Raw genomic sequence first — 71355 nt, 5'->3', positions numbered from 1 at the left:
TCATGGTGCTACTTTGAAGCACAAGTGTGGAAAAGAGATAGTAGCATTGTCCCTTCTCTCTTTTCTCTCATTCTTTTATTTGGTGGGCTTCTTTGGCCTCTTTTTTTATATGGGCTTCTTTGGCCTCTTTTAGTTTTTTGTAAAGTCCAAAGTCTCATCCCGACTTGTGGGAGAATCATAGTATTCATCATCCTTTCCTCACTTGGGACAATGCTCTAATAATGAAGATCATCACACTTTTATTGATTTACAACTCAAAAATTGCAACTCAATACTTAGAACAAAATATGACTCTATGTGAATGCCTCCGGCAGTGTACCGAGATATGCAATGAATCAAGAGTGACATGTATGAAAAATTGTGAAGGTGGCCTTGCCATAAATACGATGTCAACTACATGATCATGCAAAGAGCAATATGACAATGATGAGGCATGCCATAATAAACGGAACAGTGGAAAGTTGCATGGCAATATATCTCGGAATGGCTATGGAAATGCCATAATAGGTAGGTATGGTGGCTGTTTTGAGGAAGGTAAATAATGGGTGCATGATACTAGCGAAGGTTGTGCGGCATAATAAAGGCTAGCAAAGTGGAAGGGTGAGTGTGCGTATATCCATGGACTCACATTAGTCATAAAGAACTCATATACTTATTGCAAAAGTCTACTTGCCTTCGAAGCAAAGTACTACTACGCATGCTCCTAGGGGAAGGGTTGGTAGGAGTTAACCATCGCGCGATCCCGACCTCCACTCATAAGGAAGATAATTAAAAGAGCATCCCATGCAACAAATTTATCAACATAACTTTTACTATATGTGCATGCTACGGGACTTGCCAACTTCAACACAAGTATTTCTCAATTTCATAATTTCCCAACCAGCATGACTCTAACATTACCACCTTTATATCTCAAAACAATTATCAAGCATCAAATTGATCATAGTGTTTAATCCACTTTCTATGATAGGTTTTATTATACCCAACTTGGATGCTCATCATTCTAGGACCAAATTTATAACCATAGCAAATACCATGCTATTCTAAAAGACTCTCAAGATAATATAAGTGAAGCATGAGAGATCAACAATTTCTTCAAAATAAAGCCACCATCGTGCTCTAGAAAATATAAGTGAAGCACATAAAGCAAAACTATCTAGCTCAAAAGATATAAGTGAAGCACATAGAGTATTCTAATAAATTCTAAATCATGTGGGTCTCTCCCAAAAGGTGTGTACAGCAAGGATGATTGTGGTAAACTAGAAATCAAAGACTTATATCATACAAGACGCTCCAAGCAAAACACATATCATGTGGCGAATAAAAATATAGCTCCAAGTAAAGTTACCGATAGACGAAGACGAAAGAGGGGATGCCTTCCGGGGCATCCCCAAGCTTAGGATTTTGGTTGTCCTTGAATATCTTAAGGTGCCATGGGCATCCCCAAGCTTAGGCTCTTGCCACTTCTTATTCCATAGTCCATCAAATCTTTACCCAAAACTTGAAAACTTCACAACACAAAACTCAACAGGAAATCTCATAAGCTCCGTTAGTGCAAGAAAGAAAAACCACCACATAAGGTACTGTAATGAACTCATTATTTATTTATATTGGTGTTAAACCTACTGTGTTCCAACTTCTCTATGGTTCATACCCCCCCGATACTAGCCATAGATGCATCAAAATAAGCAAACAACACACGAAAAACAGAATCTGTCAAAAACAGAACAGTCTGTAGCAATCTGTAACTTTCGAATACTTCTAGAACTCTAAAACTCCTAACAAAATAGGAAGTCCTGATAAATTTGTCTATTGATCTACAGCAAAAAGAATCAACGCAAAATCACGTTCCTGTGAATTACTAAAATTATTTTCGTGCGCCCAAAGTTTCTGTTTTTCAGCAGAATCAAATTAGCTATCACCGTAGGTTATCCTATAGGTTCTACTTGGCACAAACACTAATTAAAAGATAAAAATACATCTAAACAGAATCTAGATGAAAAATTTATATGTAAACATAAGCAAAAAGTAAGAAACAAAAATAAAATTGGGTTGCCTCCCAACAAGCGCTATCGTTTAACGCCCCTAGCTAGGCATAAAAGCGAGGATAGATCTACGTGGTGCCATCTTTGGCCTTCAATTCATAGTAGCTCGCATGATAGATTCATAAGGTTATTTAACTTTCTTTCTTGGAAAGTGTTCCATGCCTTTCCTTAATGGAAATTGGAATCTAATATTCCCTTCCTTCATATCAATAATTGCACCAATCGTTCTAAGGAAAGGTCTACCAAGAATAATAGGACATGAAAGATTGCAATCTATATCAAGAACGATAGAATCTATGGGCACATAATTCCTATTTGCAATAATAAGAATATCATTGATCCTTCCCATAGGTTTATTAATGGTCGAATCTGCAAGGTGCAAGTTTAAAGAGCAATCATCAAAATCATGGAAACCTAGCACATCACATAAAGTTTTCAGAATCATGGAAACACTAGCACCCAAATCACATAAAGCATAGCACTCATGATCTTTAATTTTAATCTTTATTGTAGGTTCCCACTCATCATAAAGTTTTCTAGGTATATAAACTTCCAAATTAAGTTTTTCTTCATACAATTGCCTCAAGGCATCAACAATATGTTTGGTAAAAGCTTTATTTTGACTATAAGCATGAGGAGAACTCAACACGGCTTGCAACAAGGAAATACAATCTATTAAAGAACAATTATCATAATTAAATTCCTTGAAATCCATAATAGTGGGTTCAATGCTATGTAAAGTTTTGACCTCTCCAATCCCACTTTTACCAAATTTATCATCAAGATATAAAAACTCCGAATCATTGGGACACCTTTTAACTAAAGTTGACTCATCTCCTGTCCCATCATTATAAATATTCATATTGCAAAGCAAAGATTTAATAGGGGACACATCAATAACTTTTAGATCTTCATCATTATTTTCCCCTAACCCTTCTAGTTTGGCAACCATCTTATTAACTAAGGTGGCTTGCTTATCAAAAATTTGGGCAATAGATTTTTCAAGACGAGCAATCTGGGAATTCAAACCATAAAACTCTTTAGACATATCATCAAGCTCTTTATTCATGTATTCCACAAAGCTTTTTTGTTCTTTAAGCTCTTTTCTAAAGAAACTATTGTGCTCAAATTGTAAAGTCATAAAGCTTCTCATGTTTAATTCAACCTCTTCCAATCTTCTAAGATGGAGATCAACGTTCGTAGGTAAAGCCATAGGGGCAAACCGGCACACGAGAGGCAAGAGAAAAAGAGAGGCGAACGGAAAAGAGAGGGCGAATAAAACGGCAAGGGTGAAGTGGGGAAGAGGGAAACAAGAGGCAAATGACAAATAATGTAACGGGAGGGAGATGGGTTTGTGATGGGTACTTGGTATGTCTTGACTTCAGCAAAAACCTCCCCAGCAACGGCGCCAGAAATCCTTCTTGCTAACTCTTGAGCATGCGTTGGTTTTTCCCTTGAAGAGGAAAGGGTGATGTAGCAAAGTAGCGTAAGTATTTCCCTCAATTTTTGAGAACCAAGGTATCAATCCAGTAGGAGGCTCCTCAAAAGTCCCACGCACCTACACAAACAAACAAGAACCTCGCAACCAACGCGATAAAGGGGTTCCCTTCACGGTAACTTGCGACAGTGAGATCTGATAGAGATAATAAGATAAGATAAATATTTTTGGTATTTTTATGATATAGATTGGAAAATAAAAGATGCAAATAAATGTGACGCCCGGATAATTAAGCTACAGTGATCCCCCGCTAATGATGCCACGTCACCTCGGTTACTATTGATAAACTCTAGGTAATTCAAAACCAAAACAAATTCAAAATTTAATTATAGGAAAACAATAAAAGTTTTCAAACATTAAAATAAAAATGTTCGGTTTGTACTAAATATTACATAGATAATTATGGTGTATAAGACACAGTTTTATAAAATGCATAAATATTTTAAATTGAATTAAAATAGAAGAGAAAATAAATAAAAGAAAGAAAATACAAAAGAAAAAAAACAAAACAAAAGGAAAGAAAGAGAAAAGGCCTTCTCCCCCCCACTGGGCCACGGCCCAGTAGGCCACCAGGTCGGCCCATCAGCCACGCCCATATCCCCCACTACCCCTAACCCTAACCCCCACCGACACCCCACTCCCCCCCCACGTTGCCACCTTCCCCCCTCCCAATCCAGATTGGATCGGGATCGACCCCATCGCCACGGACCGCCGCCTCCGCCCCGCAGGTCCTCCTGCCGTCCTCGTGTCGTCGCCTCGCCACCGGAGATGGAAGGATCCTCGAGGCCCTGTTGAGGATCTGGCCTACCTCACCTCCTCCTTGCCATGGCCGGCCCCAAGCGCCGTGCCTGCAGCAGCACCGCCGTTGCGGCCACCTCGTCGCCGGACCTCCTCGATGGACTGCATACGTCCTCGTGTTCCTCCCCAGCTCGCATCATCGAGCCTCGCTGCCCTAGATCCCCTACAACGGGGGTGAGCAACGAATCCCCCTCCCTCTCTATGTCCCCTTCCCACTGCAATGTCGCAACACCGCCCGTTCCCCTATCGGTCACTGCGACCCCGTGCACGCACCAGCTGTGCCTGCATCACCCCTGGCTGGGGCTCACCGCACCCACAGCCGAGTTCGCTCGCGCCCTGCCTGGACCGCGGCCACCCAGGGCCACGCCCCGCCTCCTCACCCCCGCCTCTTTCCCCCGCGCTGCTCGTCGCTCCCGTCCGTAGCGCCGCCGCACTTGGAGCTCTGCTCCCACGCCCACGCGCTCCTGCTACACTCTACCGGCCACCGCCAGTGTCCTCCACGGTCCCAACCTCCCTGCTCCATCGTGCCGCCACCACCTGCTGCTTGACGCCGCCCTGACCGGTGCCGGCGCCACTCGCTGTGGCCCTGCGTGCCCCGCCGCACCGGGTTGCGGCCTTTGCCTGATAGCAGGCATCCGCGCCCGTTGGCTGCGCCCCGTTTAGCCCCTTGGGCCACTGCCACCTGGGACCCGTGTCCCTCTTTTTCCAGAACGAAAATAAGAATAAAAACAAAAAGAAGTAATTAAAAATTAATTAATTAATTAACTTAATTAAACTTGCTTAATTAGCTTAACATTAATTAAAATCCTAGTTAACTAACTAATCTGTTAGTTAGGTTGATGCATCTATGACCGACCGGTCCCGCACGTCAGTTTGACCCAGTCAACACCCTGTTGACTGCTGACGTCATGCTGACGTCATGATGACATCAGCATACACTGTTCTGGATAGTATTGAATTAAAATAATTGAATAAATTTTAAAAAAATGTTTAAATCTTTTAAAATTAATATAAAATAAATCGTAGCTCGGATGGAAAAACTTTGTACATGAAAGTTGCACAGAACGTCGAGACGAATCCGAATATGCAGCCCGTTTGTTTGCCACGCGTCCCTAGCATAGCGAACTTGCAACATTTCACCTCCGGTTCATCTGTCCGGAATCGCGAAACACCGGGGATACATTCCCGGATGTTTTCCCCCTTCGCCGGTAACACCTCCTACTGCGTTAGGTCACCTCTAGCACCGCGTATTGCCATGTTACGCTTTGTGATGCTTTGATTGCTCTGTTATTTATTGTGTTCCCCCTCCGTTACTTCTTTCCGGTAGACCCCGATGGCTGCCGGTGACCCCCAGATCGACTATGGAGTTGACGGGCCTCCTTCTTGCCAGAGCAACCAGGCAAGCCCCCCTTTGATTACCAGATATCGCCTATTCTACTCTCTACTGCTTGCATTAGAGTAGTGTAGCATGTTACTATTCGGTTACTCCTATTCTGTTGCATAGCCTGTCATTGTTGCTAGAGTCATTGATACCTTACCCGCAATCATAAATGCTTAGTATAGGATGCTAGTTTATCATCATTGGCCCTACATTCTTGTCAGTCTGCCTTGCTATACTATCGGGTCGTGATCACTTGGGAGGTGATCACGGGTATATACTATACATATATACATACTATACAGATGGTGACTAAAGTCGGGTCAGCTCGTTGAGTACCTGCAAGTGATTCTGATGTGGGGGCTGGAAGGACAAGTGGCTCCATCCCGGTAGAGGTGGGCCTGGGTTCCCGATGGCCCCCGACTGTTACTTTGTGGCGGAGCGATAGGGCATGTTGAGACTACCTAGGCGAGAGGTGGGCCTGGCCCTGGTCGGCGTCCACGGTTACTTCATAATAACACGCTTAACGAGATCTTGGTATTTGATCTGAGTCTGGCCACTGGCCTATACGCATTAACCAACCATGCGGGAAAGATATGGGCACTCAACGTCGTGGTATCAGCCGAAGCCTTCGTGACGTCAGCGACTCAGCGGCATGCGCCGGGTTGGACTGCATTAACGCAACTTCCTTTGTAATGGAGGTTGCTAGGTCTGCTCACTGGCCGCGTACGCAACGTGCAGGTGTGCAATGGGCGATGGGCCCAGACCCCTGCGCGCATAGGATTTAGACCGGCGTGCTGACCTCTCTGTTGTGCCTAGGTGGGGCTGCGACGTGTTGATCTTCCGAGGACGGGCATGACCCAGGAAAGTGTGTCCGGCCAAATGGGATCGAGCGTCTTGGGTTATGTGGTGCACCCCTATAGGGAAGTTTATCTATTCGAATAGCCGTGTCCCTCGGTAAAAGGACGACCCGAAGTTGTACCTTGACCTTATGACAACTAGAACTGGATACTTAATAAAATACACCCAGACAAGTTCCACAGACAACCCGGTGATTGCTTTTCCACAGGGCGACGAGGGGAGGATCGCCGGGTAGGATTATGCTATGCGATGCTACTTGGAGGACTTCAATCTACTCTCTTCTACATGCTGCAAGATGGAGGCTGCCAGAAGCGTAGTCTTCGATAGGACTAGCTATCCCCCTCTTATTCTAGCATTCTGCAGTTCAGTCCACTGATATTACCTCTTTACACATATACCCATGCATATGTAGTGTAGATCCTTGCTTGAGAGTACTTTGGATGAGTACTCACGGTTGCTTTTCACCCCCCTTTCCCCCCTTTCCTTTCTACCTGGTTGTCGCAACCAGATGCTGGAGCCCAGGAGCCAGACGCCACCGTCGATGACGACTCCTACTACACTGGAGGTGCCTACTACTACGTGTAGGCCGATGACGACGACTAGGAGTAGTTTAGGAGGATCCCAGGCAGGAGGCCTGCGCCTCTTTTGATCTGTATCCCAGTTTGTGCTAGCCATCTTATGGCAACTTGTTTAACTTATGTCTGTACTCAGATATTGTTGCTTCTGCTGACTCGTCTATGATCGAGCACTTGTATTCGAGCCCTCGAGGCCCCTGGCTTGTAATATGATGCTTGTATGACTTATTTTATTTTTAGAGTTGTGTTGTGATATCTTCCCGTGAGTCCCTGATATTGATTGTACACATTTGCGTGTATGATTAGTGTACGATTGAATCGGGGGCGTCACAAGTTGCTATCAGAGCCGACTGCCTGTAGGAATCCCCCTTCCACACTCCTTGGCCAAAGTCGAGTCTAGACATTGCAAAACTTTTACTGACATGGCTCTGTGGCTTACGGGCCCACGTCGCCATTGGGTGGCATTAGGATCTTTTATTTCTCGTCTATACTCTGGGACTCTTATCCCTCTTCTACTCGGGTTAAACAATTTTACTAACTCTGACTCTAGGTTCTCGATAATACTTTCTTCCGGAGAGCCCCTTATTACAGATCATCGCCTGCTACACCAGAAGTTTCCGAAGATGCTATTCCATGTTTTACCGAGACACTTGTGCCCACCGCCTATGTAAATTCACTACCACTGAGACATCCTTAGGGATAAATACATACACTTGTCGTTCTTACTTCTATTCCCAATTGATCTTGTTATTACAAGATACCTTGAAATCCTTTCTATTGTTTTGAGAATATTTTGTGCTTACTGCCTTGCAGTTCCTTGCCACCTGAATACCCCTACGGATAATTCTCGCCCTTATCGAGTATCCGTTCATCCCCAGTTGTTCATGTGTTTCACAATGGTCTTCGAAATACTATTCGATGCTCCAAAAATCCTTAGTAGCTTATTGCTCTGTAATACTTGTCTGCTTGCATTATGGATGCTTTCCCTATGTCTGACAATATTTGTTAGTATCCTTAGGCACCGTCATTTTGATCCTATTGATTCAACATGAGTGCGAATGCACGCAATCATCAGTTGATCCTTTTAAATTATCTTTCCAGCTCAGACATCATTTTAAACATGAGCTGGATCTCGACCAATCAAATTTCCATCAATTATACCCCTAAGGCTATTCAACTTATCCGCCCGTAATCGGAGCATTGCTTCTGATCCCTTGTCTTGGAATTCATAATTCCTTTGCAACTGAGCTTTGAAGTAGTCAGTGGTTTCTATCATCTGATCTCCTTGCATGCTTTCTTATTCTGGTTGAGTACCGATACTCACATCAGGTTCCTTGTGGTCCGCGAGACCATTTGCTTGGTTATTATCCGACCGTGTCCTTCATTTCCAATAACCTTGAGAGTTTCTCCCCTGATACATAATGCCTTTAGTAAATTATATCTTCTGCCTTTGGCAAGTTATATCCTATGCCCTGTCAACCATGCTCTGCTTCGAGCACGTGTTAATTGACCCTAAAGTTCATGTTATATGTTCCAAGTTGCCCCGATAGGTTAACCTTATGCTTTCCATAACCTGTGTGAACCCGAAAGTTTTAACGGGTCATACTCCCCTGGTAATTCTCCAGGTAGGTTTTGACACTGTAATCATTTTTAATTTGAGGAGTGAATGAAAGGCCATGCATTAGAGAAGTGGGAGTCGACCTTGAACTTTGTGTTCATGCCCATGGGCACGATGTAGAACTTATCATGGAAGCTGCTCGTGAAAATAATTATACCCTTGTTATGAGTTCATCTTGTATCCGTGGTTTGATCATTCATGATTGTGTTTCCGACCATAATTTCTTCCTTTAATTCCATTTCTTGGACAAGTTAAAGTGCTTGTCTTCTATAGATCAATACACCCCACTTCAACCTTTAATCTGATATGTCTTCGAGTATTATCCACCTGGTATCTCGAGGATATCATGCCATTGCACTACATCTTATGAAATTGTAATGGAGTAATACCTTTCCCTGTCATAGTCACTCCACGATTTCTGGGTTGTCGTCAACCGAGAACACCGAATAGTGGACCAAGTCCGCACTGCGATTCGACAACTTTTATTAATCTTCATTGCTTACGAGTTTGCACTTGATCATGTCGTTCCCAACGGATTGACTACATCATCATCGTCAGGCTGACTGCTTGGCCATTATACCTATGTCCTTCATTCCCGGGACACAATCCCGACAGTGCTCTAAGCTTAAACTGAACTTTCCGCATCATATTGTTTGTCTTGAGAGACAACTCCGAATTCTGAGATGGCATCTTATCTATGGTTATAATAACCTTTTACTTCACCATTCCCTTGATGTGATGTCTTCGCCGATCGATTACATCTTCTTGAAACCTCTCGATAAATGTGTCATGATCATCATCAAGATTTGAACTTCTTCCGAGACGTACATTGAGTTCCTGATGAGAAATTCCATGCTTGCCCCCTCGATGAATTGGGTTAACATCGACAACATTATTGCATTCCCTCCAACACAAAACTTGTTCCTGTTTTGGGTTGTACCTTGAGTTCCTTGCTATCCAACTTATGTTATGTTCTACCTTGGAGTATTACCATCTTTTATGTCAAAAATGTGGTGAGAATTTCACCACCTCTTAAGAATTCTTGATATAGTAATACTTCTCACCATCATCATTCCTTCTTGGTCCCCGTGTTGTTTCCAACTGAAAAACCGACAATTGAACTTGGATGTGCGAATTCTAAACTTCTAGCGGCCCTATTGCTTTGAAGTTAATGGTATACATTTCATTCTTAGACCATTGGTTATCGAATCACCATTCTAAGCATTGATCATGCTACATAGGCCCATATTTTGGGTGCACCTTTTCAACCAATGTTTAATTGTGTATGTTTTCCTCGAGCATACCTCATTATATCACTTGATCTGACAAATCTTATCTCCTTGTTCTCATAATTGTGGAAATCCATCTTTTTGGAAAATCTCAATGAATGGTCGCTGAGTCCATCAACCACCTCCTCATCCTCTCCTTGGTTTAATGATGAACTCTTTTTTTGGAACTTGCTTCCATGGTTCATTTCCCGAGAATCTTATGATGTCTTCTCGTCAATTTGTGTCGCACCTTTTTCTTCTCAGGCATCCTGAGTCTGAGGTATCCTGACCCCAATCAGATCTGAATCTTGGTCAGATATGATGGTTGGAACATTTTCCAAGAGTCATAATGTTGGTCCTTATTTGACTCGGTAAAGTGATGTCATGCCTAACACACCTGGCCGGAGGACCTATTGTTAAAGTTTCCTTGTTAGCATAGCTATCAATTCTTCCATGAGGGAATTGTAAGCTTATTCTACAAGTTATTCCTAATGGATCCTTTGTGATTCCAAAGTCTGATCTTCCCCTGATGACCATGTCAATACTATCTCGAAGCATGTCTGTGGTACTCCGATTTTCAACAAAAACATTTGAAGCCCAATGCTAGATGTTTCCTGCTCGATTATCCAAACACCGTTGTATGGGTAATGTCATGAAAATTCTCTCCCCTACCTAAAGAGTTTACTACATTATATCATGTCATGGATATCATGCTCTGCTCGTCCTTCCGAAGGATATACCTTTGAAATATGTGTTTAAACACATTTTCCTTTCCATTTTTCTGTTTAATATGATAATCATATTTTTCTTTCCATTTGTTGGGTTAACGTTCCTTGTGATCTATATGATCTAAGCAGCATTATTCTCCTACTTAGGTAAACACCTCGGTTTACAACTCTGTCAGTGTGACCCTGTGACTATTGCTGACGACATCCTGGTAACCCCCGATGGACGAGAACTTTGCCTATTGGTCTGCCTCGTTCAACGAGCAGGAAAATGGTTCTCTTCGTCCCTAGCCCTTGCTACCAACATTGTTGCTAACATAACTGACAGGCTATCCTCTGCCATGCCTTGCTACCATGACCGTGCAATATGTCAACATCCTTCCAACCTTTGAACCACATGGTGGGCCCATAACCCACAGTTCCGCAGGATCGAAACCTGACTCTCCAGCACCCCCTGTTCCCGTTGTTCCTCGCGTGTGGCCTCGTATGTAATTCACGAGCCACCTTCCGAGGGATCATCAAATCTGTTACCGGACGCAATACTTATTCCCGACTGCTTTGAGCCCCTTTCACGCCCTGCTTCAGGCATCGAACGGTTGCTTGCTCGCTCGAAACTTCCCATGAAACCTCATTACTTTGCTCTCAATATTTCCTTAAGTTCCAATTCGAGAGTTACTTTCTGCCACCTTCCCCGATGTTATCGACCAGATAGTGAACCTTGTAGAGGTTCGTTCTCCTGGAATACCCCCCTTATTCTTTTGTAAGTACGATGGAACCCCCGAAGAAAGGATACCGACTTCATCTTGATGACTTGAAGCAGAAAAATGAAGACATCATTATAATGGATCGACCACTTCGAGAAGAGCAACCAAGACCGAGAAGATTCGTTAGAATTTCGTAACCAGACCTTTTCCCCGTTTCCACCTCTTAAATCTCGGGACGAGATTTCTTGTAGTGGAGGAGAATTGTGACGCCCGGATAATTAAGCTACAGTGATCCCCCGCAAATGATGCCACATCACCTCGGTTACTGTTGATAAACTCCAGATAATTCAAAACCGAAACAAATTCAAAATTTAATTACAGGAAAACAATAAAAGTTTTCAAACATTAAAATAAAAATGTTCGGTTTGTACTAAATATTACACAGATAATTATGGTGTAGAAGACACAGTTTTATAAAATGCATAAATATTTTAAATTGAATTAAAATAGAAGAGCAAATAAATAAAAGAATGAAAATAAAAAATAAAAAAACAAAACAAAAGGAAAGAAAGAGAAAAGGCCTCCTCCCCCCCCCACTGGGCCACGGCCCATTAGGCCACTAGGTCGGCCGATCAGCCGCGCCCATATCCCCCACTACCCCTAACCCTAACCCCCACCGACACCCCACTCCCCCCCCCCACATCGCCACCTTCCCCCCCTCCCGATCCAGATTGGATCGGGATCGACCCCATCTCCACAGACCGCCGTTTCCGCCCCGCAGGTCCTCCTGCCGTCCTCGTGTCGTCGCCTCGCCACCGGAGATGGAAGGATCCTCGAGGCCCTGTTGAGGATCTGGCCTACCTCGCCTCCTCCTTGCCACGGTCGGCCCCAAGCGCCGTGCCTGCAGCAGCACCGCCGTTGCGGCCACCTCGTCGCCGGACCTCCTCGACGGACTGCATACGTCCTCGTCCTCCTCCCCAGCTTGCATCATCGAGCCTCGCCGCCCCAGATCCCCTACAACGGGGGTGAGAAACGAATCCCCCTCCCTCTCTATGTCCCCTTCCCACTTCAATGTCGCAACACCGCTCGTTCCCCTATCGGTCACCACGACCCCGTGCACGCACCGGCTATGCCTGCATCACCCCTGGCTGGGGCTCACCGCACCCACAGCCGAGTTCGCTCGCGCCCTGCCTGGACCGCGGCCACCCAGGGCCGCGCCCCGCCTCCTCACCCCCGCCTCTTTCCTCCGCGCAGCTCGTCGCTCCAGTTCGTAGCGCCGCCGTGCTTGGAGCTCTGCTCCCACGCCCACGCGCTCCCGCTACACTCTGCCGGCCACCGCCAGCGTCCTCCACGGTCCCGACCTCCCTGCTCCATCGTGCCGCCACCACCTGCTGCTCAACATCGCCCTAACCGCTGCCGGCGCCGCTCGCTATGGCCCTGCTTGCCCCACCGCACCGGGTTGCGTCCTTCGCCTGATAGCGGCCATCCGCGCCCATTGGCTGCGGCCCGTTTAGCCCCTTGGGCCACTGCCACCTGGGACCCGTGTCCCTCTTTTTCCAGAATGAAAATAAGAATAAAAACAAAAGGAAGTAATTAAAAATTAATTAATTAATTAAAATTGCTTAATTAGCTTAACATTAATTAAAATCCTAGTTAACTAACTAATCTGTTAGTTAGGTTGATGCGTCTATGATAGACCAGTCCCGCACGTCAGTTTGACCCAGTCAACGCCCTGTTGACTGCTGACATCATGATGACATTAGCATACACTATTCTAGATAATGTTGAATTAAAATAATTGAATAAGTTTTAAAAAATGTTTAAATCTTTTAAAATTAATATAAAATAAATTGTAGCTCGGATGGAAAAACTTTGTACATGAAAGTTGCACAGAATGTCGAGACGAATCCGAATACGCAGCCCGTTCGTCTGCCACGCGTCCCTAGCATAGCGAACCTGCAACATTTCACCTCTGGTTCATCTGTCCGGAATCGCGAAACACCAGGGATACATTCCCAGATGTTTTCCCCCTTCGCCGGTAACACCTCCTACTGCGCTAGGTCACCTCTAGCACCGCGTATTGCCATGTTACGCTTTGTGATGCTTTGATTGCTCTGTTATTTATTGTGTTCCCCCTTCGTTACTTCTTTTCGGTAGACCCCGATGGCTGCCGATGACCCCCAGATCGACTACGGAGTTGACGACCCCTCCTTCTTGCCAGAGCAACCAGGCAAGCCCCCCTTTGATCACCAGATATCGCCTATTCTACTCTCTACTGCTTGCATTAGAGTAGTGTAGCATGTTACTATTCGGTTACTCCTGTTCTGTTGCATAGCATGTCATTGTTGCTACAGTCATTGATACCTTACCCGCAATACTAAATGCCTAGTATAGGACGCTAGTTTATCATCATTGGCCCTACATTCTTGTCAGTCTACCTTGCTATACTATCGGGCCGTGATCACTTGGGAGGTGATCACGGGTATATACTATACATATATACATACTATACAGATGGTGACTAAAGTCGGGTCAGCTCGTTGAGTACCCGCAAGTGATTCTGATGTGGGGGCTGGAAGGACAGGTGGCTCCATCCCTGTAGAGGTGGGCCTGGGTTCCCGACAGCCCCCGGCTGTTACTTTGTGGCGGAGCGACAGGGCAGGTTGAGACCACCTAGGCGAGAGGTGGGCCTGGCCCTGGTCGGCGTCCGCGGTTACTTCATAATAACACGCTTAACGAGATCTTGGTATTTGATCTGAGTCTGGCCACTGGCCTATACGCACTAACCAACCACGCGGGAAAGATATGGGCACTCGACGTCGTGGTATCAGCCGAAGCCTTCGTGACGTCAGCGACTGAGCGGCGCATGCCGGGTTGGACTGCATTAACACAACTTCCTTTGTAATGGAGGTTGCTAGCTCTACTCACCGGCCGCGTACGCAACGTGCAGGTTTGCAATGGGCGATGGGCCCAGACCCCTGCGCGCATAGGATTTAGATCGGCGTGCTGACCTCTCTGTTGTGCCTAGGTGGGGCTGCGACATGTTGATCTTCCGAGGCCGGGCATGACCCAGGAAAGTGTGTCCGGCCAAATGGGATTGAGCGTGATGGGTTATGTGGTGCACCCTGCAGGGAAGTTTATCTATTCGAATAGTTGTGTCCCTCGGTAAAAGGACGACCCGGAGTTGTACCTTGACCTTATGACAACTAGAACTGGATACTTAATAAAATACACCCAGACAAGTTCCACAGACAACCCGGTGATCGCTTTTCCACAGGGCGACAAGGGGAGGATCGCCGGGTAGGATTATGCTATGCGATGCTACTTGGAGGACTTCAATCTACTCTCTTCTACATGCTGCAAGACGGAGGCTGCCAGAAGCGTAGTCTTTGATAGGACTAGCTATCCCCCTTATTCTGGCATTTTGCAGTTTAGTCCACCGATATTGCCTCTTTACACATATACCCATGCATATGTAGTGTAGATCCTTGCTTGCGAGTACTTTGGATGAGTACTCACGGTTGCTTTTCTCCCCCTTTTCCCCCCTTTCCTTTCTACCTGGTTGTCGCAACCAGATGCTGGAGCCCAGGAGCCAGACGCCGCCGTCGACAACGACTCCTACTACACTGGAGGTGCCTACTACTACGTGCAGGCCGATGACGATGACCAGGAGTAGTTTAGGAGGATCCCAGGCAGGAGGCCTGCGCCTCTTTCGATCTGTATCCCAGTTTGTGCTAGCCATGTTATGGCAACTTGTTTAACTTATGTCTGTACTCAGATATTGTTGCTTCCGCTGACTCGTCTATGATCGAGCACTTGTATTCGAGCCCTCGAGGCCCTGGCTTGTAATATGATGCTTGTATGACTTATTTTATTTTTAGAGTTGTGTTGTGATATCTTCCCGTGAGTCCCTGATCTTGATCGTACACATTTGCGTGTATGATTAGTGTACGATTGAATCGGGGGCGTCACAAGTAGATGGAAAACTTATATGATAAAAGATAGACCCGGGGCCATAGGTTTCACTAGTGGCTTCTCTCAAGACAGCATAAATATTATGGTGGGTGAACAAATTACTGTCGAGCAATTGATAGAAAAGTGCATAGTTATGAGAATATCTAGGCATGATCATGTATATAGGCATCACGTTCGTGACAAGTAGACCGACTCCTACCTGCATCTACTACTATTACTCCACACATCGACCGACTCCTGCCGGCATCTAGAGTATTAAGTTCATAAGAAAAGAGTAACGCATTAAGAAGGATGACATGATGTAGAGGGATAAACTCATGCAATATGATATAAACCCCATATTTTATCCTCGATGGCAACAATACAATATGTGCCTTATTGCCCCTGCTATCATGGGAAAGGACACCGCAAGATTGAACCCAAAGCTAAGCATTTCTCCCATTGCAAGAAAGATCAATCTAGTAGGCCAAACCAAACTGATAATTTGAAGAGACTTGCAAAGATAACTAATCACACATAAAAGAATTCAGAGGAGATTCAAATATTTCTCATAGATAAACTTGATCATAAACCCACAATTCACCGGATCTCGACAAACACACCGCAAAAAGAGTTACATCATATAGATCTCCAAGAAGATCGAGGAGAACATTGTATTGAGATTCAAAGAGAGAGAAGAAGCCATCTAGCTAATAACTATGGACCCGAAGGTCTGTGGTAAACTACTCACAACTCATCGGAGAGGCCCTGGAGATGATGTAATGGCCCTCCGTGGTCGATTCCTCCTCTGGCAGAGCGCTGGCGAAGGCTCCAAGATGGGATCACGTGGATACAGAAGCTTGCGGTGGTGGAATTAGGTTTTCGTGGTGCTCCTGGATATTTTCGGGGTACGTGGATATATATAGGAGGAAGAAGTAGGTCGGTTGACGCTCGAGGGGCCCACGAGGGTGGGGGGCGCGCCCACCCCCTTAGGGCACGCCGGCCACCCTCTTGGCTGCTTCGTTCGCTGCTTGACGTCCACTCCAAGTCTCCTGGATTGCGTTTGTTCCAAAAAGATCGCTCCCGAAGGTTTCATTCCGTTTGGACTCTGTTTGATATTCCTTTCCTTCGAAACACTGAAATAGGCAAAAAAACAGCAATTTGGGCTGGGCCTCCGGTTAGTAGGTTAGTCCCAAAAATGATATAAAAGTGTAGAGTAAAGCCCATAAACATCCAAAGCGGGTAATATAATAGCATGGAACAATAAAAAATTATAGATACATTGGAGACGTATCAGACATGCATATCCCCGTTGAGGTAACCTAGTGTTATTCGAAAATTCTCCAGTTTCATGTCATTTGGAAGAAGTTTGTTAATAAGACTTGATCAACCTTGTTAATGGAGTCCTTTTGATGAGCATGAGATGGACGAATTTAGAAGGCACAACTTTCTGTACCCTCCTTTTACTTTCTGTTATTTATATTAAATAAAGCAAAAATAGTATTTTCTGTCTGTTTTCTGAATTATTCGTGCAATAAAAATACCCCGAAAATAAGAGTTCTCCAAATGCCCTGAAAATTTAGTATGACTTTTATAGAATATTTGAGTATTTCTGGCACTGAGAACACACCAGGGGCATGCACCAGTGAGCCACAAGGACGGAGGGCGCGCCCTACCCCCCTGGGCACCCCCTGCCTTGTGGGCCCCACTATTAGGGATCGTTGCAGAAATTAAAAAATTTCTACGCATCACCAAGATCAATCTATGCGGTAACTAGCAACGAGAGAGAGGGGAGTGCATCTTCAAACCCTTGAAGATCGCGAGACGGAAGCGTTGCAAGAATGTGGATGAAGGAGTCGTACTCGAAAGCGATTCAGATCATGGTGGACTCCGATCTAAGCGCCAAACAACGGCACCTCCGCGTTCAACACACGTGCAGCCCGGTGACGTCTCCCACGCCTTGATCCAGCAAGGAGGAGGGAGAGGTTGAGGAAGAGGGCTCCAATAGCAGCACGACGGCGTGGTGGTGGTGGAGTGGCAGTTCTCCGGCAGGGCTTCGCCAAGCTCTTGCGGAGGAGGAGAGGTGTTGGGGAGGGGAGGGGCTGCGCCTTGGATGTCGTGCTGCAGCCCTCCGCTCGCCCCTCTATTTATAGGAGAAGGGGGAAGGGGGGACGGCCCCTCTAGATGGAATCTAGAGGGCGGGCGGCGGCCAAGGGGGAGGGGGCTTGCCCCCCAAGCTAAGGGGCGCCCCCTCTAGGGTCCCCCCCAAACCCTAGGCGCATGGGCCCTAGGGGGTGGTGCCCCAGCCCACTTGGGGCTGGTTCCCTTCCTTCTACAGCCCATAAGGCCCTCCGGGACAGGTGGCCCCTCCCGGTGGACCCCCGGAACCCCTGCGGTGGCCCCGGTACAATACCGGTATGCCCCCGAATATTTTCGGTGACCGTATGACAACTTCCCATATATAAATCTTCACCTCCGGACCATTCCGGAACTCCTCGTGATGTCCGGGATCTCATTCGGGACTCCGAACAACATTCGGTAATCACATACAAATCTTCCTTATAACCCTAGCGTCATTGAACCTTAAGTGTGTAGACCCTACGGGTTCGGGAATCATGCAGACATGACCGAGACAGCTCTCCGGCCAATAACCAACAGCGGGATCTGGATACCCATGTTGGCTCCTACATGTTCCACGATGATCTCATTAGATGAATCACGATGTCAAGGATTCAAGCAATCCCATATACAATTCCCTTTGTCAATTGGTACGTTACTTGCCCGAGATTCGATCGTCGGTATCCCAATACCTCGTTCAATCTCGTTACCGGCAAGTCACTTTACTCGTTCCGTAATGCATGATCCCGTGACCAACTACTTAGTCACATTGAGCTCATTATGATGATGCATTACCGAGTGGGCCCAGAGATACCTCTCCGTCATACGGAGTGACAAATCCTAGTCTCGATTCATGCCAACCCAACAGACACTTTCAGAGATACCTGTAGTGCACCTTTATAGTCAGCCAGTTACGTTGTGATGTTTGGTACACCCAAAGCACTCCTACGGTATCCGGGAGTTACGCAATCTCATGGTCTAAGGAAATGATACTTTGATATTAGAAAAGCTGTAGCAAAATGAACTACACGATCTTGTGCTATGCTTAGGATTGGGTCTTGTCCATCACATCATTCTCCCAATGATGTGATCCCGTTATCAATGACATCCAATGTCCATGGTCAGGAAACCATGACCATCTATTGATCAACGAGCTAGTCAACTAGAGGCTCACTAGGGACTTGTTGTGGTATATGTATTCACACATGTATTACGGTTTCCGATCAATACAATTATAGCATGAATAATAGACAATTATCATGAACAAGGAAATATAATAATGGCCATTTTATTATTGCCTCTTGGTCATATTTCCAATAGTCTCCCACTTGCACTAGAGTCAATAATCTAGTTACATTTTGATGAATCGAACACCCATAGAGTTCTGGTGTTGATCATGTTTTGCTCGCGGAAGAGGTTTAGTCAACGTATCTGCGACATTTAGATCCGTATGCACTTTACAAATATCTATGTCTCCATCTTGAACATTTTCATGAATGGAGTTGAAGCGACGCTTGATGTGTCTAGTTTTCTTGTGAAACCTGGGCTCCTTGGCAAGGGAAATAGCTCCAGTGTTGTCACAGAAGAGAGTCATCGGGCTCGACGCATTAGGAATTACTCCTAGGTCGGTAATGAACTCCTTCATCCAGATTGCTTCATGTGCTGCCTCCGAGGCTGCCATGTACTCCGCTTCACATGTAGATCCCGCCATGACGCTTTGCTTGCAACTGCACCAGCTTACTGCCCCACCATTCAAAATATACACGTATCCGGTTTGTGACTTGGAGTCATCCAGATCTGTGTCAAAGATAGCATCGACGTAACCCTTTACGACGAGCTCTTCATCACCTCCATAAACGAGAAACATATCCTTAGTCCTTTTTCAGGTACTTCAGGATACTCTTGACTGCTGTCTAGTGTTCCATGCCGGTATTACTTTGGTACCTTCCTACCAAAATTACGACAAGGTTTACATCAGGTCTGGTACACAACATGGCATACATAATAGACCCTATGGCTGAGGCATAGGGGATGACACTCATATTTTCTCTATCTTCTGCCGTGGTCGGGCTTTGAGCCGAGCTCAATTTCACACCCTGCAATACAGGCAAGAACCCTTTCTTGGACTGATCCATATTGAACTTCTTCAATATCTTATCAAGGTATGTGCTTTGTGAAAGACCTATGAGGCGTCTTGATCTGTCTCTATAGATCTTGATGCCTAATATGTAAGCAGCTTCTCCAAGGTCCTTCATTGAAAAACACTTATTCAAGTAGGCCTTTATGCTCTCGAAGAGTTCTGTATCATTTCCCATCAACAGTATGTCATCCACATATAATATGAGAAATGCTACAGAGATCCCACTCACTTTCTTGTAAACGCAGGCTTCTCCATAAGTCTGCATAAACCCAAACGCTTTGATCATTTCATCAAAGCGAATGCTCCAACTCCGAGATGCTTGCACCAGCCCATAGATGGAGCGCTGGAGCTTGCATACCTTGTTAGCATTCTTAGGATCGACAAAACCTTCCGGCTGCATCATATACAATTCTTCCTTAAGGAAGCCATTAAGGAATGCCGTTTTGACGTCCATTTGCCATATCTCATAATCGTAGAATGCGGCAATTGCTAACATGATTTGGACGGACTTCAGCTTCACTACGGGTGAGAAGGTCTTAACGTAGTCAACCCCTTGAACTTGTCGATAACCCTTAGCGACAAGTCGAGCCTTATAGATGATAACATTACCATCCGCGTCCGTCTTCTTCTTAAAGATCCATTTATTTTCTATCGCTCACCGATCATCGGGCAAGTCTGTCAAAGTCCACACTTTGTTTTCATACATGGATCCTATCTCGAATTGCATGGCTTCAAGCCATTTGTTGGAATCTGGGCCCGCCATCACTTCTTCATAGTTTGAAGGTTCACCGTTTTCTAACAACATGATTTCCAGGACAGGGTTACCATACCATTCTGGTGTGGAACGTGTCCTTGTGGACCTACGAAGTTCAGTAGCAACTTGATCCGAAGTACCTTGATCATCATCATTAACTTCCTCTCTATCCGGTGCAGGCACCACAGAAACATTTTCCTGAGCAGCACTAGTTTCCGGTTCAAGAGGCAGTACTTCATCGAGTTCTACTTTCCTCCCACTTACTTCTTTCAAGAGAAACTCTTTCTCCAGAAAGGACCTGTTCTTGGTAACAAAGATCTTGCTTTCGGATCTAAGGTAGAAGGTATACCCAATGGTTTCCTTAGGGTATCCTATGAAGACACATTTTTCCGACTTGGGTTCGAGCTTTTCAGGTTGAAGTTTCTTGACATAAGCATCGCATCCCCAAACTTTTAAAAACGACAGCTTAGGTTTCTTCCCAAACCATAATTCATATGGTGTCGTCTCAATGGATTTAGACGATGCCCTATTTAAAGTGAATGTAGCTGTCTCTAGAGCGTATCCCCAAAATGACAGCGGTAAATCGATAAAAGACATCATCAATTGCACCATATCCAATAAAGTGCGATTACGATGTTCGGACACACCGTTACGCTGAGGTGTTCCAGGCGGCGTGAGTTGTGAAACAATTCCACATTTTCTTAAGTGCGTACCAAATTCGTGACTGAAATATTCTCCCCCACGATCTGATCATAAGAACTTTATTTTTCTGTCATGTTGATTCTCTACCTCATTCTGAAATTCCTTGAACTTTTCAAAGGTCTCAGACTTGTGTTTCATCAAGTAGACATACCCATATCTACTTAAGTCATCAGTGAGGGTGAGAACATAACGATAGCCTCCGCGAGCCTCAACACTCATTAGACCGCACACATCAGTATGTATGATTTCCAATAAGTTGGTTGCTCGCCCCATTGTTCCGGAGAATGGAGTCTTGGTCATTTTGCCCATGAGGCATGGTTCGCATGTGTCAAATGATTCGTAATCAAGAGACTCCAAAAGTCCAACTGCTTGGAGCTTCTTCATGCGCTTGACACCAATGTGACCAAGGCGGCATTGCCACAAGTATGTGGGACTATCGTTATCAACCTTACATCTTTTGGTATTCACAATATGAATATGTGTAACATCACGTTCAAGATTCATTAAGAATAAACCATTGACCAGCGGGGCATGACCATAAAAAATATCTCTCATATAAATGGAACAACCATTATTCTCGGATTTAAATGAGTATCCATCTCGTATTAAACGAGATCCAGATACAATGTTCATGCTCAAAGCTGGCACTAAATAACAATTATTGAGGTTTAAAACTAATCCCGTAGGTAAATGTAGAGGTAGCGTGCCGACGGCGATCACATCGACCTTGGAACCATTCCCAACGCGCATCATCACCTGGTCCTTCGCCAGTCTCTGCTAATTCCGCAGATCCTGTTTTGAGTTACAAATATGAGCAACCGCACCGGTATCAAATACCCAGGAGCTACTACAAGTACTGGTAAGGTACACATCAATTACATGTATATCACATATACCTTTGGTGTTGCCGGCCTTCTTGTCCGCTAAGTACTTGGGGCAGTTCCGCTTCCAGTGTCCGCTTCCCTTGCAAGAAAAGCACTCAGTCTCAGGCTTGGGTCCATGCTTTGGCTTCTTCCCGGAAACTGGCTTACCGGGCGCGGCAACTCCCTTGTCGTCCTTCTTGAAGTTCTTCTTACCCTTGCCTTTCTTGAAACTAGTGGTTTTATTGACCATCAACACTTGATGTTCCTTTTTGATCTCCGCCTCCGCTGATTTCAGCATTGAAAATACCTCAGGAATGGTTTTCACCATCCCCTGCATATTGTAGTTCATCACAAAGCTCTTGTAGCTAGGTGGGAGCGACTGGAGGATTCTGTCAATGACCACGTCATCCGGGAGATTAACTCCCAGCTGAGATAAGCGGTTGTGCAACCCAGACATTTTGAGTATGTGCTCGCTGGCAAAACCATTCTCCTCCATCTTACAACTGTAGAACTTGTCGGAGACTTCATATCTCTCAACCCGGGCATGAGCTTGGAAAACCATTTTCAGCTCTTGGAACATCGCATATGCTCTGTGCTGTTCAAAACGCTTTTGGAGCCCCGGTTCTAAGCTGTAAAGCATACCGCACTGAACCAGGGAGTAATCATCACTACGCGACTGCCAGACGTTCATAACATCTTCAGTCACTGGGAAAACGGGTGCTTCACCTAGTGGTGCATCTAGGACATATGCTTTCTTGGTAGCTATGAGGATGATCCTCAAGTTCCGGACCTAGTCCATATAGTTGCTGACATCGTCTTTCAGCTTGGTTTTCTCTAGGAACGCGTTGAAATTGAGGGCAACATTAGCATGGGCCATTTGATCTACAAGACATATTGTAAAGATTTTAGACTAAGTTCATGATAATTAAGTTCATCTAATCAAATTATATAATGAACTCCCACTCAGACAGACATCCCTCTAGTCATCTAAGTGATACATGATCCGAGTCAACTAGGCCGTGTCCGATCATCACGTGAGACAGACTAGTCATCATCGGTGAACATCTTCATGTTGATCGTATCTTCTATACGACTCATGTTCGACCTTTCGGTCTCTTGTGTTCCGAGGCCATGTCTGTACATGCTAGGCTCGTCAAGTCAACCTAAGTGTTTTTGCATGTGTAAATCTGGCTTACACCTGTTGTATGTGAACGTTAGAATCTATCACACCCGATCATCACATGGTGCTTCGAAACAACGAAATTTCGCAATGGCGCACAGTTAGGGGGAACACTTTCTTGAAATTATTATGAGGGATCATCTTATTTATGCTACCGTCGTTCTAAGCAAATAAGATGTAAAACATGATAAACATCACATGCAATCAAATAGTGACATGATATGGACAATATCATTTTGCTCCTTTTGATCTCCATCTTCAGGGCGCCATGATCATCATCGTCACCGGCATGACACCATGATCTCCATCATCAGGATCTCCATCATCGTGTCTTCATGAAGTTGTCACACCAATGATTACTTCTACTACTATGGCTAACGGTTTAGCAATAAAGTAAAGTAATTACATGGCGTTATTCAATGACACGCAGGTCATACAATAATTAAGACAACTCCTATGGCTCCTGCCGGTTGTCATACTCATCGACATGCAAGTCGTGATTCCTATTACAAGAACATGATCAATCTCATACATCACATATATATCATTCATCACATCCTTTTGGCCATATCACATCACACGGCATGTGCTGCACCTTATGCAACTAGTGCATGTCAGTCGGTGGAACCTGTCTCATGTAAGCGTATGTGTAAGGTCGGTCTGGGCCGCTTCATCCCACGATGCCGCCGAAACAAGATAAGACTAGTAGTGGCAAGTAAATTGACAAAATCGATGCCCACAACAAACTTGTGTTCTACTCATGCATAGAAACTACTCATAGACCTAGCTCATGATGCCACTGTTGGGGATCGTTGCAGAAATTAAAAAATTTCTACGCATCGCCAAGATCAATCTATGGAGTAGCTAGAAACGAGAGGGAGGGGCGTGCATCTTCATACCCTTGAAGATCGCGAGACGGAAGCGTTGCAAGAACATGGATGAAGGAGTCGTACTCGAAAGCGATTCAGATCGCGGTGGACTCCGATCTAAGCGCCGAACAACGACACCTCCGCGTTCAACACACGTGCAGCCCGGTGACGTCTCCCGCGCCTTGATCCAGCAAGGAGGAGGGAGAGGTTGAGGAAGAGGGCTCCAACAGCAGCACGACGGTGTTGTGGTGGTGGAGTGGCAGTTCTCGGGCAGGGCTTCGCCAAGCTCTTGCGGAGGAGGAGAGGTGTTGGGGAGGGGAGGGGCTGCGCCTTGGATGTGGTGATGCAGCCCTCCCCTCTCCCCTCTATTTATAGGAGAAGGGGGGAGGGGGGCCGGACCCTCTAGATGGAATCTAGAGGGGGGGGGCAAGGGGGAGGGGGCTTGCCCCCCAAGCCAAGGGGGCGCTCCCTCTAGGGTTCCCCCCCCCCAAACCCTAGGCGCATGGGCCCTAGGGGGTGGCGCCCCAACCCACTTGGTGCTGGTTCCCTTCCTCCTACAGCCCATAAGGCCCTCTGAGACAGGTGGCCCCTCCCGGTGGACCCCCGGAACCCCTCCGGTGGCCCCGATACAATACCGGTATGCACCCGAATATTTCCGGTGACCGTATGACAACTTCCCATATATAAATCTTCACCTCGGGACCATTTCGGAACTCCTCGTGACATACGGGATCTCATCCGGGACTCCGAAAAACATTCGGTAATCACATACAAATCTTCCTTATAACCCTAGCGTCATCGAACCTTAAGTGTGTAGACCCTACGGGTTCGGGAATCACGCAGACATGACTGAGATAGCTCTCCGGCCAATAACCAACAGCGTGATCTGGATACCCATGTTGGCTCCCACATGTTCCACGATGATCTCATCGGATGAACCACGATGTCAAGGATTCAAGCAATCCCGTATACAATTCCCTTTGTCAATCGGTAGTTACTTGCACGAGATTCGATCGTCGGTATCCCAATACCTCATTCAATCTCGTTACCGGCAAGTTACTTTACTTGTTCTGTAATGCATGATACCCTGACCAACTACTTAGTCACATTGAGCTCATTATGATGATGCATTACCGAGTAGGCCCAGATATACCTCTCCGTCGTACGGAGTGACAGAACCCAGTCTCGATTCATGCCAACCCAACAAACACTTTCGGAGATACCTGTAGTGCAGCTTTATAGTCACCCAGTTATGTTGTGACGTTTGGTACACCCAAAGCACTCCTACGGTATCCGGGAGTTACACAATCTCATGGTCTAAGGAAATGATACTTTGATATTAGAAAAGCTGTAGCAAAACGAACTACATGATCATGTGCTATGTTTAGGATTGGGTCTTGTCCATCACATCATTGTCCCAATGATGTGATCCCGTTATCAATGACATCCAATGTCCATGGTCAGGAAACCATGAACATCTGTTGATCAACGAGCTAGTCAACTAGAGGCTCACTAGGGACTTGTTGTGGTATATGTATTCACACATGTATTACGGTTTCCGATCAATACAATTATAGCATGAATAATAGACAATTATCATGAACAAGGAAACATAATAATAACCATTTTATTATTGCCTCTAGGGCATGTTTCCAACACCCACGTGGGTCCCCTCCACTTATTCCAGTACCCATCCACTTCGTCTTCCTCCAGATAAAATCATCCTGTAGCTCAAACCCGTGTTCTGGCTCATTTTGCTGCCATTTTCAATCTCCTTGCTCAAAGCTCCATTCACGAAACTGTTTTGGGGGATTGTTCTTTGGTATGTGACTCCTCCAATGGTCCAATTAGTTTTTGTTCTAGTGCTTCATTTATTGCAGATTTTTGTTGCTATAGTGACCCTGTTCTTGAGCTTGCATGTCAAATTTATATGGTCCAAAGTAGTTTTGATGCATGATATAGCCTCTAGGCACTTGTGGGAGTAGTTGCTATCAATTTTGTTGAGTTTGGTTCACTTTTATTTTGAGTCAGTAAAAATTTCAGAGGGAGAAAATGTTGAGGGGATTGTTGAGAGGCTCCTCGAGCCGGGGTTAGAAGGAAAAGGAAAATGAAGAGAAGGAAAAGCCCAAGTACAACCTTCCTCGCACCATGAAGGTACAACCGTGTGAATGGCCAAGTGATGCATTCTTGGAGGCAGCCGGAATTTATGAGGATTTCTATTATTTGGCTGAGAATGCAGGCATCACCGACTTCCTCCACGACCAGTGTGATCAGTATCTCCTACTCACTAATACTTTCGTGCAAAATTTTGATTTTCATGGTAGGAGATCACCACCTGCGGTAGAGTTTTATTTATATGATGAGCATAAAGAGATGACGCTTTATGATTTTTGTGAGGTATGCAAATTACCCTTTGAGGCAGCGTTGAGGAACCACGTCCTAGTGATGTTGAAGATTTTATTAAAGATATTACCGTAGGGGAAAGTAGAAAAGTGTCAAAGGCTAGAGCATCTAGTATACATTTCCTGTCCCGCGCTACTACTCATTATTTGCTAGTAGATGTTTAATTGGTCGCGGGGATAGTGGAGGCCTCAGTGCTCCTGCCCTTGCCATTTTGGGCCATGCTTTACTTCGTGATAGAGCTTTCAGTTTAGGCGCTATGGTTGCTAAAAGGTTGAGCTTAAACCATACGAAGGGCCCCATTTTTGGAGGTATCTTCGCCTCCCGCCTTGCTAACCACTTCGAGATACCCATTAGGCACTATGAAAAGGAGGAGTAGTTGCTACCCACTATATATTTATATTATGAAAGCATGGTAGCACATAAGTTTCTTCGTTATGATATGGAAAAGTGACTCATTTATAATCTGGTATTTAGCAAGGATACTTTTTAGATTATTACTTTGCCTGCACCTACTTTGTTCGATATTCATTCAGGCAGGTGCTTCGTTTTGCCCGCGGACATTCACACATACTGGGAAGGGACACGATCCCCAGATCCTGAGCCAGAGTCATCACCTGATCCTTACCAGGAGTTTATTTATCAGTGGGAGCCACAGGAGCTCGCTAACCAGTGGAACCCCCAGGATCCTCATCAGTACATCGGAGAGGGCTACTTTGATCGATGGTCTTAGACCAACTTAGGCCAAAAGCCTAAGCTTGGGGGAGTACGTATTTCTCGCCGACATTACGTTCATGTTCACACACTCATTCTAGTTGTCCTTGTTCATACTTTTTTATTGTATTAACCATTCTAGGTGATTTTTTTTCTTGCTTTCTTCTTGTATGTTTGAGAAACTTTGAGCAAAACCAAAAAAATTAGTTGTAGCTTCTAGCTAGTTTACTTTCCATGTTTACTTAGCAGTAGTATTAAAAATAATACCCAAAAAGATTGCTCGTTATTCTTTTGTTTGGTGGGAGCTTTCCCGTGTAAATAGTTTTTCTCGTTCTTGTTTTACTTTCTTCAGAAAAACAAAAACTCCAAAAACATTTCAGTGTGTTTCTTTGAATTTCTTTTCTTTTCTTTGGGGGTCGAGAGGAGAAGACCACGATAAAAATGATGAGTGGCTCTCATATGCATTATTTTTGATCTAACAAAGAGCCCATATTACCTTGTCTTCTCCTTTGGATATATGTTTGCAGATTCCAGCTTAGTCCAATGCACATGCTATTATTATCCACACCGTTCGGTCGTGCAAGTGAAAGGCAATAATGATGATATATGATGAAATGATTGAGATGAGGAAAAGCTAGTATGAACTCGACCTATCTTGTTTTTGTAAATATGATTAGTTCATCGTTCCTGATTTAGCCTATTATGAATGAAACATGTTTGCAATGACCATTAGAGATTATAGTTACTCATGACATGCTTAATTAGCTAGGAGTTTATAATGGTTTACCTTGCGTGCCCATATGCTATTCAAATGGTTGTGATGTAGTATGATAGGATGGTATCCTCCTTTGAACGATTCGAGTGGCTTGACTTGGCACATGTTCATGCATGTAGTTGAAAAAAAATCAACATAGCCTCCACAATATTTATGTTCATGGTGAATTATATCCTACTCATGCTTGCACTCATTGTTGCTTAATCTCAATGCATGTTCATGACTGTTGTCACTCTTTAGTTGGTTGCTTACCAGTCTCTTTCTAGCCTTCACTTGTACTAAGCGGGAATACTGCTTGTGCATCCACTTCTATAAACCCCAAAGTTGTTCCATATGAGTCCACCATACCTAACTATATGCGGTATTTACCTGCCATTCCAAGTAAATTTGCATGTGCCAAACTCTAAATCTTCAAATGAAATTCTGTTTTGTATGCTCGAATTGCTCATGTAGCAACTAGGGTTGTCTATATCTTCCATGCTGGGTGGGTTATTCTCACGATGAGTGAACTCCGCTCATCATTCACGAGAAAATGGCTGGTAATTGGGATGCCCAGTCCCATGCTCAAATCAAATCAAAATATTTGCAAACAAAACTCCCCCAAGATTGTTGTTAGTTGGACGGTACTCGTTGTTTCGGATTAGCCGTGAATGTGATTGATGGTGGTGGGGGAGTATAAAATTTACTATTCTGTTTGAGAACCGCCTATAATGTATGTAACATGGAAGATACCGAGATCTCTTGGTTGTTATATTGACAATGAAAGCATACCGCTCAAAATATTATTTATCTCTGTTTCAAAAACTCGAGCTCTGGCACCTCTGCAAATCCCTGCTTCCCGCTACGAAGGGCCTATCTATTTACTTTTCTTGCTGAGTCATCATCCTCTTATAAAAAGCAATAGTTAGAGAGCACCACCGTCATTTATATGCATTGTTATTAATTGATATTGAGTATGACTGTGACTGGATATTTTTCACCATGAATTACAATGTCTAGTCAGTCCTTGATCTTCATGGGTGCTCTGCATTTATGTTTTGTGGTCTCAGAAAGGGCTAGCAAGATACCATCTTTTTATATCATGTCATGATTGTTTTGAGAAAGTGTTGTCATTCGAGATTTATTATTATTACTCGCTAGTTGATTATGCCATTGATATGAGTAAATGTGAGACCTAAATGTCATTGTGAATATGGTTAGTTCATAATCTTTGCTGAAAACTTGAATGCTGGCTTTACATATTTGCAACACCAAGATCAAAAAGAGTTTGTAAAAAGTTTTTCTTTATCACTTTCAGTTTATCAACTGAATTGCTAGTATCAACTTCTCTAAACTCGTTTGCCCTTGTTTTGGACTCTAATTTGCATGATTTGAATGGAACTAACCCGGACTGACGCTGTTTTCAGCAGAATTGCCATGGTGTTATTTTTGTGCAGAAATAAAAGTACTCGGAATGAGCTAAAACTTCACGGAGATAACTTTTGGAATAAATGAAAAATATTGGCGAAAGAATCAACCAAAGGGGCCCCACACCCTGGCCACAAGGGTGGGGGCGTGCCCACCCCCCTTGTTGGCCCCCTGGACCTCTACTGACCTCAACTCCAATTCCATATATTCATGTTCGGGGAGAAAAAAATCAGAGAGAAGGATTCATCGCGTTTTATGATACAGAGCCGCCGCCAAGCCCAGTTCTTCCTCGGGAGGGCAGATCTAGAGTCCGTTCGGGGCTCCGGAGAAGGGAATCCGTCGCCAGCGTCATCATCAACCATCCTCCGTCACCAATTTCATGCTGCTCACCGCCGTGCGTGAGTAATCCCATCGTAGGCTTGCTGGACGATGATGGGTTGGATGAGATTTACCATGTAATCGAGTTTGTTTTGTTAGGGTTTGATCCCTAGTATCCATTATGTTATAAGATTGATGTTGCTATGACTTGGCTATGTTTAATGCTTGTCACTAGGGCCCGAGTGCCATGATTTCAGATATGAAACTATTATGTTTTCATGAATATATGTGTGTTTTTGATCCAATCTTGCAAGTTATAGTCACCTACTATGTGTTATGATCCGGCAACTCCGGAGTGACAATAGTTGAGACACTTTCCGGTGATGACCGTAGTTTGAGGAGTTCATGTATTCACTAAGTGTTAATGCTTTGGTCCAGTACTCTATTAAAAGGAGGCCTTAATATCTCTTAGTTTCCGACATAATTATCCATCATTGATCCATTGCCTACGAGCTTGTTTCATATTGATCTTTGCTAAGTTACTTTTCCGTTGTCACTCTTACGATTGCTACAAAACTACTACTATTACTTTTCCATACTACTTTGTTGTTGCATACTTTGCTACATATATTAAGTCTTTCAGGTGTGGTTGAATTGACAACTCAGCTGCTAATACTTGAGAATATTCTTTGGCTCCCCTTGTGTCGAATCAATAAATATGGGTTGAATACTGTATCCTCGAAAACTGTTGTGATCCCTTATACTTGTGGGTTATCAGTCAGTTTCTGCTCTGAAGATGGATCGGTGGAAGACGACGGCGACGGTCTCTGAGAATGCGGCAGACCGGTGAGTGCCCCAGACCCGACAATGCGGCTTGGTTAGGGCCTCCGGCTTTAGATGTTAGACTTTGGTGCAAGGTCTGTTTGGTATTCGGCTCGGACTTTCGGCACCCCTTCATCAAGTAGATAGGAGTACCGACAAATGTTGCCAAGTAGTTGGCTTCAGACTGACTGATGTATTAGTTTGTAATTTTTTGAGAATAACTAATAAAATGGCCGGATGCATCGACTAGATCCAGAGGCCGGCGGTCATCCTAGTTTTATAAATAAAAAACAAAAAAAAGTAAGGCGAGGCATCGATAGATTTCGTGTGCACCAGTTTTGTGATTGTGATCATCATTCCATCGAGTGAAGTCTGAAATAAACTCTGAGATTGTATAGGCCGACGCAACTAAACCTTCACCTCTAACTTCCTGAACTCTATACCTGATCCATTTGATCCCGGTCTATCTTAACCCTCGATATATTTGGGACACCGGGAAAACATAATCATGTCCGGGAACTCGCTTCTCTGGTAGCTATAGAGAACTAGTTTTGTGTCCTAGCTATCTCCACCAGGGCGCGCTACTTGATGCGGTCATGCAAGCACGGGATCGCCTACGTCCGTCATGTCCACACGCCTGGCAACCTCCTGCCCTGCCGCAGCAGTAGTTGTCTAGGGTCCAGCGGTCCAGCCCCATGCATGTGGTCACCTCGTTTGCTTGTGATTTTCCTAGGCCAATCCTTGAAGAAACTATCAGGCCTCTTTTGCTTGTGTGGTTTATGCTTCTGCCACGGACATGTGCAAATTTCCCTAATGATTGATGTGCTTCAGCAAGAAGGTCGTCCTCTGTTTGCCACTCTCCTCTGCACTGCTTCAGGCGCTCCTCTTCCTCCTCGGCTCACATTCGTCTTGATCGTGTGTCCTAGAGAATCAACCATATGTTTTGTACTTCCTCTGTAAAGAGAGGGCACCATCTGAAACCATGGGCATATGCACCCACTTTTCATAAAATGCATTTTAAGCATGTTTTAAAATGTCAAAAAAATCAAAAGAAAATATCACGCATACAAGTTCTCAAATGTGTGCGCGCCGCACAAAGTTTTATGAAAAAATGTCTTTTTTTTTGCCTCTGCAAAAAAGACAAATTTCAGTGCTTCTAAATAGTGTTTCACGACATAACGTTTTGTCTTTTTTGCACAGGCCATAAAAAAAGTTATTTCTCCGTGAAACTTTATGCACGCATATAAAACAAGGAGACGTACTCATGCAATTTTTTTTTAGATTTTTTTAGAATTTAGAAATGTGTTTCCAAAATGGGTTCATATGTACCCGGGTTCATCCATGTACTTCTCCTTTGTAAAGAAATATAAGAGTGTTTATAAATCACTAAAGCGTGTTGTCCTCATGGCATCGCATCAAAAGAAAAACTGAGCCAACTCGGCAACTCGCGCATGTTGCTCGCACCCGGAAGTAATTGGCGAGTTGATACATTGCATTGGAGGCAGTGGTGATCAAGATCAGAGGCCAACAGGTGTGGCGGCGGGACTACTCAGCCGTGAGGTTTGACTTGTCGACATTCCTCGTCGATTACAAGAGCAGTGTTGTGAAGCGTGGAGCGGCTCATGTTCACCGACGTGGTGACCACCGCGGGTACAGGGGACGTCCGCGACAATGTGGCGACCACCATCGGGACTAGCGTACTACTGCGACATGCCTAACCGCCAGTTTTTTTATTTGGGAACTGCTGAGGAGCTCGTCTGGGCTGCCATCGATCAGCCGGTGCTTGGCACTGTGCGGGTGGATCGCTTGGGAGTAAATTTGTGAGGAACATAATGCGGAAGGAGATGCACATGACAAGTGGGCCCACGTAGTAAGTGACACTTGAAATCCCGGCTGGGATCGCACCTTTCCTATCACATCAAACAAAAATTTACTCATACAATGTTTGGATTGGCTGGGATATGTAAATACGGAGTACAAACTTCAGGAATTTGAAAATGAGGGTTCATTTACGCCGGCCTCTACAATCTTAGAATTTATTTTAGACTTCACTCTCATTCTATAATAGGGGAATAAAGGAGCAGCAGCGTGGCTCGAGGCGGCTGTTCTTAATCGTGCAATTTTTAGATATTAAAATGGATTGGATACGAGATACTTTTTCTTCCATTACAATACACAGGCATTTTCTAGTGCTCGGTTTCCTCCAAATAAATTCAACCATTATCATTCCCTACGACGTACCTAAGTTAAGTTCAATTAACATCTCCCTTGCAAAAAATAAATAAATTCAATTAGCATCTGCATGACCTATACCGTTATACGATGTCGCCACTAGGTGCAGCTGGTTCTTCCTCCTTGAGGTTAATGCAACGATCATTTCCATGTCCAACTCACTTGGCTTCACTCCGGCAGGCAGGCTCCAGTCAAAGTAGTAGAGAAGTCGTGCCACCATGAGCTCCAACACGGCAACCCCAAATGTATCACCCGGGTAGATTCTCCTTCCGCTTCCGAACGGCAAGTAGTCAAACCGCGAGCCTTTGTAGGTCGCCGTGCCATCCTCGAACCGCTCCGGCCTGAACTCCTCAGGCTCATGCCAGTACTCGGGGTCCCTACCCAATGCCCAGGTATTCACCATAACCCTAGTACCCTCCATGATCTCAAACCCGCCGACATCACAGGTCTCTCGGCAGACACGGGGAACCAGCAGCGGCAGCACTGGATTTAGCCGCATGCTCTCCTTGATCACCATCTTGGTGTAGTGTAGCTCCACTATGTGTCCCTCATGGTCTTGAGAGCTCTTATTGTCGAACGTCCGTCGCACCTCAGCCTGCGCCTTCATCATCACCTCCGGGTTCCTCATGAGGTCCGACATGACCCACTCGGCAGCTGACGATGTCGTCTCTGTCCCGGCCGTGAACATATCCTACACAAAGTAGACGACATGCATAAGCAAAGACAATGTAATAGTAAACTAGTACTCCCTCCGTCCCAAAATAAGTGTCTCAACTTTATACTAGCTCTAGTACAAATTTGTACTAAGCTTAAGACACTTATTTTGGAACGGAGGAAGTAGAAAAATTCAATCTCTTAATTACCATGATGATTGCCTTGACGTTATCCAGTTCCATCGGGATGGAGTCAATCTCCCCCTTGTCTCTGATCCTAAGCAAAGAGTTCAGAACGTGATCACCTCGCCTCACCTCGGATTGAGAGATGATCTTGTCCAGGACCTTGTCCTGCTGCCGGCGAGCTCGCCATAGCCGGCCTCTCAGCCCGGTGATCACGTCGACGAACCACAGCGACGGGAAGAGGTCCCCGACGCAGAGCCCCGTGCCGAGGTTCAGCACCTCGTCCATCACCGACAGAAACTGCTCCTGGAGCTCCGAGCTGCACATCTCCCCGAACGCCGTCTTGCCGGTTATCGAATTCGAGCACAGCACGAGCAGCCTGCGGAGGTTGACCGGCTCGCCGCCCCTGCTTGCTTCGCGAACGTTGCTGACGAGGGACATGGTCTCCTTGTCCCTCACCGGCGAAAACTGCCTGACCTTCCGCTCGCTCAGGAGCTCCGCCGCGCAGATCTTGCGCCGCGTCCGCCAGTACGCGCCATACGGCGCGAAGGCGACGTCGAGGTTCCCGTAGAGGCTGATCTCCGACATGAGGATGCTCGGCCGCGACGCGAATGTAAGATCCTTGTCCCGGAGAACCTCCCGCGCCGCCGCCGGCGAGGAGACCACCGCGGCGTCAACCTGGCCCAGCCGGAGGCGCATCACCGGCCCGTGCTTCTTGGCCAGGTCCCGGAGGACGACGGGCAGCTTTGACGTGAGGATCTGATGGAGATTTCCGATCAAGGGCAGACACCACGGGCCGGGAGGCCGCCGCTTGGAACTTGGTGCTGCTTTGCGGCTAAGCAAGGAAAGTAGACTCAACACTGAGATGAGAGAAACGAAGAAGAGGGTGGCTCCGCTTAGCTCCATGACGATGGTTTTGCTGCAAACTGGGAGAGGTTGGAGTTGGATGGAGTTCGTCAACCGCCGATCCGGTGGTATATATACTCCATATGATTTAAAAAATTAATCAAGGTTATATCAAGTGGCTAAGCACCAGTGGCTTGCATATACACACATCCATTTGAATATATTTTTCTCATTGTTTTGTCCTATTTAATTAATTAAAAGTTCATCCACCTTAATTAGCTTGGGCTTGTTGATAAGGCTGGCCATAGTGGGAGTAACATAAGTAGTATCATGCACTTGGGACTCGCAAACATGCTTATGTGGCAAGCAATTAAAGAAGAGAGAGATGGTTATAGTAACATAGGTAGATACCGTAACATAATAAATATGATACTACTATGTGTCATGCATGTCAATAAATGAGACCATCTATGATACTAATCTATCATACTATGAACTATAAAGGTAGTAACATAGTCTAATAACATATGCATATTACTAGTCTAAATTACTCCCCACTATGACCAGCCTAAGACTAGTCAAATGAAGAGTAACATACACTAGTAATACACATATCCTTAGACTATGTTACTACCTGCATATTGGGTAGTAACATATAAGGTGTCATGCAAAGCTTAATTTATTAGGTTATAGAGTCGTATTGCATTGGGATATGTGATGTTACAGTAACTAGCTAAATTACTCAAACTACCTCTCTCCTCATTAACTCATTATCACATAAACAAGTATGCTAAGTTGGACTAGATGTTACTGCTAAAATTACTCTCACTGTGGCTAGTCCAAAAGTAATCACGACTAGTAGTAGTAAAGAATCGGGATATTTTCAGAACTGACTGTTTTTCCCTCTCAAAGAAAGGAACCATTAACAGTACTACTTTCGTCTTGCTTCGGGGGAGAATCTTGGATAAAAAATAGATAAGCCCAAAAAACATGTGTCGCAATAGTATAAGTAGGAAAGGGATAACGATTGGAGGCTGACGATGATGTTGTTGCGTTGCGTTTGCCAGCTTGCATGCTTTTGATAAGGGAGTATCCGGGCGAAAGTGACGCTGGTGGCGCGGATGGCCGCATTGATGGGTGGCCATCTTTCACCCCAAAACGTACAACAAATTCAAATTTTGTCACGCTCACAAAAAAGCAGAGCATAAACCCACCCACCAATCATGCTGATTATGTGGCCAACTATGCTCCGTTAAGAGATTATGTGGTCTGGTAGACCCCCTGCTGATTATGTCGCGATCAATGTCTGACGCCAGTTTCATGGAGAACTTGTGCGCTGCCAGCACGAGTGTTATTGCTAGAAACTCTTCCGAAGAGGTCATCATCTCTTCATGGATTTTTCATTAGACGGTGTTCTCTTTTTTTTTTGCGAATACATTAGACGGTGTTCCCGTGTTAATGAAACGGAGCTTCGGGCTTGCCTTGCCGGGCTATTATTTTGAAGACTGGCTGTTCTTTTGTGATTTCTTTCCTTGCAAATGAAAACATTGGCAGATCAGATCTGAACAAAGAAGCGTTGAGTATTTCTAGGTTGGTCCAGGATTTCAAGACTTCCAAAGTTAATCGGCTTGCCAATGGAATGGCTCACGTGATTTGATAGTATGTCCGATGGTGTTTTTTAATAGTTTTTTGCCCCGCGTGGCGTGGCGTACGTTGTAACTAATGATTGCAATAACCTCATTATTAATTAATACATGGGGTGTTTTATAAAGAAATCAGAGCACAGTGTGGTTCATCTGTCTGCTGGCCGCTGTCGATCGAGATTCTCTCATGGGTGCAAGGTAAAAATATCAAGGCTCACCAGATCAAAGTACCCAGATAAAACCGAAAGAACAACTGCGGGAATATATTTAATTGCTTCTAAACATAAGAAAGTTAAGAATATGAACATGATTTGACCATTCTATTTTAGGGAAGTTCAGGGTCATATGACCTTCTTGTCTCAATGGTTTCAGGCCAGGCTCAGCGCGATCCTGATGTTGAAGGGCATGCCCTACTCCCACACGATCGAGCCATGCCCGGCGGAAAAAGGAGATGCACGACACATGCTCTTCAAGAATGTCATCGGCGTCATCCACAACCACTATGTCACCTTCCGCCTCGGCATGGACGTCGACGATGCCAACAACTCCTTCATGCGAGTTGAGATGGCCCGCCATGAGACGGCTCCTGGTGAGTCCCTTTGTAGGAGCTACCTCAAGGCCACACACCACGTCGCGAGCACGGAGAAGGACACACGTGTCTGTCTGAAGTTCTACAAGACAGCTGAGTTCCACATCATCAACCAGACCAAGCAGACACGCGTCGGAACCCAGTGGGCTACAAGGTCGTCCGCAGGCACCGCTGGCAGTTTGCTGGACCCGAGGACCCACCCCAAAAGCGGGGCTCATTCACCAATAATCAGGTGAAATGTCTTTTTTAATCAACTTTTGGGTTTTGGGACACTATTATGAGAAGCACATATCCAAGGTGAAAATCAGCTTATCTTGGTCATTTTCTGTCCAGCGGATTTGGATGGCAATCTAATACAAGAGCGAAGAATGGGCCGGCGGGCCATTCGTGTACCATAGCAAAGGGGAGAAAAGTTGGCTACTTGGTCGGAAAGGTACGTTTGTGTAGTTCTGCTTCACTACAAACCCCTAAGTGAATCACATAGTTTATAACCAAATAAATCTAAAATTGTGCCAAATACATTAAAGAAAAAGAAGCGATACATTTATTGGTTTTCTACGCGAGTCTACATATGCTTAACCAAATCCTTTTAAAGTTGAAATATGAGTTGTCCAATCACGCATTTCTTGATGAAATTGGGTGACCGTGGAGGCAGTGGCGGAGCCGGCGACCCTGGGTAGGCGCGCCTTCTCATGCTCCGGCAGCGGTGAGGAGCGGCCACAAACGCCGGCAAGAGTGGGTGTCGGTGGATGCAGTGGCGGCGGTGAGGTCGGTGGAAACAACTATGGCAGCGGTGAGGCGGCCGGAACTGGGTGGCGGCGGCGAGGGCAACGAGGCCGTGGTGTGGAGTGTGGAGAGGGAGGGGAAACAATAGCCGCTGTGCTGCAGACGGGCAGACCAGGAGAGGATAGGGAGAGCGTTGCGGGCGTCTGTGACGTGTCCATGCGGACATAAATATGACCAAAATTTGGGCAGAAAATGGGCTGCGGCGAAATAAGATGGACATCCGTACGTTTGTGTGGACAAGTTGGGTCATGTTTTCTGTCCACACGGACCCAATCGGACGCTGCAAGACGGGTTGACCTAGCGTATGTAAAAAATAGGACTAACCAGGGTTGCTTTGGAATTGGATCCGATGTGGGCCATTAATTGGTGGTAAAAGACACAACTTACCTTTTAAATTTTTCGAGCTAATGGGTTTTGGAGCAAACGGAAATTCTACCATCTACAGAGTTCAACCAGGCCTTGATCAGCTTATGGGCAATATGGCACTCTAAGCGAAAGCTCTTCATGAAAATATATTTCGAAGCCCACAACAAACGCACAGTTTCATCATGAAATATCTACATGAGCTTGAAGAGTGCAAGCCGGAAAAGCCTACAGTCATGTACACTGCTACTCCGATCCGATCCAAACCTAAGTGGATTCCACCACCTAGCGGGATGGTCAAGATCAGAGTGGGCGGGGTTGTGGGAGCTTTTAGTGCTGTCTGCAGGAATTCGGAAGGAACATACATGGGATCTTCGGCCATTAGATGCTATGGAGTTACAGACCCAACAACTCTCGAAGCTCTTGCTTGTCGTGAGGCACTTGCTCCGGCACATGACCTTGCTATTTCACATGTCATCATAGCGTCTGATTGCCAGGGAGTGGTTCGTGATATTATTCAAGGCACCGGGGGGATGTATGCTAGCATTGTAAAGGAGATTATGGCTACTTATGCGCAGTTTCAGCAATGTACCTTCATCTTTGATGGTCGAGAGTCTAGTCAAGAGGCTCACAGCCTTGCCAAACATGCTTTTGGTCTGGGTTTGGGACACCATGTGTGGCTCATAACCCCCCCCCCCCCCCCCCCCCCAAATTTAAGTTGTATTCCTATGAACGCTATTGTAATAAAACAAGTATGTTTGGACTAAAAAAACCTTTTAAATTTTTGAGAGAGGTGGTGTATTGATAGTCCAAGAAATGTTTTTCTTTTGCGAGGGATAGTCCAAAAGAAATGTTAGCCGTCTGAATTGCGTACGTGGGTACGCAAGGACTGTCCAATCGGACCTGGTGATGTGGTACACACTGAGGGTCTAATGTATCTCGTGCCAGGAGGGCAGGAGGACTTCCCCATCATGCCCACCGTGTCATCCAGCTTCGACCTCAAGCCTGTCAACTTCTTCGAGGACAACCCCATTCTTAAGCAGCGGCACACCATGTCGAACGACTTCATTGTTTATGTCGCGACCACCTGAGACCATGCACGCACCATGATGCTCGCCCCGTCTCATAATATTCGTTTTCTGACACGCTATTCCGATGAATATTTTTTTTAGTCTTGCTTATCTTTATCTTATCTTATTTTCCTAGTTGTGCTAAGTAATGTGCGCGGTAAATGGATTTGGCGACTGCAATTTCTTTTCCCCCGTGACCACAAGGCATAGAGGGGGAGGTCATAAGCGCCTATACCGTAAAATATATTTTCGACGGAATCAAATGACATATCTGCTAGAATCATTACCATAGAATATGGGACTAATCAAATGTATCCGTTCGGTTGCGGATCTGTTACAAGATCAATTCGGATTGGCTCTTGGTCATTTACAACTTTTTCTTCCTAGCGGAGTTCAATACGAAAACAAAGGCGCTCCACGCTGGGAATGACGTATGTTCCCCCGCTAGAATAAGGGGGGCATGATCGCTGATTTGACCGGGCAGACCAAATGAGCGAGATTGATTGGAAGCGTTGTGCCAACTTGTTTAGTGTCAGAAAAACGTGTCACATTATGGGACGAAGGGAGTACATGTTCATTTTAAAACATCACAATGATACATGTGTGCTATAAAATTAGCTATAGGGGCGGAGAAAAACCTTCTTCATACCGGGCTATTTCCCGGGGCATGACGGCCCTCACAGGTTTCCAGTAGCACCATGGAGTGTCGAATACACTGAAGTAGCCCCCTGGCCTTACCTAATCATGCCTCGCCCTTGGCTAGCTAGTAGCATAGTATGGATAGCACTGTGTCCCCGAGCACGGCTTATGCGGAGGAGCGCTGTCGGGGGTTGGGTACGACATATGCCAACGGATGGCTTATCATGGTGGGAGCGAGTAGAACATTGCCGGTGCCCGGAAGCGGGATGAGGCGAAGACATGCACGCCGGCGGATCTTACCCAGCTTCACGGCTCTCCGAGGAGATAACACCCCTACTGCTGCTCTGCGGGGTCTCCGCATAATCACTACGGCAAAGTGAATACAAGGTTGCTGCTAGAGCTGTTTTCTGGAGGTAGGAGAGGGCAAGGCTAGCTCCTTCCTTCCTATATGATCGGGTCTAATCCTAGAGAAGCTATCCCCCTTTCATGGGTGCCCCGGGGGGCTTATAATTATAATCTGGCTGGGCGCGGGTCCTAGCCGTCTGTCTCTCAGGCCGCCGTCTTCTCCGCCGACTACTGGGGCCCGCCGACTAGCGGGCCCTGCTGACAGACCTGGTACTGTAGCGGTGCTTCTGATGACGCTGGCTTGGTCATGGAGTCATGGCAACAGTGCCGCCGTCTGGCGGACGATCACTGTCGCCATTCCCCGTCTTGTCTGGTAAATGGCGTGCGGGGCCCGTGGGAGGGGCCGGCCGACTCCAGGGGGCCGACTCCCACGGGTCCGTCTTCGGGGCGCTCTCGCTGTCTTCTGTTCTCCTGCTGACAGGCGGTCCCGCCATCTCCGGGCCGTACAGGTAGGCCGTTGTGGGCAAAGTGCGCCGCCCAAGGGGGCTGAGGTCAGGGCAGGCATGGCAACAGTGTCGCGCCACGATGGAGATCTCCAGCAATACGGCGCACTGTAGCCATGCCAGCCCCTCGTAAGCGGGGTAGAGACGGCCACGCTGCGGCCGTACTCCGCCCCGTCCATCGTGGCGAAGGAAGGAGGTGGTTGGAGTCGCGGGCCGACTCCCATAGTCGTCTTATCTTGGAGTCGCCAGCCGAGAGTCGGCTCATCTCGAAGTCGTCAGCCAAGAGTCGGCTTAATTCGAAGTCGTCCCTGAAACTCGGCCGTGAGGGACAGTTGCTGCCGACTCCCAGGAGGCGGCTCTTCACCGTGGGGTCTTGAGGGGCGCAGTCTACCCCGATGCTTTGAAAGGTTCTGGGACTCGGGTTAGCCTACCCGTGGCCCATTACTCCGACAATAGTCCCGAAGCTGGTGAGGCGCCGTGGGAGACGCGCCGGGGAGCCTCAACAGTTTCATCTCTCCGGGGGTGGAATCTCGGCCTTGCTCGCCGTCTTCCTCCAGGCCGACTAGCTGGAGTCGGACTCGCAGAAGGTCGTCTTGCCTCTTAGAGGGTTTGAACGTCGCGGCGGGGTCCAGGCGGCGTGCCTGATAAGCTTCCGGGCAGCCCCCCATTGCGGGTCCGTCGCGTGGTGCCACGTGGTGGGGTCAGTCTGCCCACCCACGCACGCGACGGGACAGGACCTCGGGCGGGGCCCGCCACTATCGTGCCTCGGCACGCGAGCGGATTTGCTGCAGCCGTGCGGACGGTTGGGTTTCCCACGCCGTAACTGCACGCGGTTACTGCATGTAGTAAATCGTGGGGGCGTGGGGGCCGGGGCGCAGTTAATCCCACGCCCGCCCCATCGGCTTCTCAGCCCTATGAGCCTATAAGTAGGCGGGAGGAAGGGAGCGGCGAAGCACGCGCGCCCATCTCCCCTACTCCCCTTGCTTCCTTGTTGCTTCTTCTTCCTCTCGCCGCCGCCGCACCGAGCTACGCCACGCTTGCGACGATGAGATCATCCTCCGCCACCGCACCTGCTGCCGTGCGCTTCGGCGTGTGGGACGACTCCGAGGTGGACGACGACATCATCGAGTTCCTCCGCAAGACGCGTCGCCTCCCCGGCGGGGACCTAGTGCGAGCCCGTGCCGCGCCGTAGAGGAAAATATCGCCGGTGCCGGAGGAGGGCGAGCGGGTCATATTCCGCTCGCACCTCATGCGCGGCCTGGGGCTGCCGGCGAGCGGCTTCTTCCACTCCTTCTTGGAGTTCCACGGGCTCCAGCCACACCACCTCACCCCGAACACGGTGGTGCTGCTGGCTGCCTTCGCCACCTTGTGCGAAAGCTTCCTCGGTGTTCTCCCCACAATTGAACTGTGGGGAGAGTTCTTTCAGTCAAAGCTCGGCACACACGTCGCCGGCGTGCCGGCCCAGTGCGGCGCCTTCATCGCGATGCGGAGGTCGGTGACCGACAATCCGTTTCCCGCCATCCCGCTGGTCAAGTCGGTGAAGATGTGGCAGCGTTCTTACTTCTATGTGAAGAACGTCACCGCAGACGGCGACTGGGTCAACCTGCCGCCTTTCAAAGCCGGCGCACCGGCTGGGAGGCTCCCCAACTGGTCCCACCGGGTCAAGACGCTGACTCCCGCTGGTGCCGCCGCCGTCTCGCGACTCCGAGTTCTAACGCAGTCAGAGGGCTTGACCGGGTCCGACTTGCTGGCTGCCTTCGTGGCGCGCCGAGTCCTCCCGCTCCAAGGCCGACCTCATCTGATCTGTCAGATGAGCGGCCACCGGGATCCGAGCCAGCTCTGCTCCAAGGACATGCCCCACGCGGAGGTGGCGGACATGGTGAACTATATCTCAAACTATAACCTCGCGGCGACTTGGCAGTTCGGCAAGGAGCCGTACTCACGCGCCAACCTCCCGCCTGTCGTAAGTCGTCTTTGTTCTTCTTTTGTCTTCTTTGCAGCCGAATCCGACTTCTAATCTTTTTGTTTTTTCTTGAGTCAGAACCCCCTCATCCAGCCTACAGCCGGCACCGTGGGCTCGGCCCGCCAGTTCGTCCCCGATCGAGCGGAGAGCGACATCAACGACCTGGACTTGGGGGTCGTGGCGATGGAGGCCGACGCCGAAGGAGGCGGAGGAGGAGGAGGATGAGGAGGCTTTAGGCCGTCGACCACCTTTGCCAACTGTCCTGATGACGACACCGAGGGGGAAGTCGTCCCGCGCCGCCAACCGAGGGTTGGCCATCCAGGCACAGGCTCCTCCGCCGGCTTGGATAGTCAAGGCGGCGCGAAGAGGCGCCGGGCCGGGCCGAGCTTGCTTGGCGGCCGGTCGAAGAAGTTCAAGGTGGCGGCCGCCGCGACCAAGCGGGAAGAGGCACTCGCGAAGGCTAGTCGCTTCCGTAAGGAAGTGAAGAAGCCGCCGCTGGTCTCTGTGTAAGTGCCTCCGCTCTTGACTTGTTTTGCTCTTGGTGGATTTTTGTCCAAATCTTTTACATGCTTTCTTTGCCTCAGGGCTCCCCTCACCTTCGAGAGGGTCGCCGCCACCTCCGTCATGGGGTCGGCGGAGACTTCTGCCAGTACTCGGTGGATTGATCCCGCCGCCGACCTTCGGGAGGCGATGGAGCGGAACGCGCGGGAGAAGCGCGACGAGGACGAAGCTGCCCGTCTGGAGAAGGCGGAGGCCGAGAAGGCGGCTGCCTCAGCCCAGAGGAAGCTGGACGAGGCCGAAGCCGCCGTGGCAGGCAATGCGGCGAGCTGAGGAGGCGGCGCGCCGCCAATCGGCGCTGCTTGTCGTTCCGCTGAACTCCGCGCCGCCACCCCCGGAGTTCACGGGGCAGACTGGGGAAGTCGGCGGCGAGCACCCTATCATGGAGAGGCAGAGCGGTGAGGCCTCCATGTCAGACACGGCCGCGCCACCTCCGCCGCCTCCGCCGCCGCCTGCGAGCGCGCGAGGTAAACAGCCGGCGGGCCCGCCGGCGCCGCCAACTGCGGATGAGTCCGAGGCGAGGCTGCTCCTTCAAGTCACCTAGCCAGTGCGCCGCCGTCTTGAGAAGGCGACTTCGGTGCCACGCCCGTTGGAGACCGGTGCCGCCAGCTCGGCCATCCCAGACGCCGAGGCGACGAGCGCCGCGCCAATTGGGTGGGTGCGAGGAGGCGGCACGGGCCCGCTGAGCCAGGCGCTTCTGGACGTTCAAGCGAAGCTACGAGCCGAGGGCGACGCCATCCAGAGCTGCACCAAGGCGCATCTGGCATCGCGAGTAGTTGTCCGGGTATGCTTCATTTTTGACTTTGCTTTTCTTTGTTCTTCTCTGTGGGGGCGCGTCAGCGCACCCACTAGGTGTAGTCCCCGAGTTTCGGGCCGGCTGCTGAGCAGGCGGCTCGGAACTCCTTCTGGCGAGTTCCGATACTTATCTTCGTCTAACAATTCTTATTGCAGGAGTACACAACCTCCGCGTCACTGCCTTCAACCGCAATGTTGAGGAGCTGAGCAAGCGGACTGCCGACTTGTCAGAGAGTCGGAGTGAGTCTTCCTTCTTCTTCGCGGGGGTGCGCTGGCGCACCCGTGTGCTGTAGTCCCCGAGATTCGGGCCGACTGCTGAGCAGTCGGGCCGGATCTTCTCAGCGACTTTCTTTGTTGATGACTTAACGTCTTTCTTTTTTATTCTTCAGAGGCCAACGCCACTCTTCAGCACTAGCTGGGCGAGGCCAACACCGCCTTGCGCGCCAAGGGGGAGGAGTGCGGCAAGTTGCCGCGGAGCGTGATCTGCTAGCCGCGCAGCTGGCGGAGCAAAAGGAGCTGCTCAAGAAGGCGCAGGGGGAGGCAGAGAAGAAAGAGGCTGCGCTCCTGGCCGAGTTCGAGAGCGAGCGCTCCTCCTGGACCGACAAGGAGGCGCAGCTGACTTCTGGCTTCCATGAGATTGAGATCGTCGACGGTGAGTTTCTTTACTTTCTTTGAGACGCCGACTGTGGGTCGGGCGACTCCTGATTCTGACTTGCTTCTTTTTTGTCTTGGTAGACTTCTTCCCTGGCCACTCGGATTCGGCCACTCAGGCCATCAAGGCAGATCGCGAGGCGCGGAGGGCAGATGGTGCGGAGATTGCCGCCAACACCCCCCGGACCCTTGACGAGCAGCTTCTGAGCATCGAGGCTCGTCTGCGGCCGGCCCATCGGATGCTGCGACGGCTTCAGCGTGCTGGCGCCCAGGCCATTGCCGCCCTATGGCCAGACATGCCGGTTCTGCGCACTGCCAGTCGGACTGCCGACTTGCTGGAGATCGCAGCTGGTCGTCTTGAAGCTTGGAAGGGTTCCTCGGCCCGGGCTAGAGCGCGCCGGGCCTTGGAATTCGTCAAGGCATGGTATCCAGGGCTGGACCTGGACCGTCTGGCCGCGTTCCGGTCAGAGGCCCGGAGCTGGTAGCTATGGAAGATGCCCTCGTCGCTCGTGCTGCGGCGATTGCCGACTATGCCCTTACCAGCATCTTCGTCCCTGATCGGGCTGAAAACAGCAGGGAGGCGCCGCCGGAGTGGTTCGAGATGAATCCAGATTACGACGAGGACTCGGCGGAGGTGATTGCTTCCAGCGCCGAGGAGGAAGGCGAGGCGGAGGACGAAGGTGAGACGGAGGCGCCAGAAGACGGAACGGGCGACCAGCCTCAGCTCGACCGCGCCTCCAGCAACGAGCCGCGTCCAGAGAAGGCGGCTGCCGCCGGAGACGATCAAGCCGAGACTGCCCAGCCGGCCGCCCCGGCGCCTGACACCGCCGTCTCCTCCGATCCTCCGAACCCGGATGCCGCCTCCTAGGCTGCCGTCTTTGCCTTCATTTTATCTACCTTAGTACTCTTTGAAGAACTTTGTTAATCCGAACAATTCCACCCGCGAGGTGTATTTTGAACTTCTACTTGAAGATTCGGCCAAGGGCCTATGTTATGTAAATATTTATCCGAGTTCTATCTTTCCTTGCTCATTGCTCTTTTGGCTTTTTCCTTTGCTGCCTTCCCTTAGTCACCGCCTTGCCAGTCGGACAACCGCTCTGTGGACTGCCACTGGATCAAACGCTTGGCTACTTTGGGAAGGCAAGTACTTGGCCATTTTAGAGTCTTTTTAACAAGTCGGATAGAAAGAGGTAAGCCGACTACTTACGAGTCGGCTTCACTTAAGAGAGGCTAGAAGAAAGAGGCAAGCCGACTACTCATGAGTCGGCTTTTGCTTGAGAGAGGCTGGAAGCCGTCTTAGGCTATGTTTGTGCTTTGGGTCCTGAGCCATTTTTCGTGTGGGCGCCCGTTCTTCCTTACTCCTGCCTACCAAACAGTCGCTCTGCAAGCTGCGGCTTCTGACAGGAGACGGCTTAGGCGCCACACACTACTTGTCTGACTGCGGGAAGCATTTCATAGCGCGAGGCGGCGAGTCCCCGGGCCGACTAGTCGAGCCCGGTGCCAAGCGGCATAACACAGAGTAATATACTCGAAGGCATAATTCTTATCATAACAAAAAAGGGCAGTCCCCGAGCTCGTCTCGGGGGGCCCGAAGTCTTGGTACTTTAATACAAAGGGTAGCATGATACATACTGCATCAACTGTAAAATCTTCGGAGAAGATTTGCATTCCATGGGCGCTCCATCTCTTTGCCGGAGTCGTCCCTCTTGCGTGCTCGGGGCTTCTGAGCGTCGATCGGGTAGTAGGAGTCGTTTCCCAGCACCTTGCTGATAATGAAGGGGCCTTCCCAAGGCGTCGATAGCTTGTGCTGGCCGGCTGTTCGCTGGATCAGCCGGAGCACAAGGTCGCCCTCTTGGAAAGATCTCGGCCTGACCTTCCTGTTGTAGTATCGGCACAGGCTCTGCTGGTAGATGCTGGCCCGGCTGAGTGCCAACAACCGGCCCTCTTCCAGCAGATCGACATCGTCTTGACGTGCTTCTTCTGCTTCTTCCTCGGTGTACATGGTGACTCGCGGAGAGTCGAACTCTATGTCCGTTGGGATGACGGCTTCAGCACCGTAGACGAGGAAGAAGGGTGTGAAGCCGGTTGACTTGTTTGGAGTCGTGCACAGACTCCAGAGGACGGTTGGCAACTCGTCAAGCCAACAGCCGGCCGAATGCTCTAGTGATTCGACCAGTCGAGGCTTGATGCCAGACAGGATGAGGCCGTTTGCTCGCTCTACCTGGCCGTTTGACTGCGGATGGGCAACGGACGCTAAGTCCAGTCGGATGCCCTGAGTCACGCAGAAACGGGCCAAGGCACCTTTGGCAAAGTTTGTGCCATTGTCGGTGATGATGATGTGCGGTATGCCGTACCGAGTCGTGATGTCGGCGATGAAAGTCACCACAGTCGGACCATTCAACTTCTTGATGGGCTTTACTTCTATCCACTTGGTGAACTTGTCCACCGCGATGAGTAAGTGAGTTAGGCCACCTCGGGCTATTTTGAATGGTCCCACCATATCCAGGCCCAAAACCGCAAAGGGCCAGGCGATGGGGATAGTCTTGAGTGCCGAAGCCGACTGATGTGGCTTGGAGCGGAACTTCTGGCACCCTTTGCACTTTTGAACCAATTCTTTGGCCTTTTCTAGGGCAGTCGGCCAGAAGAAACCGTGTCGAAATGCTTTGGCGATGAGTGCTCTTGAAGCCGCATGGTGGCCGCACTCGCCCTGATGGATATCTTTGAGAATCGCTTGGCCTTGCTCTGGCTCGACGCAACGTTGGTAGACGCCAGTGACGCTGTGCCTGACCAACTCTCTGTTGACTATGGTGTAGGCTGCCGCTCGGCGTTGTACTTGCCGAGCCAAGGTTTCATCAATTGGCAGTTCTTTGCTCACCAGGAACTTGAGGATGGGCTGTGCCCATGAGGGTGCTGTTATTTCTTCGACTACCAGTACTGCGACTTGGACGAGGGCGGCTGGGCTGGGAGGCGGCGGGTTGGAGTCCGCAGCCGCTTGCTGGATTGACGAAGTCCCCGGGCCGACTGGAACAGTCCCCAGGCCGAGTTCTGGAGTCATCGGATTGGTCGCCACAGTCCCCGGGCAGGGTTCTGAAGTCCCCGGGCCGACTTCGACTGGAGCGCTCTTGGAGTCGGATCCGACTTCTTCGGGTGGAGCCGGCACAAAGATGGAGTCTGATTTTGGTGAAGGCTTGACAGACGGCTTGAGGAGGCGCCGAAGGGCGACGCCGGATGGTATTGCTTGGTGGGTGGAGCCGATTCGTGCCAAGGCGTCTGCTTGGTCGTTGTCATTCCTTGGCACGTTGAGGAACTCGCACCCCTTGAAGTATCCGCTGAGTTGCTGCACGAGGAAGCGGTAGCTCGCCATGTTTGCATCCTTGGCGTCCCAGTCGCCAGATGACTGCTGGACCACCAAGTCAGAGTCGCCATAACACAGGATCCGGCGAATGCCGAGTTCTTTGGCAAGCCGGAGCCCGTGAATGAGCGCCGCACTACAAGAAATATGTTAATCCATGACGGATTTCTGGTGACGTTCTGGAAATCTGTCATGGAAACCGTCACCGATTAGCAAGATCCATTTGGGCCCAAGTAGGTAGCCCCCTCATGACAGACGTGGAAGTACCGTCACGAAAACTGTCATGGATCGACCAATCGGACCTAGTTATTTTTCCTTTATACACCATCATGACCTTCTTCTGTTGATGTGGCGTTACCATTTGAGTTACATTGTAATTTGAATATGTAATAATGTTAAACAAGAAAGAATCGTAATGAAATTAGCTAGCACCAATTTGAATATACTAGTATGGAAGACACACCTGAGGACAACACGAAGCTCGACCTGCATCAAAAGGTTAAAGATACCAAATTCCCAGATAATACACGTATTCCAGCAATTTTATGAATAAAATCCTAGTACCCCTAAACAAAAAAAGTTTGAAATAGGTTTGAAGAAAGCGCGGGGAGAATAAAACATTCAAGTCGTCTACGCGCTCTCTAAAAAATGGGAGGCTCGGAGCCAACGCATTTATACACACCGTCCCACACCTCGCGCCTCCCTCCCACACCCCAAAAACCCTATCCACCCACAGCCGCCGCCACCTCTCCCTCTCTCCTCCGGCTCTGGATTTAGATTCGCCACCCACCGGCGCCCTCACATCTCGCCGCCCATATCCCCCAAGCCACCATCCTCCCACCCTCTCCGTCTCCCCCTCCCTCCCCTCCTCTCCTCAGAGAGGAGAGGGAGATCGACCAACCATGGCGGCGGCCATGGTGGCAGCCAGATCTGGGATGGTCGCAGGCACCTCTCCCTCCTTGCAAAGGCTACGGGATTTACCGGTATGGGACAGGAGCACTGTTTCCTCCCGTTGCTTCTGCTCGGCCGTGCGTGAGGAGATCCCATGGACGCTGATGTCAAGCTCCGCTACTCTGACCCCCATCCAGGTCTGCCCCCTTCTCTGTTCCCCTCTTCGATCTGCCCTTCTTCCAATTCCTTCTCCGAGGCATGCATTTTCTCTTGGTTTTCTTCCTCACACAGGCACCTGCACCAGCAACTCTATGCAGGGAGAGGGGTGAGGCGATGCAGGGAGAAAAATGAAGAATGGGATGCACCTGAGGAGAGAGGGGTTGTCATCTTCGTTCCTGCTCGACCACGTTGCCTATGGTATGCCTCTGTTGCTTTCCCTTATTACAATTGCATGCCTCTATTTGCTGCTAAAACAACAACCTAGACCACGAATTGTTTGTTGTTTTATTAAAATCCTTAGATCTGTATGCCTCTATTTTAGTAAATGCTATAGTAACTGAATCTCGTTGAACTGAAAATGGCGTTGGGGACATCAATTGGTCATTTGGGTTCACTGGTTGTACTACAACTGGGACTGAAATGGACACAATTTTTTTGCTTGTAGGATGGTGAGAGGAGAAGGTGCTGCAAGTGCTAGGAGAAGGGGTCGGATGCAACTGAAACCCTTGCTGTGAGAGTCTCTGTATAGGTTTCCACTCAATAATCTACTTATTTTATGAGAAATACCATGCATAACCGAGTAGCTCATTCTGTTTTTTAACTAGACCAAGCACCTACGGGTGAAATGGATGTGAACCTTCAGAAATCAAATGTTTCGTGCCGGCGCGGCTCCGGCGCCTGCTGGATGGTGCTCCTGGAACAAGACGGCACGGAGGCCCTCCTCTTGCAGGATGTGCTGACGCGGCGCACGCAGCGGCATGTTTGGGGCAAGCTTGAGCGCGATGGCCTTGTCTCAACGATGACGGCGGTGAACGTTGGTGCTCCTTCTCGTCCTCTATCTCCAAGGACATGCGCCGGTACAGCTCGGGCAACCCCGCCCCTGAACGCCGTCCACCCATCCGGCGATGTACAGGTCGTCCTCACGTGTGTGGATTCGCCTCTTGCTGGACTCAACACTTGCAATGTGGACATGGTGATCTTCTTTGCCCTCCCCCCTCTACCCCAAAATCTAGATGACATTTACATCTGTACATACATACATATGTTTTAATTTTGACTGAAACAATCTGGATGGTTCCTGCATCTATAGATAAACATGAATAACCATGCTTTGGTTCAGTTTGTATGTATCAATTTGGTTTAACTTTGACTGAATATATATATGAATACATTTTGGTTTCTAGGCCCTTGTAATGATGGGCTTACTGTCTGACAGGGTTCATTCTTCAGTTATCCTTGTTAGTCGTGACCCCTTTAGCTAATCTGTTTGGAACTGGTGGGTGGTACATCTGCATGTTGTTTGATCGAAAGGCGGAACCGTTAGTATTATCATGTTTGCTTTCCTTGGAAATGATTCAGCTCTAGGAGCAAATTATTAGTTTACTGTTTATAATCTGTATCATTTATCAAATTGTGTTGTAAATTATCATTCCCTAGCTCATTTTAATTGTTTTGCATTCCCTGGCTCATTTTAATTTTGTTCCAGTGGTGGAGTATAACTCTGGGCAGCTTATCATCCATATTCTTGCAGCTTTATGTTCCATCTAATATGTATAGAAATCAATGTGTATTCATAACCAGGCGTGTCATTAGCTAGTTTAAATCCTCACTGTAGGCAACATAACTTGCCAGCACATGGCAGTTTGTTCACTTAACCATACCTTATAATGGGTCAGCTTTTGTTCTATACCAGACGCAGCCATGTAACCAAAATATATTCCACAGCAGCAACAAGTCTGTTTCGTGCTACCAAAAGTAGGTTCCTTGTTATATTTCAGAGATGTGCATGCGAACTTGTTCAGTCAGCAACCATTTATGTAGGTACCGGCAAGGAGTGCACTTTGTGAGAAGTGCTAGTTACGGGAGTATGCTCATGTCACCAGCATACTAAGGGTTTCTCTACAACCAATTATCTTCTGCACGGAGCCACAGAGGGCCAACCTGGGGTATTGTTCGCTACATCAACACTTGTAATATTTCCCTATACCTACATTCATTTGTTATTAAGTTATAATCATCTTCAGTGTAGAGTATATAATATTTTTGTAGTTTTGGTGGTCAGGTTTATAACATGGTTGTTCGTACAAAATTGTTGTAACTTCTCATCAGTATTTCTACGTACAATTTTCAAAATCTTTTTGTTCTTCCAACGTACATACAACTGAAATTTTATCTTGAAACTTGATAAAATGACACCCCTTTTGTTGGTTCTAACAAAATTACTCATATCTAAAAATGTCTAATGTTTGTTCTGTTTTTGGACAGATATATTAGATGATAGTTGCCATGAAGAGTGTCGATTGCAAGAAATTGAATAAGAAATTTTTATATACGTTGTTGAAGTAAATTGGATTTTGATGGTCCTAACCTTGCTATGTGTTGTATTTTGTCAATTCATGTTGTAAATAATCATTTCAGGGAGGTTTTGTAAACTGCTATGTTGTATGTACCGATGGATGGCTGTGTAAATACTACAGGGCATTTTGAAGTATTTTTTCTTCAGCCAAATTTGGCACTATGATTTGTGTAATGTATTATGCTAGAAAAAATGCATTGACTGAAAATTGAATACAAAGAAATGGCCTAATGTGCTCAACCATGACGAATTTTGTGACGGAAAATAGTATCCACGTAGGCAGCCACGTCATTTAAATTGGTCAACAATAAATCCTATGTGGCGTTAGTAGATGACGGCTTGTTCCGTCACAATGGATTGGGCCTGGGCGGGCCTGAGGCAAATCCATGATGGACAAGAACCGTCATGTAAGGTATGCTATCAAATTATGACGCGATATACATGACGGATTTCGAGTTCGTCATGGACGGTCACCCATGACAGTTTTCCAATCATCCATGACGGATCAGAACTGTCACGTATTAACATATTTCTTGTAGTGGCCTCGTACTCAGCGACGTTGTTGGAGGCGGCAAAATGGATCTGCAGCGCATATCTGAGCTTATCGTCTTTGGGGGAAGTGAGGACGACGCCGGCTCCCAAGCCAGTGCACATCTTGGAGCCGTCGAAATGCATCCGCCAATGGGTGGAGTGGGGCGCTGGCGGCAGGTACTGGGTCTCGGCTTAGTCGACGAGGAAGTCGGCCAGTGCTTGCGACTTGATGGCGGTGCGGGGCTGGTAGTAGATGGTGTAGGGAGCCAGATCGATGGCCCATTTGGCCACTCGGCCAGAAGTATCTCGGCTTTCGATGATCTCGGCAAGTGGGGCTGTGCAGACCACAGTGATTGTATGCTCTTGGAAGTAAGGCTTCAATTTCTTGGCGGCAAAGTGCACGCCGTAGCACATCTTCTGGTAGTGGGGGTAGTTCTGCTTGGAGGTTGATAGTACCACGCTCAGGTAATATACCGGTCTCTGGACAGGTACCGCCTTGCCTTCCTCCTTGCGCTCAACTACCATAACTGTGCTGACTACCCGACTGGTGGCGGCAATGTATAGGAGCATGGGCTCTTTGGGAGTCGGGGCCGCCAGCACAGGGGGCGTAGTCAACATTTTCTTTAGTTGGAGAAAAGCTTCGTCCGCCTTGGGAGTCCACTCAAAAAAGGTCGTCTTCTTCATGAGCTGATATAAGGGGAGAGCCTTCTCGCCCAGCCGACTGATGAATCGGCTGATGGACGCCAAATAGCCGGTGAACTTTTGCACATCTAGCAGTCGTCTGGGTGCTTCCATCCTCTCGATGGCCTTGATCTTCACAGGGTTGCACTCTATGCCGCGTTCAGAGACCAGGAAGCCAGGGAGTTGGCTGCCTGGTACTCCGAAGACACACTTCTCGGGGTTGAGCTTGATCTGGAATCGGCGCAGATTCTCAAAGGTTTCCTTGAGGTCTTCCAGCAGTGTTCCACGCTTTTCCGTCTTCACCACCACATCATCCACGTAGACGTGGGCATTTCTGCCGAATTGCTTGAGGAGGCACTTCTGCATGCAACGCTGAAAGGTGGCGCCGGCATTCCTCAAGCCGAACGTCATGGTTAGGTAGCAGAAGGCACCAAACGGTGTGATGAAGGCGGTCTTCAGTCTGTCAGCCGGGTTCAGCTTGATCTGGTGATATCCAGAATATGCATCTAAGAAACTCAACATCTCGCATCCGGCTGTGGAGTCTATCACCTGATCAATTCTCGGCAGAGCGAATGGATCCTTGGGGCAGGCTTTGTTGAGGCTTGTGTAGTCGATACACATCCGCCACTTCTTGTTCTTCTTCAGCACCAGGACTGAGTTTGCTAGCCACTCTGGGAAAAACACTTCCATAATGAAGCCGGCTGCCAGGAGCCGGGCTATCTCTTCTCCAACAACTCTTCTCTTCTCTTCTGACAGGCGGCGCAAGGGCTGCCTGACGGGCTTCACATCAGACCGGACATGTAACTTGTGCTCGGCGAATTCTGTCGGTACACCTGGCATGTCTTTAGGGGACCATGCGAAGATGTCTCGATTCTCACGGAGGAAATCGACGAGCTCGCCTTCCTATTTGCTGTCAAGGTTTGTACCTATGACATCGTACCTCTCTGGGTGCTCCGGGTCCAAGGGTAGCTTCTTCGTTTCTCTGGCCGGCTTGAATGATCCTTCTGCTTCCGACTCCTTGGGGTCGGGCGACATCTCGGGCTGCTTGCCGGCCATCGCCACAACCCGATCAAGAAGCCGTTTCTCAGCCGCGATCACCAAGGACTCGGCCAGCCGACTGCTTTTGGCCGCGCAAGCGGACGACTTTTTGTAGTCGCCGGCCACGGTTAGAATTTTCTTAGAACTCGGCATCTTCATCTTGAGGTAGGCGTAGTGGGGGACCGCCATGAACTTGGCCAAAGCAGGTCGGCCAAGCAACACATGGTATGGGCTTTCGAGGTCCATCACTTCAAACCAAACTGGCTCTCGGCGGAAATGATCTTTGTCCCAAAGAGGACGTCTATCAGGATCTTGCCGATTGGCGAGCAGGAAAGACTAGGAACAATGCCGTGGAACACAGTCTGGCTGCTCTGAAGCTGTCTTTGCTTGATTCCTAACTTCTCCATGGTATCCTTGTATAGGATGTTGATACTGCTGGCTCCGTCTATCAGCACTCGCGAGAAACGAGCGGCCCGCCTACCTGTGGCGAGTGTGGCGCCTAAGACCAGGGTGTAGGAGCCCGGATTCGGCATCGCCTCTGGGTGATCAGCTCTGCTCCAACTGATAGGCCTTTCGGACCAGTCCATGAACTCTTGAGTGCCTGACGCGACTGCGTTCACCTCTTGCTGCTGCTACCGCCTGCTGCGTCGATCGTCAGCCACACTGGTGAACACCACATAGGCTCCGTGCTCATCTGGGAACTGGACTGACAGCCGGCTGCTGGGGCGGCGGTGGAGGCGGCGGCCCAGCAGGCGGGGGAGGGAGTAGGCCGTCTCCCTTGGCGATTCTGGTGAGCCAGTGGCATTTCCGGGTGGTGTGGTTTGACGGCTTCACGCCGCTGTGGAACTTGCAGGGGCCATCTAGAGTCTTCTCGTAGGAGAAGGCCGGCAACCAGTTGGACTTGCCGCCTTTTTGTCGCTTCACCGGAGGCTGCTCCTCCGGCTGTTGGTCTTCGACTGTCGCCACTTGCCGGCTGTTGGAAGCCGGCTGTGGGGCTTTGCGCTTGTGGTCGCTTTGCTGCTGCCCACGACTGGTGTCCCCAGCCAGAGTTCTTGGAGCCTGAGGGGCTACTTTGCCAGTCGCACTAACTTGAATCTCCGCCTTCATGGAGGAGTCGGCCGTGGCGTACTTGTCTGCTGTGACCAGCAGCTCGTCGAGGGTCTCTGGCTCGTCGCAGAGGAGCTTGTGCTTGAGGAGGGTGCCTTCTCTGCACCCGGTAGTAAAGTACTCGATATCCTGCACCTCGTGCACGCCCTCGGAAGAGTTCCGAAACTCGGCCCAGCGCGTGAGGTAGTCGCGAGTGGACTCGTCGGGGCCTTGCACGCACAAGGAGAGTTGGCGAGGCTTGGGAGGTCGCTTGTACGTACTCGTGAAGTTGTGGATGAAGGCATCGGTGAAGTCGACCCAGCTGTTGATGCTGCGGGGCTTCAGGCTGTTCAACCATGTTCGGGCCGTGCCCTGGAGCATGAGTGGAACATACCTTACGGCAACACGTTTGTTGCCGTTCGCTATATTTACGGCCGTGGAGTAATCGATCAGCCAGTCCTCCGGCTTCACGGTGCCGGTGTACTTGGGCGTGTCTCGGGGGAGCGTGAACCCTTTGGGAAAGGGCTCGTCTCGGATGCGGGGTCCAAAACAGGGAGGACCCAACTCGTCTTCTTCTTCCAGCGCCAGGGATCGGTGGAGTCGGTCGATCCGGTGGCGGGCGTCATTCTCCTCGACTCCCTCTCGGCGGCCAAGGCGGTCGCCGAGAGTCGGATGCTCTATGGGTGGCGGGGAGACTCGCCTTTCTCTGCGAGGAGGGGGAGGCAGATAGTCGTCCCGCCGTTCCACTGCTTTGGGGCGGCCGTCTTGGTCGTGCTCGATGGTGATGCGAGTCCGACTATGGCTGACAACCGGATCCTTGTCTTTCTTTCCGCGGACTCCGCCAGTCGGCGTCCAAGACGTTGCGCCTTGATCTCGGCGGGGTGGCAGGTCGTCGTTTTGTCGTTGCGGCGCTTCCGTACGGCAGCCGGCTTCGTTCTGCGTGGCAGCCGCGTCGAGGAGCTGCTGAACTCGCTCCGTCATCAGGCGGCGCTCTTCGCCTTCGAAGTTGTCGAGCTCGTCCGCCGCCGCCTGGGCGGCACGAATGTTCTCCGCAGGCGTGGCGTACACAGGCGATCGGCCCCAAACAGTTTGGCGATTGTCACGCCACGTTGCCGGACCGCGCCTAGGCGGCTGGGCCCAGTCGGAGCCGGCGAGCCGCCCACGGCGCGATCCATCTCACGCTGGTAGGCTTCTGACAAGCGTCTCATCCTTGCCAGCTTCTTCGCGCCCTCGACGAGCTGAAGGCGGCGCGCCTCCAGCGTCTCGGCGTCAGCGTCTCCCGGAATCGGCGCGGATAGGTCTCGCAGAGCCGCGTCGAGCGGGTCGTGAGCGCCTTCGCCGGAGCGCTCGCCATGGTCGGGGACGAGAACCTCCGTGACGGTGCTTCCGTCACTCCCCGCGCAAGGGAGCGGCTCGTCGTAGACCACCACGTTGGTGGGGAACGCGTCGAGCAACGCGGTGTCGGAGTCGACCAGCATCGGGTCGGTGGATCCTATGGACTCCAGGTCCACGGCAGGCTCGCCGGCGACGTGGAGTTGGTCGAGGAGACCCGCGAGGAGGCTCTCGGGGCCGCTCGTGCCTGCATCGGACGCAGGCTCATCGGAGAGGCGAACCTCGCCGATAAGTTCGGCGAGGCAGCTGGCTGCGCATGTGATCTCAGCGCCGTGCAGCGCGTCGGCGCAGACTCCATCTGGCGTGCCGGGCTGGCTGTGCTCGCCAGGGAGGAAAAGGGTTCCCGTCCAGAGCAGGTCTCCGGACGACGGTGCACCTCGCCCCACGGTGGGCGCCAAATGTCGAGGGTTGGGTACGACATATGCCAACGGATGGCTTATCATGGTGGGAGCGAGTAGAACGTCGCCGGTTCCCGGAAGCGGGATGAGGCGAAGACATGCACGCCGGCGGATCTTACCCAGCTTCACGGCTCTCCGAGGAGATAACACCCCTACTGCTGCTTTGCGGGGTCTCCGCATGATCACTACGGCAAAGTGAATACAAGGATGCTCCTAGAGCTGTTTTCTGGAGGTAGGAGAGGGCAAGGCTAGCTCCTTCCTTCCTATATGATCGGGTCTAATCCTAGAGAAGCTATTCCCCTTTCATGGGTGCCCCGGGGGGCTTATTATGGTAATCCGGCTGGGCGCGGGTCCTAGCCGTCTGTCTCTCAGGCCGCCGTCTTCTCCGCCGACTACTGGGGCCCGCCGACTGGCGGGCCCTGCTAACAGGCCTGGTACTGTAGCGGTGCTTCTGATGACGCTGGCTTGGTCATGGGGTCATGGCAATAGTGCCGCCGTCTGGCGGACGATCACTGTCACCATTCCCCGTCTTGTCTGGTTAATGGCGTGCGGGGCCCGTGGGAGGGGTCGGCCGACTCCAGGGGGGCGACTCCCACGGGCCCGTCTTCGGGGCGCTCTCGCCGTCTTCTGTTCTCCCGCTGACGGGCGGTCCCGCCGTCTCCGGGCCGTACAGGTAGGCCGTCGTGGGCACAGTGCGCCGCCCACGGGGGCTGAGGTCAGGGCAGGCATGGCAACAGTGCCGCGCCACGATGGAGATCTCCAGCGATACGGCGCACTGTAGCCATGCCAGCCCCTCGTAAGCGGGGTAGAGACGGCCACGCTGCGGCCGTACTCCGCCCCGTCCATCGTGGCGAAGGAAGGAGGTGGTTGGAGTCGCGGGCCGACTCCCATAGTCGTCTTATCTTGGAGTCGCCAGCCGAGAGTCGGCTCATCTCGAAGTCGTCAGCCAAGAGTCGGCTTAATTCAAAGTCGTCCCTGAAACTCGGCCGTGAGGGACAGTTGCTGCCGACTCCCAGAAGGTGGCTCTTCATCGTGGGGTCTTGAGGGGCGCAGTCTGCCCCGATGCTTTGAAAGGTTTTGAGACTCGGGTTAGCCTACCCGTGGCCCATTACTCCGACAAGCGCCCCTCGAGTGGCGACGGAGCAGCACACGAGAAAGAGGCGCTCGAGTGGATCTACATGAAGGAATGTATAATTAATCAGGCCAGCAGCTCATGGCATATGATGAAAGAGAGGATTGCATATCAGATAGCTATCATTTGTAGATTGATCATACTTGGTGATAAAATTAATTATGCTGATATGTAATTTTTGATATCTTCATGATGAGTCTCAGAGTTGAGATTGTATATGCTAATTCTTGATATGTTGTCATGGAGTACACATTTTTGATAAATATATGCCAAACAGATACAACTTTAAATAAAATATAAAAGATTAGTTATTACACACAAAACAATTAGAGAGGCGCGACGTGTCGTCGCGCATAGCATGGCCAGTATGCAGTTAAATCCCATGACCATGAGATCGCTTTCCCGTGAGCACATCTCAAGCCGATTTTTTTTGGGAGAAAACTTTTGATCTGTCAAGGTACTACATAGAGCACAAAAAAAATTACATCCAGGTCCGAAGACCACTTAGCCACGACTACAAGCATAGAAGCAAGCCGAAGATGTGTCGCCATCATCGCCCTCCTTCATTGGAGCTGGGCAAACAATATTGTAGTAGACAGCCATAAAGTGATCGTGCTAACGCCACATAGGATAAGCATGTCAAAACAACAACCACCACCATTAAAAAAAAGTGTAGATCAGAAGGATCCAACCCGCAGACATACTGACGCAGACGAACGAAGACTAGATCCAAGCGGATCCAGCGAAGACAAACGCCAATCGGATCCCACAAGATCCACCAAAGACACACCTCCATACGCCCTCGGATGATGCTAGAAACACAGCCCAAATGGGGGCTAGGCGGGGAGAACTTTATTCCATCTTCAGTAAGCCGTCACCGTCTTGTCTTTCTAATTATGACACAAACTCTAACAAAACTTAAAAAAGTACCTAAAAACGGAAGCCTCCCCCCGGCAAGAACAGAGATCCATCGCGCGTCCATAGTCCTAGGACCATAGACGACGAGGCGGACAATCGGCGGCACCGGCGAGAAGCACGGAAGCCCTAGCTGTGCGCCTTGGCTCGCACCAGCGAAGGGGCACGGGAAGGAGAATAGTCTTAATAATCATCCGAAGCCGAGTTCAATCATGTATATATTTTTTCCATCTCTCGTGATATCAACAACACCCATCCAGAACCAAATCTTGAAGCGTTGACCGATGAAAAGGTAAGAGCATCTTCAACAAACGCGCAACGCGCCGCGTGCTAAAAACTACTTTGCCGCGCGCGCTTCGTCTGGTTTTGCGCGGACCGCAGTATTGGCTCCAACAGCCGCGCTACAATGCAGCGCGCGCGCGTCGCTTCAGCAGCGTGCAAAAAATGCAGCGCACATAGTCTGCTTCACATGATACAAAATGCGTATATCCAGACTTCTCCAACGATATATAGTTCTACTACGTCCACATAGCCTACTTCTACGATACAAAATAAAACTGGCTTCTCCAACGATATATAGTTCTACTACGTCCACATAGCCTGCTTCTACGATACAAAATAAAATTGACTTCTCCAACGATATATAGTTCTACTACATCCACATAGCCTGCTTCTACGATACAAAATAAAACTGGCTTCTCCAACGATATATAGTTCTACTACTACTCGTTCTCCGACTCAGACTCTGCCTCGGTGATGTCCTCCTCCGACGTCTGAGCATAGGCGTCAAGGAACCGCTCGTCGCGGGAGTCCCAGGACGACGCATCTCCTAGCGCCATGTTGTACTTAGCGACCGCTTTCCGCGTTCGCTTGTCCTCGCGATAGGCGGCTCGCGCCTTCCTCCTCTCCTCCCTTTCCGCCCTCCTCTCGGTGAAGAACTGTTTTTCGTTGATGATGTCTTGCGGGAAGCGTTGCCTCCATACCGCCATGGCTTCCTTGTCCATCTCGGCCAGGCTAAGACGGCGCTCCCGCCTCCGGTGTTTGCGACGATCCTCGTCAGTGGTAAGCCGCGGGAAAGGCACCAACTCCTGTGCCCGCTCCCGCGTCGACACGTCGGTGAAGTTCATGTCCCAACGTGACCGGCGGAGGCGCCATGCCGCAGCGTCGTATGCGCGCGCGCCATCCTGGGCAGTGTCGAAGGTTCCGAGGCCGAGGCGCACGCCGCCGCCCGACTGAATTGAGGTGGAGTAGGTGCCGGACGGGCGCACGCGGACGCCGCGGTAGCCTGAACCTCCCCGACGGTGAGGCGGCATGGTGGCGCGGCGGTGGCGGCTCGGCGGCGAGGAGGGAAAGCAGTGGAGAGAGCGAGAGAGAGCGGCAGATGGCGCTGCAGTTTTATAGACGCGCGCGAAGCGGCGCGCCAAATCTTGCACGCGAGCTGCCGTTTTTTCCCCCGCGCGCGCTTGTTTCCCGCCACCGCTCGAGCGCGCGAAACCGGTCGACGCGCGCTAAAAAGCATTTTTACCGTGCGGGCGCGTCTTCTAGCGCGCCTGTTGGAGATGCTCTAAGGTGGAAACTATGGCCAGCGTGCCGGAAGGCAGGAGAAGCAACGAAGCAGGTACGTCGATGGAGCGTGCCGTACCGTACCGTTTTGATGGTGTGTCGATGGGCTCTTTCTTTCTTCCCACTCCCAGCCAGATGGAGACGTACGTCGAGCTGGGCCTCTCCCCCAAGAAACGGTGTAGCCGTCGATCAAAGCAAAGGCGTACGTCGACGTCGATCGATGGGTTAAGCGATGCACGTACGAAACCATGCACGGATCCCACTTACCGGAGGCTGCGTCCCGGTTTCCCGCCAAACTACTGAAGCCTTTCCCATCAGGTGCGGGACGTGAGTGGCAAGTGAGTGAGTGGGAGATCGATACGATCCAAGGCAAAGCACGATCGATTTCCTCGTAAACTAAAGATTTGCACAGTGACACGCTGCCGGCGAGTTGTTCTCCGGCAGCAAGACGTCTATGGCTCTCGATCTAACTACGTTTGCGAAATCATGCGTTTGAATTTGTTTGGGAGCTAGTGGCACAAGATTAGCTTGGCAGAGCTGCTGGGCATGAAAGTTCATATCTTCTACACCATCCAAGATTATTCAAATAAATTTACTAGCAAATGTTGGCACAAATCTCTCACTTTATTTCACCAAACTAGTACTGCTCCAGATCTAAAAAAATTAGTCCAAAATTATACAAGCATTCGTGTGGCAGCACCAGCATCAATAGAGCAACATATATATGGCAGTAGAGTCCTTGTACGTAGATGCTTCCGGAATTTGGGGTCACAATAAGTAGATCAATAGGTTCCTCAGAGGCCAAGTAGCTGGCAGTTCTCCCAGAGCGTCTTTGCGGAGCGGCGGAGCTGCGCGGCCTCTGCCTCGGTGAGGTCCATCTCGGCGACACCGAGGACGCCTGCGCGGCCGAGCCGGGCCGGCAGGCTGAGGAACACCTCGTGGCCGTCGGAGATGCCGTGGAAGCCCGCCGCGAGCACGGAGACCGGGTGCACCCGGCGCTGGTCGCGGAGCAGGGACGCCGCGAGGCTGGCCACGGAGTAGCCGATGGCCCAGGAGGTGTAGCCCTTGAGGCCGATCACCTCGTAGGCACCCCCTACCACGGCCCGCCGGATGCCCTCCAGCGCCGCCTCGTCGAAGCTCCGGTGGCTGTCCCGCAGCGACTTGAGCGCCGGCATGCCGCCCACGCTGATGCTCGACCAGATCGCCACCGAGCTGTCGCCGTGCTCACCCACCATGTACGCCTGCAACCCATCCATTCGATCAAATCAAATGCTCTTCATTCATCCAGCGTAGTGTAGCATACCGTTGGATACATACCTGCACGTCCTGCGCGCTGACGTCGAGGTGCTCGGCGACGAGGAACCTGAACCTGGAGGAGTCGAGGTTGGTGCCGGAGCCGATGACGCGGCTGGCCGGGAACCCCGACAGCTTCCAGGCCACGTAGGTGAGGACGTCGACGGGGTTCGACACGACGAGCAGCAGCGCGTCCGGGGAGTGCTCGGCCACGGGCGGCACGATCTTCCGGTACAGCGCCACGTTCCTCTGCAGCAAGTTGAGCCTCGTCTCCCCGGCGATCTGCCTGGCGCCGGCCGTGACGACGACGAGGTCCGAGTTCTTGGTGACGGCGGCGTCGGTTCCGGAGACGATGCGCACGCGCGGGAGGAAGGCCGCGGCGTGCTGCAGGTCGAGCGCCTCGCCGCGGAGCTTGTCGGGGAGGGCGTCGACGAGCGCGATCTCGTCCGCCAGGTTCTGCGTGAGGATGGTCTGCGCGATGGCCATGCCCACGTTGCCCGCGCCGATGACGGAGACCTTGGTGAGGCGGCGGTGCGGGGCGGAGGAGGAGGTGGGTGTCAGCGGGCAGCCGTCGGCCACCGCGCGGAAGAAGCCCGACGAGGCGTCGCCGGCGTCGAAGCCCAGCTCCGACAGCGACGAAGTCTTGTGCATCATCGGTGGGAATGGGAGGGGATTAATGCAGGTCGGAATCAAAGCGGGGGATGTGGAACTGGATTGGATGGTGAACTCGATCGTGTTCTTGGTTGGGGATGCGAATGTAGAGGGAGCCGAACAGTTTATAAAGGGAAGCAAAACCGCTCGCCGGTTACCGCTTCGTCACTCATGGTCGTGGTTTTGGACTTTTAATCACTTTTCGATCAAGAAAAGGGGAAAATATACCTTTTATATTTGAGCGGTTGTGTTGCCTTGGCGACAAAGCTGACTTTGAAAAATACTATAGGAAATAAATCAGAACAATTTATAGGAGAAAATCTATATGAAATCTACCTAGCTGGGGAAGCTGGCGTTGTCGTCGATGAAGGCGAGGAGAACGGTTCACCAATGCGGGTGGGGAGCATTTTCGTTTCCATGACGCTCAAGGATATGGAGCTCGGGGGAGAGGGGTCGTTGGCTCGTTGCTTCCCATCTACCTTGACTGATCCTAGCCGCCGAGGCACTACACCATCAACCTACGCCGGTGGCGTGCTCGCAGCCGCTTCCCCTCATCCTTATCAGACCCTCAGCCAGCCAACAACGGCTTCTTCCTCCCATCCTTCCGGCGGCCACTTCGACCTGATCGAGCAGATCACACATCGAAACGGCCGCCGCCACCTTCCTTCTCCTCCTACACATCCCTCCCTCAATGTGATGAAGTTGGTGTGTTTGCGTGGGAGAGCGAAGCCAGTTCTTCTTCCGCTCGCGATGCTAGTGTCGACGGTGCTAGATGGAAGAGGAAACGAGAGAGAGGGAGGTCGCGTGCGTGGGCTGCTTTCGTGGCGAGGATGAAGTTACAGGGATGTGTTATCTAGCTTATTGGACGGTAACTGCGCAGTCACCCATCCCCGCGACAGTAAATGCGTCGACATGGCACACACGAGTGACCGCCGTTGTTCCGCAGCTTATTGTGTTTGATAGTCGCCAGGCTCAAGATGGCGTCGCCGGTGAGGGCTTGGATAGGAACTCGCCAGAGGCAAGGCAGAGGGCTGACGGGGGTGTTTGGGCTATGTCGCGTCGCGTCGTGAGGGGAAGAGGAACAATGTTCATTTGGAGAGGATTCCAATCCACTGCCAGGGACAAAATGGACTGAATAGTAGAAAAATCAAACAACTGAAAAATAGCGCCCGTCATTTCTATGATAAAACTTTCTCACTTGAAAAAATAGAGGTGGAAGAATTGTACATCGTTCGAGAAGTAGCTTCTACCCGCGCACTTGTGTGCGAAGCTAGCTTGCACGCTAAGTGTGTCTGAAAGTTGGATCGACGAGACTAACTTCTACACTTTTGGCAGACTGCAACAGGAATACATTAGTTGAATAAAGCTCTAAAGTTTCCTCTAAAAGAAAAGACATTCAAGCGTATGATTTTTCATAATATTCAACCTAAAGATGTGTGAACGCATTTTTTTTCTTGGTAATACGTGTCTCATTTATAAAATAAAAATTCGGTTACAATGCATGTAAGCACCGACATTACAAGACTGAATAGATAGAATAATCCTATGCAAAATACCAGTGCTTGTTCCTCTCCTCCGACACCACCGAAGCGGCCACCAAAGGGAAAGAAAACAAATCACCTCTTCACCCGAGCTCGATGCGGCTCCATCGCTGATCAGCAGCTTTACGTACCTCGAAAGTAGTTTGCCAGAAGCAAAACCATTGCCGTTGAAAGAACCAGACTGGGGCAACATGTCTGCAGACACGCCATCGAACTCTAGATCTGACACCTCCGCAAGACAACGACGTCGAAGGAGGAAACCAGAACTGTCAGCCACCAACCACAAACCCAGCACTGGATGCACCATCTTCCAGCTGTCACTTGCGCTGACAACCATCTACGCGTACTCCTGGATGACAAAACCTCCCTGCTCCACCATGACGCCGGAGACAACGCCACAGCAACGGGGACAGAGCAGAAGGAGAGACACACCTGATGAAGTCGTCGCCGCCGCCTCATCGACATCATCCATGAACCCTAACACAGTCGATCTGAAGGATCGGCAATCACACGATGCCATCAACTCCGAGACGCCGCCATGAACGGCACCTCCGGTGTGAGAGTGAAGCTGAGGCAGATTTATTCGTTCGGGCGCCGCTCCCACCAACCCAACGGCGCACCACGACCTACAAATCCAAAACCTAACTACAGAACGGAGGAACTGGGTCCCCCTCCCTCCTGCCGCCAGAGCAGCCAGAGGGAGAGGGGGCCAACGCCGTGGCCGGCTGAGATCGGAGGAAGAAAATCGCCTCCCTAGTCGCCTGGCGTGGCGGCGGCTAGGGTAGGGAAGTCACGAATCTAATACATGTGTGAACGCATGTTGGTGGTTAAAATCCGTGAATGTGTGGGTAGTTCGGTCGAGAGCCATGCATATACGTGGATTTTATTTTATTTTTGTGCAGGGTGTCATATACGTGTTGTTTTGTTACCGGAGAACCAGCCGCCGGCATGCAGCAGCACACCGCAAACTATGTAGTTTACGATGAAATCGATCGTGCATATTAGCTTTAGATCATATCGATCTCCCACTCACTCACTGGTCACTGGCGTCCGTCTTTTTCAAGTAAAAAGTATCCTGCACTCGACGGGCATTTGGAGGGAGTAAAAAGGCTTCAGTCGGTAGTTTGGCGGGAAACCGTGGACGCGGTTGACGCAGACTCCGGTACGGAATTAATGCATGCATGGTTTGACCGTCGGTCGATCGACATCGTTGCTTTGCTTTGATCGACGGCTAAACCGTTTCTTGGGAGGAGGCCCAGATGTGATCGACGTCTCCGTCTGGCTGGCAGTGGGAAGAAAGAAACAACAAACTCATGACGTGGTGGCCACGGCCAAAGTCGTCAAAACGGTACGGTACGCCTGGTCGAGACATCATACCTGCTTGGATGCTCGGTGCCTTCCTTCCAGCGTGCATGCTTTTCTTTGCCAGTTTTCCGGCATGCATGCTACGCCTATTTCTTACTTTTACCTTTTCACGTGTCAACGTTTCTAGATTTGGTTCCAGACTTTTCCGCAAAATAAATAAATAAATTTGCTTCTAGACTAGAAGCATAAGGGCACCTCCAATGTCAACCTGCAAACTCCCCGCATGCGTCCGGACCGCGGAAGCTCCAATGCGTCTATATCGGTCCGTGGCACGATTCGGACATGTTTTCTCCTTCAAACCAGAGACAAACATGAGGGGTTTTGCGAGAGTCTGCACCTCGCCCATCTCCGCTACTGACCGCTCTGGCCCACCAACCCCCCTCCCCCCACCCGCCCCTCCTGCGCTTTCCTTCCGATGCATGCGCCGCTTACCGCGCCACATTCATGCCGGCCCAGAGCACGCATCGGCTGGTATTGATGCCACGGTGTGACCGGAGGGAGGGAGGGCGGTGCTGACCAACGCGACCTCTCGGTCGCCGCTTCAATGTGGAAGCTGCTTCCCGAGGAATAGGCTCCGGCCGCTGCGCCGCATTGAAGCGGCTGACCGGCCTTTCGCATGGCCTCGCCGCGGCTATATAATTGGCGCTCCACCGCCGTCCACATCGCAACCTATATATGCTCCTCCTTCTTCGCGTCTCCCCGCGCACATCTCCAGCGGACAGGCAAGTCTTGGGCGTCGGTGCCGGCATACAGCGGTTCTGTGGCGGGCTCTGGCGGATCGTGGCGACGCCGCCCTCGAACTCCGGGGTCATCATCCTCATCGGCTGGCGGCTCCTCATCATCTCCTCCGGCCCATGCAAAGGCAATTTGCGGGAGATTCGTCCCCTTTTTTGGAAGCTTTAGGTCGGTTTTTCTTTAAGTTTTGGTTCTTCGGGGCCGGTTTTTCTTCTCTTTTATTCCTTTTTTTCTTTTTCCTTATAACAAACAAATGAATTTTTTGAAATCTAAAAACTGTTTCCAATCCGCATTTTTTCAAAGTCACAAACTATTTTGAATTTGTGAACTTTTATCAGTTTGAAAAATGAAAAGAATTCGTGAACAGTATGAATTTCTCAACATTTGATGAATTTTCGTGATTTTTTTGAGTTCATGAAGATTTTTTGAATCAGTGGACTTTTTTTTAATTTTTCGAACCTTTTCAATTCATTAACTTTTTTCAGTCCGTGGATCGAGTGAACTTTTTTCAAATGGGTCAGGTGAATGGTTCACTGGTCAAGTCAACGGTTCTAACAGGAAGAGAGCTTTTCTTTGCTTTTTTAGCGTACAGTAGCGAGCTTCTGGTCAGCTGAGCGAGTGAATGGGCCAGAACCCACTAACGTCCGAGCGAGCGACAACGGCTAATCGGGCGCTCCAAGTGTCATATAGTTGGGAGAACCTCTTTTGGTTGCAGAGTGGTGGAGCTTCAGAAAATTCACAAGAAAGCTTCTAATATAATCAATAGAAAGAACAAGTGAATGTTCATACAATTTCCTTCCGTCTTTTTTTAAACATAGTAAAATCGCTCACATATACGAGCATACACTCGCCTTTATGAACGCACGCACGCACACCCCATCCTTATGACCACCTTCGAGAGACTGTCACCACATGCGTCTACCAATCGGCGAGAACGTCTGCTCCCACTGAAGGAACATCGTCAGAAGCCTAACTAAATCCAGGAATAATACAAGCACCATTGTCAAGTCTAGGACTTGAACCTTGGTGGGTTGGGGATATCATTGTCCTTCTAACCATCCAACCACAAGTTGGTTCATATTTTCTTCCGTCATTAACTTGAAGAAAAGATAGCACCAAAATATCTTCCATCATTAACAAACTACTAACAATTAAAAGAAGGACATGAAGTTTGTGAGCTCGAGCTGACATGAGCTCAGGTGAACAGTAAAATCCGACGAATCGGTAAAAATATTCTGAATTTTTTTTAGCAAGCAACATTGATGTTTTTCTACACGTGTGCACACGATGAAACCACATCCGTGGAGGTGTGGATGAGAAAAACAAAATCAATGCATGCTTGATAGTTGCTACGTCTCAAACGTGCCTAGAAGTTTTGATTGCTTCATTATATTATATTATTACTTTGTACACTTTTTATAATATTTATATTATTTTCTCGACTAACCAATTAGTATAGTGACTAGTGCAAGTTGTTATTTTCTGCATATTTTTAACTTTACAGAAAATCAATAACTACGGAGTTCAAAAAACCCTGTGGATTATTTAATGTGATTTTTTTGGGGCATGAAGGTTCCAGAAAGCACCGAACGGAGAAGAGAGGGGTCACATGGCCTCCACATGGCCTGGTGGCACGGCCAGGGCCTAGGTTGTGTCACATGGTCATGTGGGCCCCACCTACACTACCTTATGCCCATTCTTCCGCCTATATTCCATATTTCATGAAACCTTAACAAGATTTTTCTTCGAATTTTTCTGTCGTCGCAAGTTTTTATTCCGAGGAGATCCAATCTAGAGGCTTGTTCTAATACTCTACCGGAGGAGGAATCCATTGTCGGAGGCTTCTTCGTCAACCTTGTTACCTCCATGACCATGTGCGAGTAGTTCCCTTAGGACCTTACGATCCATAGCAGTAGCTAGATGTCTCTCTCTCTCTCGAAGGAGACAACCCGAAGGAGCAGTGACGACGAGGTCGCAGACGCACTCGCCCGTGGCTCCGCATCAGATAGGATGGGTTAATTTAATTAATTAGATCATTAATTATGATTAGAACTAACAAAGAATAAATCTACCTCTAATCAGAAATTACCAATATGTCCTAGAGCGAAAATTTGACCCATCTATACTGCCGTTGGATCTACCAAAATACTACCCATCATAGTGGCTAGTACGATGCACTGTAAAAAGTCTCAAAATATATATTTAACTGCACATCTTAAAATTGAGTAGACAAAATTAAAGTCCTGGCACCACCGCCACTGAGTGGGATTGCCATTGAGAAATAAGACTAGAAATTCATATACCACAAAGCTAGGGCCAAATGAATGGTCAACATACGGTAGCTCCGCATGTAAGCTAGCCGTATTACCGGTTTCATGCAACGCACGCAAGCTGTTCGATCCAAAGCCGACTAGCTAATCTCCGCCTCTAGATCCGGACCAAAGTTTAAAAAAATCAGGGTTCCTCCATGGCTAACTCACTATATAAACCCTACCAGCATACTGTGACCCCTGGCAACAACGAAACGAGAATGGCTATCTCTACCAGTAGTGATGCCAGTGCCTTCCTCTTCCTCACGCTCTTGTGTTTCGCTACACTTCGCCCTTCACCTGTCAACGCCAGGCACTTCCCTGGTAACCTTGGCACTACCAGCGCCATCGATGCCGCCGGCAGCAAGTTCTACTGGCCCTTCTCAAAGGACGGTGCCAGCAGTGGCCATGGCTCCGGAAGCGGCCATGGGTTCGGTTGGGTCGTGTCACGGATGTTAGAATATAGAGTTGTAATCTCAACCTCCTTTCTTCTCTTGTATTCTACCCAAACTCTTTCTGTCATAACCTTGTACGTCAAGCCAGGCTTCGGCCACGCATCAATATAAACTACCACGCGGCTCCCTCGATGGAGTAGGAACGCTTCATATCTTTCATGGTAATCAGAGCCACCTCTTCTCATACATCTAGCCACAATCCAAAACCCTAGAAACCACACATCATCGTCTCCATGGCTTCCTCCGCCGGCGTCTCCCTCAACCTTGGATCGCCGCCATCTGAGAAGCTCGCAAGAGGTAATTTCATCATCTGGAAGACGCAGGTCCTCCCAGCCCTGCGAGGCGCGCAGGTGACGGGGCTCCTGGACAACACCGATGCCGCTCCACCCAAGATGGTGGAGATCACGAAGGCAGACAAGACCACGGCCCTAGAGCCGAATCCCCTATACGGACCCTGGATCGCCAAAGATCAGCAGGTTCTATCATACCTTCTCAATTCCATGTCTCCAGAAATTCTTGCACAAGTTGTTGGGAAAGATTCCACCTTTGAGCTCTGGACGACGGTGACAAATCTCTTCGCCTCACAATCTCAGTCTCGGATTACTAATCTGAGAATCGCCATCACCAATACCAAGAAGGGCTCGATGTCAAGCTCGGCGTATATGGCGAAGATGAAAAGTCTTGGGGATGAACTAGCTGCTGCAGGTCGTCCCGTATCTGATCCGGAGATGGTGGACTATATTCTGGCCGGACTGGACCGCGACTACGACCCCGTGGTGGCGGCGATCGGCGCTGTCAAAAACATCATCACAGCCGACGATCTTTTTGCCCAGATTGTTGCCTTTGATCAAAGGATGGAGATGCTAGGCGACTCATCTTCAGGCGGGTTCTATTCATCCGCTAATGCGGTCTACAGAGGCCGTGGCCAGTCCCGTGGCAGATCTCGCGGGCGTGGAGGAAGAGGCCGTGGCCGTGGTGATCGTGGTGACCGCGGTGACCGACAGTCGTCTTCCTCCAATGGAGGCGGCGGATTCAGAGGCCGACCTCGACAGCAACAGCAACAGCAGGCTCGTGAGCAACAGCATGACTATCCAGAATGTCAGATATGCTACAGACACCATCCAGGAGGTGCACGAGTTTGCTGGTGGCGTTATGAAGAAAACAACCAGGAAGAAAAGCAAGCGCATGCAGTCTCCTATGGCGTGGACACCAACTGGTACGCCGACAGTGCAGCAACAAACCACATCACAGGTGAACTTGACAAGTTGACGATGCGGGAGAAGTACAATGGAGGCGACCAAATTCGCACGGCAAGCGGTTCTGGTATGTATATCACACACATTGGCAGTTCAATTGTTAAAACCCCCGTGAAAAATTTACACTTGACCAATGTCTTGCATGTTCCTCAAACCTCTAAAAATCTTGTTTCCGTTCATCGATTCACTCTTGATAACAATGTTCTTATTGAATTCTATCCTTATTTTTTTCTTGGTTAAGGACTTGAAAACAAGGAGAGTCATTCTTAGAGGACGGTGCGTGGGAGGACTCTACCCACTCATATCATCATCATCATCATCATCTTCATGGTCCAATAAACAAGCAAATATTGTCACCAAGCTATCTACATCAAGGTGGCATAGTCGTTTAGGTCATCCATCTTCAGTCAAAGTTAGATATGTTCTTAGCAAAAATAAACTCTCTTATGAGCCTAGTAGTGAGTCAGTTTGTGATCCGTGTCAACAAGCAAAGAGTCATCAATTACCTTACCCAATTTCTACTAGTGTGTCTACTGCCCCTTTACAACTTATCTTTTCAGATGTATGGGGGCCAGCTCCTATTTCAGTTGGTAGATTTTCCTATTGTGTAAGTTTTATTGATGACTATAGTAAATTTACTTGGATTTATCTGTTGAAAAAGTGATCTGATGTATTCCAAGTTTTCCTCAATTTCCAAAATCTTGTTGAACGCAAACTGAACTCTAAAATCATTGCTATGCAAAGTGACTGGGGTGGTGAGTATGAAAAACTAAATTCTTTCTTTCAAAAGCTTGGCATATCACACCATGTATCTTGTCCTCATGCTCACCAACAAAATGGATCCGCTGAAAGAAAGCACCGTCACATAGTTGATATGGGGCTTGCCTTGTTAGCAAATGCTTCCATGCCGCTTAAATTTTGGGATGAAGCATTCTTAACTGCTACATATCTCATCAACTTGCTTCCAAGTAAAGTTATCAAATTTGAAACACCCATTACACGACTTCTTGGTGTCACACCCAACTATACATCTCTTCGTATTTTTGGTTGTGCCTGTTGGCCCAATCTTAGGCCTTACAACACACGCAAACTCGCTTTCCGCTCAAAACGGTGTGTCTTTTTAGGCTATAGCCCCATGCATAAAGGGGTCAAGTGCCTTGATGTTCCTACTGGTCGGGTGTATATATCCAGAGATGTTGTATTTGATGAGTCTGTGTTTCCCTTTGCATCCCTTCATCCTAATGCTGGTGCACTTCTCCGCAAAGAAATTCTTCTTCTTCCTTCACATCTTCGGTCTTTTGATCATGGGGGCGACAACAACCGTACTAACCAATGTGATGATATTCCTGCTGGTACTGGTCTTTTCTCTTATGCCTGTGCAGGTCCCTGGAGAAAACGGTGCTCAAAATGACCAAGATCTCGAAAATATGGCTGGTTTTGATCCTATATTTCATGCTGAGGAAGGATACGAAGCTGGCACAGATGACGAAGAAGATCTGGCGGCGCCTGCCACCCCTGCACGCGCGCAGATCTCGGATCACGCGACCGCATCCACCTCGGATCAAGCCCCTGATGGCTCCAGTCCTGGATCCAGGGCGGGCCACTCCCGTGCTGCCGTGTCAGCTTCAGGTAGGACCAACAGCAGGGCCGAATCCCCCTCGCCCCGCGCGCCAGCGTCAGGCGGGACCAGCGGCGGGACCAGATCCTCTCCGCACCACGCGCGCCTCCAGTTGCGGTCGGGTGGCGGATCCTCTGCGCCAGTGCCTGCAGGAGGGGCAGCCACACCAGAAGCCACAGGATCCCCTGCGCATATGACGACAAATCAGTCCACTGCATCAGCAGATTCTCCTGGATCTTCTGTGGCAAGTATACCAGCGGTGCAGCGAGAGGT

At 49.2% G+C, this 71355-nt stretch overlaps 3 protein-coding genes and 1 pseudogene across 10 annotated transcripts; 2 read left to right on the top strand and 2 right to left on the bottom strand.

Annotated features, from left to right (window-relative positions):
• Window positions 1–32361: 32361 nt before the first annotated feature.
• On the bottom strand, window positions 32362–34518 carry LOC123043471 (cytochrome P450 99A2). Its single transcript, XM_044465929.1, has 2 exons — window positions 33582–34518; window positions 32362–33409 (listed from the first exon to the last, which is right to left on the bottom strand). The coding sequence occupies exons 1-2, from the start codon at window positions 34458–34460 to the stop codon at window positions 32774–32776; spliced, it is 1515 nt and encodes a 504-aa protein (XP_044321864.1). The 5' UTR covers window positions 34461–34518; the 3' UTR covers window positions 32362–32773.
• Window positions 34519–36388: 1870 nt separating this feature from the next.
• Window positions 36389–38872, top strand: LOC123038960 (primary amine oxidase-like; annotated as a pseudogene).
• Window positions 38873–48340: 9468 nt separating this feature from the next.
• On the top strand, window positions 48341–51285 carry LOC123043470 (uncharacterized). Of its 8 annotated transcripts, none has more exons than XR_006419212.1 (4): window positions 48342–48745; window positions 48840–48965; window positions 49213–49278; window positions 49373–51258. XR_006419212.1 is itself a non-coding variant. In XM_044465926.1 (4 exons), the coding sequence occupies exons 1-4, from the start codon at window positions 48560–48562 to the stop codon at window positions 49505–49507; spliced, it is 462 nt and encodes a 153-aa protein (XP_044321861.1). In that variant the 5' UTR covers window positions 48342–48559; the 3' UTR covers window positions 49508–51258. The 8 variants fall into 8 exon arrangements, 2 of the variants coding, with proteins under 2 accessions (XP_044321861.1, XP_044321862.1); XM_044465926.1 differs by having other exon boundaries at window positions 48853–48965; window positions 49411–51258; XM_044465927.1 differs by having other exon boundaries at window positions 48344–48745; window positions 48853–48965.
• A 9210-nt stretch (window positions 51286–60495) lies between these two features.
• On the bottom strand, window positions 60496–61885 carry LOC123040414 (L-lactate dehydrogenase B). The gene is made up of 2 exons (XM_044463264.1): window positions 61177–61885; window positions 60496–61100 (listed from the first exon to the last, which is right to left on the bottom strand). The coding sequence occupies exons 1-2, from the start codon at window positions 61804–61806 to the stop codon at window positions 60654–60656; spliced, it is 1077 nt and encodes a 358-aa protein (XP_044319199.1). The 5' UTR covers window positions 61807–61885; the 3' UTR covers window positions 60496–60653.
• Window positions 61886–71355: the final 9470 nt, after the last annotated feature.

Source organism: Triticum aestivum, chromosome 2B (assembly GCF_018294505.1).
Source record: "Triticum aestivum cultivar Chinese Spring chromosome 2B, IWGSC CS RefSeq v2.1, whole genome shotgun sequence".
NCBI classification, from domain to species: Eukaryota; Viridiplantae; Streptophyta; class Magnoliopsida; order Poales; family Poaceae; genus Triticum; species Triticum aestivum.
Note: the sequence above shows the minus strand (reverse complement) of the source record. Positions and strands in the feature narration are given on the sequence as shown.

Bases quoted from the DNA above. Each gene is read 5' to 3' on its own strand.
- LOC123043471 (XM_044465929.1), bottom strand. From the start codon at position 34,460: ATGGAGCTAAGCGGAGCCACCCTCTTCTTCGTTTCTCTCATCTCAGTG. The intron at 33,410-33,581 runs GTAATTAAGAGA...TACTTTGTGTAG, and splicing joins ACGTCAAGGCAATCATCATG to GATATGTTCACGGCCGGGAC.
- LOC123043470 (XM_044465926.1), top strand. From the start codon at position 48,560: ATGGCGGCGGCCATGGTGGCAGCCAGATCTGGGATGGTCGCAGGCACC. The intron at 48,746-48,852 runs GTCTGCCCCCTT...CACCTGCACCAG, and splicing joins CTACTCTGACCCCCATCCAG to CAACTCTATGCAGGGAGAGG. The intron at 48,966-49,212 runs GTATGCCTCTGT...TTTTGCTTGTAG, and splicing joins GCTCGACCACGTTGCCTATG to GATGGTGAGAGGAGAAGGTG.
- LOC123040414 (XM_044463264.1), bottom strand. From the start codon at position 61,806: ATGATGCACAAGACTTCGTCGCTGTCGGAGCTGGGCTTCGACGCCGGC. The intron at 61,101-61,176 runs GTATGTATCCAA...GATGGGTTGCAG, and splicing joins TCAGCGCGCAGGACGTGCAG to GCGTACATGGTGGGTGAGCA.